The following is a 72,089-nucleotide window of genomic DNA, read 5'->3' as shown; positions in this document are numbered from 1 at the left end:
CACCAATTGTTTTTCATATATATTTTCGTCTTAACAATACAATAACAAAAATATACCAGTTATATTATATATATATATTGAATATAGCTATAAAACAATTTATATATATATTATCTATATTATTAAAATATTTGTTTGATACAATTTATTAGGATAACTCAAGTGTTAGAGTTTTGTCTAAATTTCGATTCTTATTAAGAAAAAAAATAATTTAAACTATTAAATTCCTAAATAATAACAAAATTGGTTCGACATTTTAACTTTCAAAATTCTTACAACAAAATATCGGTTTAAAATTTGAACTTCTTAAATTCAAAAAACAATATTGGTTCGACATATTATCATACTAAATATAAAAAAAATAAAGATGTTGATTCAATATTTGAATTTCCTAAATTAAAAAAATAAATGTATTGGTTCAACATAGTTAACGTGCTGTAATGATAAAATAATTAAGATATTTTATTTGAAAAACATAGAAATATATATATTGCAATTACAATTTCGAGTTGAAATAGTGAATTTGAGAATTATAAAATCACAATAATTTGAATTCCATTAAAATTTTAATTTCAATTTTAATTCTTAAATTTAAATCGTCGGTCAAACATAAGAATTGAAATTACATCTTCAATTCTAATTTAATGGTAATCAAACAACCCCTAAAAATAATTCAACCATCATTAGTGATTTAATCAAGTTATTTCAAAACTTTTAAAAGTGATTTATTAACCCTTCAATTCTAATTTCATGGTAATCAAACACACCATCGTTAGTCATCTAATCGAGTTATTTCAAAACTTTTAAAAGGAAAATCACGGTAGTAGCTAGTATACGTGAGTTAATTATTTAAATGATTTTATATAATTTTTTATTGCAAATTTGGCAAATTAATGAGAAACAATTTTTTTAATATTTTATATATTATATGGTTAAAAAAATGTCATAGGGTTTGCGCTAATATTTATTTAGTTATTCTTGTGAATGTATACGAGTATGTTCAAATTATATGGTTAAAAAAATGTCATAGTGTTTAAGAGATTTAAAAAAAATTACAATAAATAATAATTATGTTCAAATTGGAAAAATAAGATTAGATTAGCACTTCTTTTTATTTTAAGTTACTTTAATTGACTTCAAAACTTATTTTGTTGTTAAATGGTTTGATTTTAAATTGTGCTAATTTTGAAGTCTTTAATTTGTCTATTATTGGAATATTGTAAAGTAAAATATGATAAAAGTTAAAATCGGCATCATATTAAAATAAAATAATTGACAAAAGATATGTAATTTGGAATTAATCACATTAAAATATAGTTTATTAAATGAATTATTTAAAAAAAATAATTAAAAATACATAACATGTGCTCTACAAATTGGACATAAATCTAATACACTCAAATGATATGATTACAACGCAGTTTGCATATATATTCTCCTTTTCTTGGTTAAACTCTCCTCAGTTTGTGCGGTGAATTGGAGGGATCATGATGAGAGATGGCAGATTTGCATTAATGAGTGATAATTTTCTACGGGTATTACTCGGCATCATCACAAAGATATGGTCTTGATCATAATGATGTCCTGTAGATAAACTCACTGTAGGTTGCCCCATTAATCCAGCTCAAAGGCACCTGATGATGATCAAATGACTCTATCGATCCTAAGTAATTCAACTCCAAATTCTCAAGTAACCCATTATCATTGTTAGAAGAGATCGTTCCGTTTATATCCATCTGCAAATTCCATCCAACAAAACAAATTAATTCTAAATTATTATTATTATATATATATATATATAAATATATTAAAATATATTTCTCTTTTTTTATTCATAAAAATAGTAAAAAATTAAATGAAAGTAGAGTTATTAACCTTCTATAACAAAATATATCAAACAAGGATTATCAAATCTCTTTCTAAAAAAAATTTCAAAACTAAAATTTGATATTTTTTCAAATAACTTTTTCAAAAGTTTAAAGTGTTTATTTTATAAATTTTAATTTTAATTAATTACATTTTTGCCCCTCCTCCTGTGAGACGGAACAAGGAACAAATGATTTTGGTAGAAGACAATCCTGCTAGTATCAAAAACAAATTTCCACCGTTTCACAAATCATAAAATAAATTGTTGCTTTGACCTTTATATACAAGCTCAAGGTCTATGCCACTTTTTTTTTTTCAAATAATTAACCATGAAATCTTGCCTTTACCATATATAACTATCTTTATATACATAGAGATGAGAGTAGATATACTTAATTACCTAGCTGAAATAATGAAAATCGAAAAACTCATGTATAAGAAATAGTTCTCACTAGATAATTCAAACAAAAAGAATTGAGTAAGAGATAAAGATTCATGTGAAATGAAAAAGAAGAATAAAATATTTATTTATAGTGAAATTGAGGTCAAATATGATCATATTAGTCTTTTTCAAATTAAATTATAAACGTGATAGAATTCAAGAAAATTACATGTTTATCTTTAATCAAAATATAAAAAGTAATTTGTATAATTTTTAATAATATTTGATAATTTATATGAAAACTTTTCTTTTAGTTATTGTCATAAATAGGGTTGGGTCGGTACGGTATACCTTAATATTTTCTTCATACCTTATACCTTACCTAAAATTTCGGTATGCAAAAAATGCATATCTTTATCTTACCTTGATTTCGGTATACCTTGTTTCGATATACCTTAATTTCGGTATACAAAAAATTAATATCTTTACCTTACCTTAATTTCGGTATACCTTATTTTCGGTACGATATCAGTATTATACCTTTCATACATAAAAAATATATTAATTTTAAAAAAATCAATCCTATCAGTAAGGTAGAGATTGCATCTATTGAATAATATATCTGTTTATGATTTTGTAGAGTATAATTCTGTGCCCGACTCCAATCCGAGTACATTGCAGTTGTTGGGGATTGACGTAATCAAGATTAAAACTGGGAGGAGGTGATTGATTTTGATTAGGATGGGAAAACTCATTATAATGATCAATTGGAGAGAAATGGTGGAAATTCCTCTCAGCACCACCCATGGCCAAGAAATTCCTCTCTGCGCCCATGGGATTGGTTGCGGCAGACTTCTGGTTTGGATCGGAGGTGACGTCATAGTGCTTAAACGAGCACGGGTGGTGATGGCGACGGGATCGTGATTAGGGTTTTGCATGAAATAATTAGTTGGTTGAAGAAGATGGGATTGCAAATTTTCATTAATATAATTGGGTGATAATTTTTTATGGCTATTTCTCAAAAGCGTCTGTTGATAATCAAGCAAATCTAATGATAAGTTTAACTCCAAATTCAAATTCACAGGTAACCCATTACCATTGTTAGAAGAGTTTCTTCCGTTCATATCTTTAGAAGATAGGATTGCTGATTTGCATTAATGGGTGATAATCTTCTACGGATATTACTCAGCATCATCATGGAGATATGGTCTTGATCATGATGATGTCCTGCAGATAAACTCACTGCAAGTCCCCCATTAATCCAGCTCAAAAGCACATGATAATCAAATGACTTTAACGATTCTAAGTAATTCAATTCCAAATTCTCATGTAACTTATTATTATTATTAAAAAAGATCCTTCTGTTTATATCCATCTGCAAATTTCATCCAACAAAAACAAATTGATTAATGATTATTATATTTATTATAAATTATTGTATAAATATAATTTTTCTTTCATTTATTCATGAAATAGTAAAAGAATAAATTAAATTTGAATTATCAACTCTCTGTAACAAAATTTTATCTAAAACGGATTCTCAAATCTCCTTTCAAAACTGAGTCTATTTGACGTTTGTATACTAGCTGGCTCAAGATTTTTATATTTTTTTTCAATTTAAAATGATTAACCATGAAAGCTTATGTATATAAAGAGATGATAGTAAATATACTTACTGAGAAATAACTTTGCTAGACAAGGAGAAGAGAAACAAGAGATAAGGATTTCAGATGTGAAATGAAAGAGAAGTATAAGGGGTTTATATATATATATATATAGTGAACTTTGGCTCAAAATCTGCTTTATTAGAGACTTGAGAGGATGGGTGAAGATTATATCTATATCACAGAGATAAAAAAAAAAAAGTATAATATTTTAATAATAACTTTGGATAGTTTTTATGGAAACTTTTCTTTTAGTTATTGTCATATTTTATTAATAAAAAAAAATGTAATTATTATTTTTTTTTTTTTTTTGAGAACTATACAAAGAATTAGCTTATTTTACATATAATTATTATATATAATATTTTCATTAAATCCCTTCATTATGTTTGTAATCTTTGTAGATTGATGTTATTATAGACATTTATTTATTAATTTAATATTTAGGAAAATTGTACTTATGGTAAAAAATAAAAAATAAATTACAACAATCAAAATAATTTTGTATTTTAATAATAATTAATTCATTTGAATCACTATCTCAGATTTCATTGTTTTATATTTAGTTTTAGGTAATTCATTTATTTGTGAATTAAAAATTAAGCGGTGAAATATGATTTGGAGATCAATTATTAATATATAGATTGTACATCTAGTAATAATACTAAATAATGTTTTGTAAACACAAATAAAGAGATTCAATATACAATATTATATTTTTTTTAGTAAGCTAACAGCTTGATTGACGTTTAATTTATTATATTAATTATTTAATAAACAATTCATTTTAGTACTCTTATTTAAAATTGAACATCACTCCATCAACCTCTCATATTTTATTTAACAGTAAACAAATAATAATTTTTTTTTTATAAAACTATAAACGTGACTCAATCGACAATTCACATTATAAAACTATAAACGTAAACTATAAACAAATAATACTAAAAATTGACCATTAACATCTACTTTTAACTTTATAAATGTTTCTAATAATAAGCTATATCACAATTGTAAACCCGGAAATTCTGTGTTCGGAACAATTCGAAATTTGAGAAATTTTTAACATTGTCGAAAATCTTTTAACAAAACATTAGTTTAAAAGATTTATGCAAAAATATATTTTAAAATTAATTATAACAATAAATAATTTTTATGATCAAATTTTAAACAATCTTTTAAATTTAGGATAATCAAATCATAATTTGATTAGGAGATGTGTATTTTAAATTAATTAAAAATAATAATTTAAGAGATTATTTTTTTGATGAAATAGTCGCTAATTGATTTTTAATTTAAAATCAATAAAGCGTTTCGTATACGTGTACAAACGTATATTTGACCAGAGATTCTTTTAAGTCCGGTGTTAGTGATACTCGGAAAAGAGCTTTCGCACTATATCTTCTGTACCTGTTAAAGAACGGTCTCTACCTTATAAATTTTTGGTTTTTTAAAATTTTATTTTATTACGTTTAATTTCACAAGTTATTTTTCAAGTTTTAGACATGCACATGTATTTCTTACATTTAAAATTGTAGAATAATATTTAAATGTTGTTACATACGATTGGTGTCGACGATTGTTGATAACAGTTTAAGGCATTAGAATTTAGAAATAAATCCCAAATAGACCCTTATCAAAATATTCTAAAAAAATTTTGAAGTTGTTTTCTATTTTTTTAGATTTTAAGAAAATGGTTTAGGGCTTCCAAATAAAAAAATAAATTTTGAAATTAAAAATCCGAAACAAACGGACCTTAAGACCGCTCCTCTCGGTCGAGGGTGCTGATCCCTCAGTCTCGGGCTCAAACCCACTGGTCTTGGATCGAGACCTCTCGGTCGGGTATGAGAAACTCTCAATCGAGGTGCGGGAAGCTCTCGGTTCTGGGCTAGGAATCCCCGGTCAGGTGTAGGAAGCTCTCGGTTCTGGGTTAGGAATCCTCGGTTAGGTACGGAAAATCCTCAATTGAGCTGCGAGAAGCTCTCAATCCTGGCTAGGAATCCTCGTCATGTATGAGGAGTCCTCGGTCGAGGTAGAAGAAGATCTCGGTCATGGGCTAGAAATCATCAGTCGGGTGTGGGGAGTCCTCGGTCGAGGTGTAGGAAGCTCTCGGTCCTTGTCTAGGAATTGTCGGTCGGGTGCCGAGAGTCCTCGATCGAGGTGCGGGAATTTCTCGATCCTAGGTTAGGAATCCTTAGTCAGGTGCGGAGAGTCCTCGGTCGAGGTGCGGGAAGCTCTCGGTCCTAGGCTAGGAATCCTCGATCGGGTGCGGAGACTTCTTGATTGTGTGCAGGGGTGGCTTCGATTTTCTCGGTCGGAAATAAACCCAGGTTGAGCCCTTAGTCGGACGTCAAGAGAATCAAACTGCAAGTTTGATAATTTATATTGGGTGTAATCATTCGACCCAAAGGTATGGAGAGCTTCGCCTAGTCTCAATGATCATTTTTAACATCATCCTGATGCATCATTCGATCAGGATGATGTTCCATTTAAGTCAAACCGTTTAAAGCATAAAATGTGTTTTTGAATTTTAAGGTTTAATGAAGTGTAAGGAGTATGCCAATAACTTCCTTATACTTCATAGAATCGAATGAAACGAAAATATGAACACTTATCGTTCATTATAACCAATTTAAGTACTAAAATTTTCATTTATATAAAAAATTTAGTTTTTATCAAATATGATCAGGAATTCTTGAAATTGGTCTAGATATGCTATTACATCCTTAGAAATGTGTTGGCAAGGTTTTGGGTCACTATTCTTGATTTATAACTCAAAAACAAAAACCCAAAATTTAAAATTTCCAAAATCGAATTCAGGTACTTTTGATTTAGATCGATTGATTCATATTAGTTTCGACGGAAAACTTGTAAATGATCTCAGGATCGTTTTTCAATCAAGAATTGAACAATCAAGATGTATATAAAACTAGTAAAACTGAAATATAAAAATCTCAATTTGAATTCATAAATTGAATACAACATGATTGGAAGCTTACGGTAATTGGAGAACACTCCTGAACTCTTTTAGGAACCTCGTGAATGTTCAAATCTGAGATTTATATCCTTATACAAGGTTTCAAAATTTCAAAAAAAGCTTGAAAATTTTAATGGTGGATTTTGTATGCGATTGATTGAGGGCTTGGGATTGTGATCCTTCCATTTGGTTTGCCTAAAGGGAGCGATTTATAGTCTCACAAGGTTAGTTGATCGACCAAGTGGATCGAATTTTAGACAAAATGCTATTAATGGCTTTTGTCTATTCTTCATCTAGTTGATCGATATAGGCGATGATGAAGCCTATGATCGTAGGTGAATGATCACCATAATAGGGTGATCATTTCAGTTTTCGAATTAGACGTTTTGGTTGAGCATTGAACGAGTTCCACTTTTGAAAAATCAAATGTTTTGGTTTATCATCATGGTTGCGTCACATGAAAGAAGACAAATCAGAGCAGAAACGACATAGTTTTGGGCTGAAATGCGAACGCTTGGGCATTCTGCATGCGTTCTGTCTATGCTCCATTGCGTTTAGGCATTTTGTCAGCATTCGGTCTAAAGGTGTTTATGCGCGCGTTAGTTGTTCCACTGCTTCGTGAACGCGCGTCTCTTCCGTTGTAGCGGGTGACACAGCTTGTTGTTGTGTATTGGATGAGGTTTCAGCGCTCATCTGATGGTTGCGTAGTTTGTTGCACTAATTTATCTTTATTTTCGACAACAATAAATCCCGACCCTTTTCCAACCTTGGAGCTTGTTTGAAATCAATTTCTTTTTACTCCATTTTTTAACCTATAAATATACAAAATATTTTAAGTAGACATATAATTTATTTTGCCTATTTATTTTATTTTATTTTTGTATATTTTTGGGACTTTTTATATATAACTTTTGAGTAAAATAATGATATTCAAGAAGTCACTCTCAATCTTTTTGGGTCATTTTTTTAGGCTTATCTTCCCTGATTTCTTCCATGTTTCCATTGTGTGCTTCCTTATCTTGTTGACATTTATTTTGTACCTCCAACTCTCCCACCTCGTCTTTTTGTGTCTAAAGGCTTCGTCTCGATAACTCTCAATATCATCTGAATCAAATGTATCCAAAATTAAAACGATTTATAAGAAACAAATGATTAATTTCAAACGAAAATGTATATTAAAAACGATTAACTTACAATGACGAACTGCCACAGATTATCTAAGATGATGGGGGTGAGGTGGCGCCAATGGACTATGCAATGTAGAATAATATTATTCTCTCGAAAAGTGGCCTCCAAATAACGACTTCATAAGCCCCTATTTTTGCAGCACGACTTCCTTTCAATTAGGTCTAATGTGACCCGCACATTTTCTCCATTAGCCGTTAATTTAGCCAATTCAAAGTTTTTGTTGCTTCCTTGTCTTCTCTGAGAGCTGGAAGACTCTGTATTGCCTTCATTAGTGGATGATGTGGGCTCAGCAAAATTTTGCTCATCTCAGCAATATTTTGCACATCCTCAGGGAGATCCTCCACTAGAGTATGCGATGAAGAGTCACCTGTATTTCTTTTTTTCTTCCGAAGGAAATTGAGTTGTGACTTCAAAAATCCTAGCTGAAAGCTCTTAGAAGATGTCATTTATACCTGAAATAAATATTTATACATCAAAATCTGAACAATAGTAATATTATACATTTGAATGATTAGGATTTGTCTTTGTTACAATATCCCAACCCCGTTTATTACCAATCTTTTTAAAGAAAAAATAAAGAGCAGGATTCTATGGAGGAAGCGTCTTTGACATAGAATACTTGTTTTGCTTGGGTTGTCAATATAAACTACTCATTTCAATATTGAGACTTACGTTTACGATGTTGGCTAACAATTCTGTATTTATCAATTTGAAGTCTTTTAGCTCCGGATTGCACATCATACCAAATACAATTAAATACGACAATTTGTTTGGCACCAATAAATTGCATTTCAATTATATCTATAATCACACCATAATAATTTCGTGTTTCCGTGTCATGACAACCAATCACGCGTATCCCACTATTTTGAGTCTTCAATCCATAGTCATCTCTTCTAGTTGTGAATTTATATCCATTTACTTTACATCAAATAAAGGTTGACGCATATTGTGTGTGACTAGTTCCTAACATTTGTAGGTCTAAACTTCTTTCGCTTTCATCGTAAAGTTGTCGAACCTTTAAAATTTATAGATAACAATATTTTGAATCGTCTTAAAGAAATTGTCTAAAAAATATCACAATAGTTAAATCACTATATTTTTGAACAATTTGTTATATTCTCCATTGCATTGACCATTTGAGTATTCTTGGATATACTCTCCACACATTCAAATTGAACACATAATCAATTTTTTGATATCATTCATACCTATAAAATAACTTGAGAACATTCATATCGATAAAATAGCTCCGCTTTTTCACAATTTATTAACACATATGAATGAGAGAATTCTCGATCATCTAATTCATAAATGTATGTTCTCCCTGATGATAATTCCTTAATAAATGAAAATATGGCAAAACAAACTCAGTGGTTGGGGTGACATGTGCACTAAGGAATCTTGAAAATACGTAACACACAAGTTGATACTTTCATTTACAATATAACTCTCATTAATTGATGCTTCAAGATGACATTTATTTCGAACATATCCTTTCAAAGTTCTCATATATTGTTCTATCAGATACATTCATATATATTGAACCGACCCTCCAATCAAAGCCCCCATTGCTAAATGAACATGCAAATGTATCATAATGTCAAAAAATACGGCATAAATATTTTTTCTATCTTGCACCAGTGTTACAACAATATCATTCTAAAGTTGTTGAAAGTCGGATTTCAATAGTGAATTCGAACACAAAACCTAAAAGAACTTTGAAAGGCCCACAAGAGATTCATATACCTAAAATTCAAATTCACAGGTAACCCATTACCATTGTTAGAAGAGTTTCTTCTGTTCATATCTTTAGAATATATCTTTAGAAGATGGGATTGCTGATTTCCATTTATGGGTGATAATCTTCCACGGGTATTACTCAGCATCATCATGGATATATGGTCTTGATCATGTTGATGTCTTGCATCCACTGCAGGTCTCCCGTTAATACAGCTCAAAGGCACCTGATGATGATCAAATAACTCTATTGATCCTAAGTAATTCAACTCCAAATTCTCAAGTAACCCATTACCCTTGTTAGAAGAGATCCTTCTGTTGATATCCATCTGTAAATTTCATTCAACAAAACAAATTAATTCTTAAATTCTTATATATATATATTAAAATATAATTTCTCTTTAATTTATTCATAAAGATAGTAAAAAAATGAAATTAAAGTTATTAATCTTCTATAACAAAATTTATCAAAAATGAATTATGAAAGCTTTTTTCAAAATTAAAATTAAAACTAAAATTATATATTTTTCTATTAACTTTTCAAAAGTTTAAGGTGTTGATTTTATAAATTTTAATTCTAATGCTGATATCAAAAACAAATTTCTACCATTTAATAAATCATTCAATAAATTGTTGATTTGACCTTTTTATAGAAATTCAAGGATTTTTTTTATACTTACCTAGTTGAAAATATGAAAACCGAAGAACTGATAAATTAAAAATAGTTCTCTACATTTAAAACAAAAAGAAGATGAACAAGAGAGAGAGAGTCAGATGTGAAATGAAAAAGAATAATAAGAGGTTTATATATACTGAAATTGAGGACAAAATCTGATCTTATTTAAACGTGACAACAATGCAAGAAGATAAATGTCTATCTTTAGTAAAGAGATAAAAAGCAATTTCAATAGTTTTTTAATAATATTTGATAGTTTTTAAGAAAACTTTTATTTTCATAAAGTTTTAATACCAATAAAATATAATTATTTTTAAATAACTTTTTAGGACTTTAAAAAGAATTTGATTATTTTACATATATATAGTTAAATTGTTGTAATTATTATCATTTTTTTTAAACCTTTATCACATCTTAGTTATTTTTGCAATCTTTGTAGATTTATGTACTTATGGACCTTTATTTATGTATTTAATATTAGTATTATAATATTTAAGAATATTATAGACTTATGATAAAGATCAAATAAATAAATTAGAACAATCTAGATAATTTTGTATTTTTTAATAATTAATTCATTTAATAAATACCTCAGTTTTTCATTATTTTTATATTTTGTTTTTGTTAATTCTTTTATTTATTAATTAAGTGTTATAATATTTTTTAAGATCAATTATTAATATAATAATCTTAAATAAACTGAAAAGAAGAAATTATAGAGGATTAACCCTAACGTTCATACAAAATTTAATAACTTTGATGACAATTCTATAAACGACAAAAAAAAAAAATATTCTTTACCGAGGCGGATAGCTTGATTGTCGTTTTGTATCACGTTTATTATGTTAATCGTTAAACAATTCATTTATTACTTTTATTTAAGTCATAACTAATACTTTCTCTTAGAGAAAGCAAACGTGACATAATCAATATCTCATTTATTCTTTAATCAAAAACAAATAATACTTTTTTTAAATAGAAATATAAACTGACTCAATCGATAATTCATAATTTTTTTAACGGTTTAACAACTAATAATTTATTTATGAGGAAATAAATATGACTCAATTTGACTATACACATTTTATTTAACTTAAAAACCGCTTTCAATAATAAACAATTATTACAAGAGTCTAAACAAAAGTTTTCATTTAACTTAAAAAAATAGTTTATAAGGAATGGTAAGTAACTTAAAAAGTTTTTAAAATAAAACATTATTTTTTAAAAATAAATATGATAGTACTTAGGAGTCATTTTTTAAAATCAATTATGTAAAAATAATTAATTTTATTCAAATTTTAATAATTTGGGTATTTGTTGTAATTAAATGTCGATTTGATTTTTTATGCAATTTGATTTAAATTAATTAAATATAATTAATTTAAGAAAATATTATTTATTTGAAGACAGAGTCGCTAATTATTTTAGAGAAATCAATAAAAAAAGGTGTACGTGTACAAACGTATGTTGCACTAGAATGTCGTTTGGTTCAAAGTTTGGTTATACTCGGGAAAAGACCTTCGCGTTATGTTCTTCGTATCCGTTAAAAAACGGTCTCTACTTTATAAACTTGACTTTATTGAAAATCTGTTGTATAACGTTTGAGTTTTAACCAATTATTTTTTTGGTCCTAGTATAGGATTTTGCGTTATTTAAAATATTGAAACAACAATATTTAAATGTTGATATCTATTGTGGATGATAACTATGGTGGAAATACCTGAAAAGTATCAGTCATTTTTAAAGGCATTAATGTTTATAATAAACACCAAACGAGCCTTTGTTGAAATATTTTTGTGAAAATGTCCCAAAATATTTAAAATGCATTTTCTAATTTTTCGTAATTTTTAGAAAATAATTTAGAGTCCCAAAATTATAAAATTAATTTTAGCTTTTTAATAGTGGAACCAAACATGCCTTAGGACTGTAGTCTTAAGGTTGGGGTTCATTTTTGTCGGTCAGGGTCCATTGACCGTTGACCCTCAATTTAGGCTTGGGAACTCTCGGTCTAAGTACCAGTGTTCCTCGGTCGAGGTGTTAAGGACTCTCAGTCCTTGCCTGATCTTAGTGGTCTAGGTGTAAAAATCTATCGGTCCTGGACTAGCCTAGGAGTAGGTTTCTCGGTCGAGGTGTATAAACCACTTGGTCTGGGGATAGCTCTTGGCTAACTCCCTCAGTCCTAAATTCGGGAGCACTTGGTCCCAAGCTTGGGATGTTCGGTCCCAAGGTTAGACCTCTCGGTCCTAGTTCCTAGGATCCTCGGTCCTAGGTTTGAATTTCTCATTCGTGAGCCCTAGAAGTCTCAGTCCCAGGTCAGACCTCTTAGACCTAGGCGAGAATCCTCGGTCAGGTTTCTCGGTCCTATGGTTTGGAATTCTCGTTCCTATGTCTAGGAGTCTCGGTCCTAGGTGAAAATCTTCGTTCTAATTTCATGGTCCTAAATCAAGAACGGTCGGACCTCTCGGTCCTTGGTCAATTTTATTGGTCCTAGGGTTCGGTTCGGACCGAGAATCCTCGGTGGATCTCTCAGTCCTAGGTTAAGAGCCTCGATTATCAAGAATACCATAGTGCATTTTTTTAAAAATTGGTTTTTTAGCTTTGATTATTTCAATTTTCATTTAAGAGTTTGGGTAGATTCACAAAGCTCCCAGGAACATGTTAATCATCATCTCAAGGTACGGTTCGACCTGGATGATGATCAATTTGTTCAAAATAGTTTGTGATCAAAAATTCTATTTTTGATTTTAAATTTGTTTTGAAATGAAAGGAGCTATCCAATATCTTCATTATATCACATATACTTGATTGGTATCAAAACAAGAAAACTAGCGGTTCATTTTGACCAATTCAAGAACTCAAAAATTACATTTTATTTTGAAAATTTTTATTTTGATCAAACATTATTGGGATAGATCAAACATGATCCAAATAGTTGCCCAACATCATTACAATCATGTTGGGAATCTTTTAGGGTTGTGATTCAACATAATTAACTCAAGAATACCAAACCTATTTTTTATTTTTGAAATTTAAATTTGAGTTTTTGTTATTTAGATCGATTGATCGGTTCTATCCTATCTAGATAGTTTATAAATCATCTAGGGATGAATTCAAACAGAAATTTCAAAAAATCCGAAATTTTCAAGCTTTAAGGACGAATTTTTGATTTTCTTCAATTTGAGGAGTATGAGTTGGTTCCTTGACTTCGGAATGATCCATGGGGGTATTTATACTATTACAAGGTCAGTTGATGTTTAAAGGGGCCTAAATAGGCCAAAATCCATTAAGGGTTTTGGTTGTTTTTGGCTGACCGGAATAGGATGTTTCATTCCTATTTTTGTAGGGGGGATGATCACCATCGTAGGGTGATCATTCTGGGATTTGAATCAGTCAAAATCATCGACCAATTAGCATTTTGGGATTCCTAGGTGCCAAAAAACCAAAATTAGCATGGTTTATTTGCATGCTCGGTGTCGCAATGAAGATTAAAGGCCAAAACAACGTCATTTCATGTGCATTCCGTCCACGATCTGTTAGCGGCTGGGTGTTCCGTTAACATTCGAGCTAACAAGTCTAACGTCTAGTTAGTTTATAGGGTGCGGCGCGGGCACGTGTTCCCTCTGTTACAACCGGCTACGCGGACGCGTCTGGGTAATTGGATGAGTTCCCATCGTTCATCTAATGACCCAGTTTTCGATTGTAGTTTATTTTTCGATTTCGGTTACACCCGATTAAGAATTTATTTTTATTTTAAAACCTTAATGGGTTTGTTTGAAAATTATTTTTCTTTCACCATTTATGTTTTAGTTTTTACCTTTTCAAATACACAAAATATTAAATTAATTATGACAAATTTTTTACCAATTATTTTTTTTTTTGTATATTTAAAAATTTAAATAAATAATTATTTTTAGATGAAATGGATACAACAATTAATTAAAATTATTTGTATTTTTTACTTTAATTTTTTTTAAATTATTTTAAAATAAATGAGTAAAACATTTATCTCAAATAATTTTTATTTTATTTTGATCTTAACTTTGTATTAATTTGATTAATTAGAACAATGATTAATCCTAATTAATTGTTTTAAATAGATTTTTGATTATAGGATTAATTATTTTGATTTTATTTATTTAAAAATAATTATTTTAATATTATAAATTGGAGGTAGATATTTAGTACTTACATAGATAAACAAAATATTATATACAAATATATATATATATATATATTAGAAAATAAATTGTTTTTGTTTATGATAAAATTGATAAGCAAGTTTTGTTTAAATAGTGAGAGTTAATTAAAATTAATTTCAAATTAAACAAGGCCCAGTGAAAATGTAATTATTGTATTTCAAAATGTTCCAACCATTTCTTAATTGTGAAATAACAATAACAAAAGTATATCAAAATTATATTAGATACATTTGGAGTGTCAAGAATACATTTGGATAGCTAAAAAAAATTTAAATATATTATATTAATATATTTGTTTAACACAATCTATTAGGATAGTACAAGTGTCAAGAGTTTTGTCTAAAGTTCGATTCTCGTTAAGAAAAAAAAAATTAAAATGTTAACTTCCTAAATAATAGAAAATTGGTCCGGCATTTTAACTTTCAAAATTCTAATAATAAAATATAGGTTTAAATTTTGAACTTCATAAATTAAAAAAAAAAAAAAAACAATATTGGTTTAATATGTTGTCTTACTAAATTTTAAAAAAAAAATAAAGATATTGATTCGATATTTTAACTTTTAAATTCAAAATATAAATTTAATGATTCAACATAGTTAACGTGTTATAATGATAAAATAATAAGATATTTTATTTGAAAACATAGAAAATATATATTGCAATAACCATTTCGAACTGAAAAAGTGAAATTAATAATTATAAAATCACATTAATTTGATTTTCATTATAATTATAATTTCAATTACAATTTAAAATTAAATCATCTTAAACTTATGAATTAAAATTACAACTCTCATTCTAATTTCATGGTAATAACACGCCCTAAATATAATTTTTCCATCAATAGTGATCTAATAGTTATTTCAAAACTTTTAAAAGGAAAATCATGGTAGTATATGTGAGTTAATTATTTAAATGATGTTATATAATTTTGTATTACATAAAAAAAAATTATTATATTTTATATATTATAAAGGTTAACAAAAATGTTGTGCTAATATCAATTTAGTTATTATTGTGAGTTGAGTATGGATAATTCATTGATTAACATGATAAAAGTTTTATTTACAATATATATATATATATATATATATAATATGTAATTCATAATTATATGTGATCTAATGTTTAGAATGTTCTAATTTAATAATTGTTAAAATTAATATTGTTTAAGAGATTTAAAAAAAAATAAAGAATAATGATGTTATGTGAGTTCAAATTGGATAACTAAGTTTAGATTAGCCATTTTATATTTTAAATTACTTTAATCTATTTCAACACTTATTTGTGGTTAAATGGTTTGGTTTTAAATTGTGGCAATTTTGACATTTTTAATTTGTATTTGTGTGTTATTTAAAATTAGTCTATTATTATAATATTGTAAAGTTAAAACATAATAAAAGTTGAAATAAGCCTGATATTAAACTAAAATAATTGAAAAAAGTATATGAAATTTGGGATTAAGCGTATTGAAATGTAATTTTTTAAATGAATTATTTAAAAAAACAATAATTAAAAATACATAGCAGGTGCTCTACAAATTGGGCAAAAATTCTTTTGCATGAGCCATATCTTAATACACTCAAAATGATAAATATGATTACAACGTAGTTTGTATATATCCTCCTCTTCTTGGTTAAACTCTTGTTTAAACTCTTCCTACAAAGTGCAATTATACCAAATTTTAATAAATACATGAATTTAAATGTGATCAAAAGTAATATATATAAAATGGGTAATTAATATATAAGATGATCACTTGTACCTGACAAATGGAACAGGCTTCTCCTTGATGCTCACTCATTGAAAAGGACTGGCAATGCATCAATCTCTCAATGCTCATCATAATCTCTCCCTCATTCAATTCTGCTTCATGGTCAACTTCTTCTTCCATGGGAATTGTTGGTATTTCCTATAATGGAATGTATGCAGCATATTTTTTTAATTGTCTTAACCATACCAAATTCAAATTTTAATAACAAATGTTATTATTATTACCTCACGAAACATTGTAGTTAAGAAATTATCAGGAGTTGTGAAATTATCCCCGATGAAAGTAGTAGCAGCGGCAACTGTAGCTGTTGCATCTTGGCCAGTTGATTCAAAGATGGAGCTTATAAGCTTTACATACATAAGACGACCAATTAAGGACGTTATGCTATTATTATTATTATTTAAATAAAAAGAAAAGAAAAGAAAAACTCACCTCAGTTTGTGTGCTGAATAAACTTTGAATCATCCGAACCTAATGAAGATTACAGAATTATTGATATTTTATATAATGAAGGATGATATTAGTAAAAGAGTAAAAAAAACAATATATACATACCAGGTTCCTTCTTCTTCCAGTTGTGATTGATCTACTACGTTGGTAAATGGCGGGAAGATGTGAAACATTATTATTATTATTATTATTATTATTGCGGCTGTTATGCCTGGATGACGATGGTCTAGTAGCAGCAGGAGCACTACTCTCGATGGGCCTGGAATCGCTGTTGATAATATTACCATTGTTTGAAGAATTTCTTCCGTTCATATCCATCTGTAAATTTCATCCATATCAAAATATATAGCTCATTTATTCACCATAAATAAGAAAATGATAAATTAATTAATTAAATTAGAGTTATCAATTACATTCTATAACTATATTTATAAAAATAGAATTATATATCAACTCTCTTTCCAAATGAATTTTTAAAATTTAAACCAACGGTAACAAATTTTAAAGTCTTACAACTTTTTCAAAATAACGAAAGAGTAATTAAAAAACATGTAAACAACAAAAGTTGGTTTTCTATCACCTTTTCAAAAGTTTAAGATATTGATTTGATAAATCTTTTTTTAACACGTCTACTAAAAAGTATTTTCATCATGTCAAAAATTATTAAAAATAAGGAGTTTATTGGACCTTTGTATACAACCTCACATGGATTTATGTCAATTTTCAAATGATCAACCATGCAAGCTTGCATTTAGATCTATCTATATGTATAAAGAGAAAAACAAATTATAAAAGATATGCTTACCAAGCTAGAGAAATGAAAACCAAAAAATTAGTGAAGAAGAGATAGATTTCACTAGACAATTCTAACTAGAAGGAGAGAAACAAATGATAGAGTTTCAGATGTGAATTGAATAGAAGAATAATCGATTTATATACAGTGGAATTAGGGTCAAAATCTAAGCTTATTATTTTTTTCCAAAATCAAGATTACAGCAATAACTCCATCTTTAAATATTTTGGAAGACGACAACCATATATTTCACAAATATAGATAAAAAGCCTATCATATATTTTTTATTATTAATAACTTGTTACCTTATCTTTTCTTTTATTTATGGTCATATATTATTAATAAAAACATGTAATTGTTTACAAATCATAAGCGACAAGGAACCAAACTAATTTAGAAAGTTAGTCTAATTGTCGTTTGTTGTATTAGTTCGAAAAAAAATTGATTCCATTTATTTTATTTAAGTCGCAATTAATACTTTATTTTATGATAAAATAAACGTGACTCGATTAACTGATCACGTTTCTTTATAAGTTAAACAACTAATACTTTAATGTAATATAAAATAAACGTGATTCAATTAAAAGTTCACGTTTTTAACCGGTAATCATCTAATATATTTTTTTTATTAGAAAATAAATGAGACTAGATTGGATTGTTAACATTTTTTTGATATATGATAAAATTACTTTTAATAATAATAATAAGCAAGTATCATTATAAGCAAAAGTATTCAAATCTTTAAAAAATAGCTTATTAATCAAGATATATTCGTAATTTATATTCTATAATATCATTATTTGTTGTTTTAATTTATATTTTTCAATATTGTAATTTATTGTTGTACATAGAAAACAATTATTTTGCATCCTCAATTTTCAAATATATATTTACAAGTGAAAAAAAGGAATAAATTAAAATTATTTAAGTTATTAGTATACTAATTTTAGACAAAAATTTGAATTACAAGTTTGTAGTCAATCAATGGAAAGCCTAACGACATGATATGTAGTTTTAAAAAAAAATAATTATACTTTTGGCATATTAATTATTATGAATTTCATTTTTCTACTTATAGGATAACCATTTAGAATAGTTTACCCCTATTTCAATTATTACATTGTCAATGAAAATGAGTTTCTTAATTAGAGCATAACACTTGGGCCTTGATTGATTTAGGCTTATTTGAATAATTAATGGGTCATTATTAATAACTCTCATGTTAATTTCAAGTAAATTGCATAAAAAAATAATATATATATATATATTGAAAAATAAAATATTTGTGTTGATGATATGATTGATAAGTAAATTGTTATTAATAATGAGAGTTAATTCAAATTCATTTTTAAATCAAATAAGTTCTAGAGCAACGGAATTAATACATTTTGAAATGTCCCCACCATTTTAGTAGGAAAGGCAAATAATTTAATATATAGAACTTAATAATGAAATCATATATCAAAATAAAAATACGATGAAATAAATATTAATTTAAAAGTAATGAAGAATATTTTCTAATTAATTACTTATTTCTGTATTTGATCTCTATAATTGGAATTATATCAGAATCCATTGCTTCCTATTTTATTGGAATTTCTATAAGTAATTTTATTATTATTATTATTAAATACAGTTCTATCTTTTTAAATATAACCAACACTCATTTAAATGGCATTTATTATTAAAATTTTAAGAAAATAAAAAATAAATAAATTACAAATCAATAACACATTGAAAAAAACATTATCTTGCAAGGTATCCAATTATTCACAATTTTATATTGATAGACTTTTAAATGATCAACTATGTAAATGTATCAACCTACAAAATTTAAATTATTAATAACTTCAATATTTAGATAAAAGTTTATAAAAATTTACTCAAATCTTTTACGGATTTATAATTGTTTTTTAACAACAAAGATGCCACCTTATAATACAAATATATACTTATTTTTAAGCATCATTATAATGAAAATAGATGTTATATTGTATTAATTTCATAATTCACTTTTTACCAAAAACAAAATATATAAATTCATTATTGTAACAGTCATAACTAATTTTAGATATGAATCCATATGTTGATTTCATTAATATTAATATGGTCGAAAACATTCTTCATCATAAATCTTTCAACTTTTTTGGTGAAAGGATATTTATATTCAAAAATTTTCATCAAAAGAAAATAATTTTATTATTGGACAAATTGGCACATGTTGGTATATAAATAAATTATCAATTAAAATATTGATTTTGTTTTTAACATTTTAAAATATAAAAGAATAAAGATATTTGATCATTTTATTTAAATAATTCAATTTTTATATTAAAATAATATATTTTCTAAATAACTCAAAATTATTTCTAAGTAACTTAAGATTTGTATGTAAGTCTGATTTAATACGGATTTAGGGATGACATTATGTGAAGCTTGAAACAATAACTGAGCTTTCCGAGTTCTTTAATTCAAAAACGGGTTCTTGATTGTTGGGACCGAGTGCGGAATTCTTTAATCAAGCGCAGAGAATTCGAGGTTAAGGAGAGAAGAACCAAATGTGAAAAAATAATACTACTAGAATACACCTAGTAGTCCAATATAGAGGTCCAAGACCGAGAGAATAATTTAGAGTAACAACTTTCACAAGCTTTTATTCATAGGCCTTGGGGAAGAAAGATCAGTCTTATATATAGATGTTGTCTTGCCCCAAAATATTCGGTTACAACAACTATTAGAAATAACAGAATTCGGTTTGAAAAACATAAAGGGAAAGAAAAACAGAATTATTAAACAAAAACCAGAAACTGACCCATGTGCACAATAGGACCGAGAAAGGGTGCTGAAATTATTCTAGGACCGATGCATTAATTTGGAGACCCTAACATTATCTCCCCCTTCAAAATTCGTCGCCCTCGACGAAAAGACCGTGGCCTGGTCAACCTCTAATGCGCATCCTCAAAACTTCAAAGAAGACTATTACCTCTTGCTTCGGTCGGACTTCAACAAGTTCAGCAAGGGTCGCAGCCTAGGACCGCAATCATTTATAAGCCTTTGATAACATCTTTTCAGTACTGGAGCTGGTCGGATCCTTGTAGTCTTTCGCACTACCGGGTCACTCTCCATTCCGCCCATGTAAGAAATTTTTGTACACCCAAGGTCGAGTTTTACGTTGTTTAGAGCAGACCTTTGTTGCTGCAATATTGTCAATACTTGGAGTAGATAAATAAAAAAACTTCTTACAGCTCCGATTGTACTCTATAGTGTCTTCAAAAACCCAAGACAAGTCTTTTTTCCGAACCAGCATCATAGGGGAAGCAAAAGATCCATAGCTTCTAATTATTCTCCTAACTTGTGGTCGGTTTTCGGGTTGCTAGAATAGAGCGTTGAACACTTCAAATAGTTGCTGGAGATCTTCAAGAATATCTTCCAATGTCATTTCCGCGAAGCAAACAGTTTGGCCTTCATGCTGACTTTTTATTTGCACTTTGGCAGCAACACTACATTCTTCCAAAGTCTTTTCCAGTTGGTTGCCATGCATCAGAGTGACCTATGCCCGAGGAATACCCTTTAGGACCGTGGTTCTTCCTTGCTTCTCATAAGAAAGGGCCAGCTTTTCGAAGTTCGAGGATGAGAGACCTAAAGTAATCAGTCATTCAATGCCCAACACAATATCATATCCATCCATGGAAATTACCTTCATTTCTATTTGATAGTCATCGCCTTCCATCGAACATTTTAAGTTTTTGCAAATACTATAGCATAAAATATTGGATCCATCAGGCACTCTAACCGATTGCGCCTGGGTTGCCATGCTTTTGTGGCATATTTTCTCCAAAATCCTGTTATTGATAATATTGTGGGTGTTGCCTATATCAATCAGGATCACCACCGGAAGGTTCCCGACTTTGCCAAGAATCTGGAGCGTTTGAAAAGTTTTAGAACCCGTCAATGCATGTAAGGATATGGCTGGTTCTTCTCCTTCCCCAAGCAACAAAGGTAGATCATCAAGAACAGATTCTTGAATGGGTTCTTGGTCTTCTTGATGATTAGCCGAGACCATGAATAATTTGGATTTGCACCTATGGTTTGGTTGACATTTTTCATTGCAAGTGTAGCATAGACTCTTTCTTTCTCTTTTCATCCATTGAGATCGGGTCTAATTGCTTAATATGGCCCTGGTTTAAACTCGAAGAGGATCTATGTGATGAGCTCAACTTGATGTATGGTGTTCTGTTCGTGCTTTGCCAACTCGGTTTGACGTTGCTCGGATTGGGCAGTAGTGGTGGTTCAGCGATGTACAAGTGTCCACTGCTCATTATATGGTCCTTTTTGCCACAATGATATCACTCAATATTAGCATTGTTATCAGATCTGTTTTTGCTATACTTTTCATATTATGGTCTCTACTCTTAATTATCCATTTTCTTTTAGTAAGTAGGACATCAGAATGCGAAGAAGAACCATATGATTTTATTCTCATCTCTTCATTAAGGACACTACTCTTCACCACCTCCATAGTACAAATACTATTTACAGTTATGTTAGACAATGACGTTCTTAATGTATCCCATGAATCTAATAGTCTACCAAGAAGTCATATTGTACTTTCAGCTCTTCCAGCTCATCATCTGCTTGATCAAAAATTCCATGAACACTCAATTTTCAAAGGGTTTGTCAATGTTGAGTAAAAAAGTAAAATCCTATAACAATTCTTATCTCCCCATCTAGGAGTATCCCGTGATTGTAGCTCGACCATCCTAATTACTTTCTATTTACTACATACACTTAGATTGTGACGAGTTCTCAATGTTTTAAAGTTTTTTTTGTTAGGTATGAATAAAATCATTTTTTTAGGATTTATATCTCTCCAAACATAACCTCTTTAATAATGGAGATATCAAATCATGAATGCTCAAACCTCTAAGTTGCTTGCATTTATTTCTTTTACCTATCTAACCAAGTGGGTGAAAGAAGATTAGGAAGACCCCGTAATGTTGCTGAAAACACACACATAAGAAGTCTCACATCAGGTTTTCGATGTTATCATTCACACTTGGAAATACAAAAAAATAAAATCATAGACATAGACATAGGCATATAAATAATGCACTATTATTGGTAAGTATCTTATAGATTTCGATAAAACAATCTCAGTTTTGTATCATCTTTTAGAATTTTATCCTTGAATACTTAAGCTAACAGATTACAATTAATATTAAAACAATATATTTTCTAACGATTGACATATTTCTAGCCAGGACTTAACCATACATGAAAATGCTTAGAGTTTCTTTCTTACACGTTTTCTTTTTGATATTTCGATTAACTTATTTATTATGTGTAACTGAAATTCTCGTAAATTTTAAGAATAATAGGATTATTTTGTGCATTGTACGTTTGAATGTTGAATGGTAAGTGATTAAAATAAACACAAAAAATAAAAAATTAAATTCTTAACATTTCAATTGATTTCCTTCCTTTTAAATATGTCAGTATTGACATTTCTAATATGGATAGATAAGATTCTTTTAGAAAAAATAGGTTTTTTTTTTATTGACAGTCATATAAAATCAAATAATCTTCATAATATTTTGTTTAAATGTAATGTTTGATTGAATATAAATTTCAAATCATCTTAGTATTACATTATTTATCTTTTATTTTTTCTACTCAATATTCTGCAAATTACTCAGATCCATTTGATTAAAAAAATTAATGGTTGTGGTGATATTGTCTATTGTCCATTTCACATTTTTTGTCATAGTAAACATAAAATTGACATTTCTGCTATTGCAAGAAGGAGATGTTCATTTCCAATATTCTCAATGATAAAAAAAAATTGTGAAAGAGGAGATGATAAATCATTTTCTTCCCGTTTGCAACAACATTCCTATAAAACAAACTTGTCATTATAATAAAAAGAAAAATAAATATATTTTTACCGAAAATGGTGCATACCAAACAATGAGTTTCTTCAATTAAAAAAAACGCATACAAATCAAATTTAGTTCAGCAAGGAAAAAAACAAAAATATGAAAAAAAGCAAAAAATTACAGTTTTGTTTAATTATCAGAAGTAAGTAGAAGCTTGTTCTAATAAGTATACATAAATGACCGAATTAAAAATGGAAGGAAACTCATGGTACTCTAGAACCCTCGATGACTATTGGTTTTGATCTTGAATTGGTTGCGGCAGACTACTGGTTTGGATCGGCGGTGACGTCATAGTTCTTAAACGAGCGAGGCTCTGATTCGGAGCACGGGTAATGTCGAGGGGATCATGATGAGGGATTGCAGTTGTTGATTATAATTCTGTTCCTGCTGCCAATCCAAGTAGGATTGCTGTTGTTGATCTTGGTTAGGATATTACTGTAACCAAGATTAACAGTGGGAGGGGATTGATTTTGATTATAATTGTGTGTTGGGAGTGGGTTGAATTTGATTAGGATATAGTTCATAGAAAAATTCATGATAATCAATTGGAGAGAAATGGTTGACGGGGATGGCGCCACCCATGGCCAAGAAATTCCTCTCGGCGCCGATGGGGTTTTGCTCTTGAATTAGCTGATGTTGCTGCTGCGGCCACATCATGGCCGGACTACTGGTTTGGATCGGAGGTGACGGCATAGTGCTTAAACGAGCGAAGCTCTGGTTGTGAGCACGGGCGATGGCGAGGGGATCATGACGAGGGTTTTGCGTGAAGTAATGGTTAAATGTAGAAGATGGGATTGCTGATTTCCATTTATGGGTGATAATCTTCTACAGATATTACTCAACATCATCATGGATATATGGTCTTGATCACGATGATGTCCTGCATCCACTGCAGGTCTCCCGTTAATCCAACTCAAAGGCACCTGATGATGATCAAATGACTCTATCGATCCTAAGTAATTCAATTCCAAATTCTCAAGTAACCCATTACCATTGTTAGAAGAGATCCTTCCGTTCATATCCATCTGCAAATTTCATTCAACAAAACAAATTAATTCTTAAATTCTTTTATATATATATATATATATATATATATTAAAATATAATTTCTCTTTAATTTATTCATAAAGATAGTAAAAAAATGAAATTAAAGTTATTAATCTTCTATAACAAAATTTATCAAAATGGATTATGAAAGCTCTTTCCAAAATTAAAATTAAAACTAAAATTATATATTTTTCTATTAACTTTTCAAAAGTTTAAGGTGTTGATTTTATAAATTTTAATTCTAATGCTGATATCAAAAACAAATTTCTACCATTTAACAAATCATTCAATAATTTGTTGATTTGACCTTTTTATAGAAATTCAAGGATTTTTTTTATACTTACCTAGTTGAAAATATGAAAACCCGAAGAACTGATAAATTAAAAATAGTTCTCTACATTTAAAACAAAAAGAAAATGAGCAAGAGATAGAGATTCAGATGTGAAATGAAAAAGAATAATAAGAGGTTTATATATACTGAAATTGATGACAAAATCTGATCTTATTTAAACGTGACAGCAATGCAAGAAGATAAATGTCTATCTTTAGTGAAGAGATAAAAAGCAATTTCAATAATTTTTTAATAATATTTGATAGTTTTTAAGAAAACTTTTATTGTCATAAAGTTTTAATACTAATAAAATATAATTATTTTTAAATTATTTTTTAGGACTTTAAAAAGAATGGGATTATTTTACATATATAGTTAAATTGCTGTAATTATTATCACTTTTTTAAAAACCTTTATCACATCTTAATTATTTTTGCAATCTCTGTAGATTTATGTAGTTATGGACCTTTATTTATGTATTTAATATTAGTATTATAATATTTAAGAATATTATAGACTTATGATAAAGATCAAACAAATAAATAAATTAGAACAATCTAGATAATTTTGTATTTTTTAATAATTAATTCATTTAATAAATACCTCAGTTTTTCATTGTTTTTATATTTTGTTTTTGTTAATTCTTTTATTTATTAATTAAGTATTGTAATATTTTGTAAGATCAATTATTAATATAATAATCTTAAATAAACTGTAAAGAAGAAATTAAAGAGGATTAACCCTAACGTTCATACAAAATTTAATAACTTTGATGACAATTCTATAAACGACAAAAAAAAAATCTTGTTTACCGAGGCAGATAGCTTGATTGTCGTTTTATGTCACGTTTATTATGTTAGTTGTTAAACAATTCATTTATTACTTTTATTTAAGTCATAACTAATACTTTCTCTTAGAGAAAGCAAACGTGACATAATCAATATCTCATTTATTCTTTAATCGAAAACAAATAATATTTTTTTTAAATAGAAATATAAACTGACTCAATCGATAGTTCATAATTTTTTTAACGGTTTAACAATTAATAATTATTTATGAGAAAATAAATATGACTCAATTGACGATACACATTTTCTTTAACTTAAAAACCGCTTTTAATAATAAACAAGTATTACAAGAGTCTAAACAAAAGTTTTCATTTAACTTAAAAAATAGTTTATAAGGAATTGTAAGTAACTTAAAAGGTTTTTAAAATAAAACATTATTTTCAAAAGAAAATATGATAGTACCTAGAAGCCATTTTTTAAAATCAATTATGTAAAAATAATTAATTTAATTCAAATTTTAATAATTTTGGTATTTATGGTAATTAAATGTCGATTTGATTTTTTATACAATTCGATTTAAATTAATTAAATATAATTAATTTAAGAAAAGATTATTTATTTGAAGACATAGTCGTCAATTATTTTTAAAAAATCAATAAAAAAAGGGTGTACGTGTACAAACGTATTTTGCACTAGAATGTTGTTTGGTTCAAAGTTTGGTGATACTCGGGAAAGGACCTTCGCGTTATGTCCTTCGTATCCGTTAAAAAACGGTCTCTACTTTATAAACTTGACTTTATTGAAAATTTGTTGTATAACGTTTGAGTTTTAACCGATTATTTTTCTGGTCCTAGTTATGCTTCTAGGATTTTGCGTTATTTAAAATATTGAAACAACAATATTTAAATGTTGATATCTGTTGTGGATGATAACTATGGTGGAAATACCTGAAGAGTATCAGTCATTTAAAGGCATTAATGTTTAGAATAAACACCAAACGAGCCTTTGTTGAAATATTTTTGTAAAAATGTCCCAAAATATTTAAAATGCATTTTCTAATTTTTTGTAATTTTTAGAAAATAATTTAGAGTCACAAAATTATAAAATTAATTTTAGCTTTTTAATAGTGGAACCAAACATGCCTTAGGATTGTAGTCTTAAGGCTGGGGTTCATTTTTGTCGGCCAGGGTTCGTTGACCCTCGATTTGGGCTTGGGAACTCTCGGTCTAAGTACCGGAGTTCCTCGGTCGAGGTGTTAAGGACTCTTAGTCCTTGCCTGATCTTAGCGGTCTATTTGTAAAAATCTATCGGTCCTGGACTAGCCTAGGGCTAGGTTTCTCGGTCGAGGTGTATAAACCACTTGGTCTGGGGGTAGCTCTTGGCTAACTCCCTCGGTCCTAAATTCGGGAGCACTCGGTCCAAGCTTGGGATGTTCGGTCCCAAGGTTAGACCTCTTGGTCCTAGTTCTCAGGATCCTCGGTCTTAGGTCAGACCTCTTAGACCTAGGTGAGAATCCTCGGTCAAGTTTCTCGGTCCTATGGTTTGGAATTCTCGGTCCCAATGTTAGAACTCTCGTTCCTATGTCTAGGAGTCTCGGTCCTAGGTAAAAATCTTCGGTCTAATTTCATGGTCCTAAATCAAGAACGGTCGGACCTCTCGGTCCTTGGTCAATTTTCTTGGTCATAGGGTTCGGTTCGGACCGAGAATCCTCGGTGGATCTCTCAGTCCTAGGTTAAGAGTCTCGATTATCAAGAATACTATAGTGCATTTTTTTAAAAATTAGTTTTTTAGCTTTGATTATTTGATCTAAGAGTTTGGGTAGATTCACAAAGCTCCCAGGAACATGTTAATCATCATCTCAAGGTACGGATCGACCTGGATGATTATCAATTTGTTCAAAATAGTTTGTGATCAAAAATTGAATTTTTTATTTTAAAGTTGTTTTGAAATGAAAGGAGCTATCTAATATCTTCATTATATCACATATACTTGATTGGTATCAAAACAAGAAAACTAGCTGTTCATTTTGACCAATTCAAGATTTCAAAATTTACATTTTATTTTGAAATTTTTGATTTTGATCAAATATTATTGGGATAGATCAAACATAATCCAAATAGTTGCCCAACATCATTACAATCATGTTAGGAATCTTTTAGGGTTGTGATTCAACATAATTAACTCAAGAATACCAAACCCGTTTTTTATTTTTGAAATTAAAATTTGAGTTTTTGTTATTTAGATCGATTGATCGGTTATATCCTATCTAGATAGTTTTATAAATCATCTAGGGATGAATTCAAACAGAACTTTCAAAAAAATCGAAAGTTTCAAACTTTAAGGGCGGATTTTTGATTTTCTTCAATTTGAGGAGTATGAGTTGGTTCTTTGACTTTGGAATGATCCATGGGGGTATTTATACTATTACAAGGTCAGTTGAGGTTTAAAGGGGCCTAAATAGGCCAAAAGCCATTAAGGGTTTTGGTTGTTTTTGGCTGACCGGAATAGGATGTTTCATTCCTATTTTTGTAGGGGGAATGATCACCATTGTACGTAGGGTGATCATTCTAGGATTTGAATCAGTCAAAACCATCAACCAATGGCTAGGTGTTAAAAAATCAAAATTAGCATGGTTTATCTGCATGCTCGGTGTCGCAATGAAGATTAAAGGCCAAAACAACGTCGTGTCATGTGCATTTTGTCCACGGTCCGTTAGCGGTTGGGTGTTCTGTTAACGTTCGGGCTAACAAGGCTAACATCTAGTTAGTTTATAGGGTGCGGCGCGGGCACGTGTTCCCTCTGTTACAGCCGGCTACGCGGACGCGTCTAGGTAATTGGATGAGTTCCCATCGTTCATCTGATGACCCAGTTTTCGATTGTAGTTTATTTTTCGATTTTGGTTACACCCGATTAAGAATTTATTTTTATTTTAAAACTTTAATGGGTTTGTTTGAAATTTATTTTTCTTTCACCATTTATGTTTTAATTTTTACCTTTTCAAATACACAAAATATTAAATTAATTATGACAAATATTTTACCAATTATTTTTTTTATTTATTTTTGTATATTTAAGGATTTAAATAAATAATTATTTTTAGATGAAATAGATACAACAATTAATCAAAATTATTTTTTTTTTGCCTTTAATTTTTCTAAAATTATTTTAAAATAAATGAGTAAAACATTTATCTCAAATAATTTTTATTTTATTTTGGTCTTAACTTTGTATTAATTTGATTAATTAGCACAATGATTAATCCTAATTAATTGTTGTAAATAGATTTTTGATTATGAGGTTAATTATTTTGATTTTATTTATTTAAAAATAATTATTTAAGAAAGGCTTAGTGAAAATGTACTTATTGTATTTCAAAATGTTCCAAGCATTTCTTAATTGTGAAATAACAATAACAAAAGTATATTAATTATATTAGATACATTTGGAGTGTCAAGAATACATTTGGATAGCTAAAAAAAATTTAAATATATATTATTAATATATTTGTTTAACACAATCTATTAGGATAGTACAAGTGTCAAGAGTTTTGTCTAAATTTCGATTCTCATTAAGAAAAAAAATCAAAATGTTAACTTCCTAAATAATAAAAAATTGGTTCGACATTTTAACTTTCAAAATTCTAATAATAAAATATGGGTTTAAAATTTGAACTTCATAAATTAAAAAAAAAAAAAACAACAATATTAGTTTAACATGTTGTCTTACTAAATTTAAAAATAAATAAAGATATTGATTCGACATTTTAACTTTTAAATTTAAAATATAAATTTAATAATTCAACATAGTTAATGTGTTGTAATGATAAAATAATAAGATATTTTATTTGAAAAACATAAAAAATATATATTGCAACAACCATTTCGAACATTAAGAATTATAAAATCACATTAATTTGATTTTCATTATAATTATAATTTTAATTTCAATTTCAATTTAAATCATCTCAAACTTATGAATTAAAATTACAACTCTCATTCTAATTTCATGGTAATAACACGCCCTAAATATAATTTTTCCATAAATAGTGATCTAATAGTTATTTCAAAATTTTTAAAAGGAAAATCATGGTAGTATATGTGAGTTAATTATTTAAATGATATTATATAATTTTGTATTACATAAAAAAAATTATTATATATTATATATTATAAAGGTTAACAAAAACGTCATAGGTTGTGCGCTAATATCAATTTAGTTATTATTGTGAGTTGAGTATGGATAATTCATTGATTAACATGATAAAAGTTTTATTTACAAAATATATATATATATATATAATATAATATAATATAATATAATATAATATAATATGTAATTCATAATTATATGTGATCTAATGTTTAGAGTTTTCTAATTTAATAATTGTTAAAATCAATATTGTTTAAGAGATTTATAAAAAAAGAATAATAGTGTTATGTGAGTTCAAATTGGATAACTAAGTTTAGATTAGCCATTTTATATTTTAAATTACTTTAATCTACTTCAACACTTATTTGTTGTTAAATAGTTTGGTTTTAAATTGTGGCAATTTTGACATTTTTAATTTGTATTTGTGTGTTATTTAAAATTAGTCTATTATTATAATATTGTAAAGTTAAAACATGATAAAAGTTGAAATAAGCCTGATATTAAATTAAAATAATTGAAAAAAGTATATGAAATTTGGGATTAAGCGTATTGAAATGTAATTTTTAAATGAATTATTTAAAAAAATAATAATTAAAAATACATAGCAGGTGCTCTACAAATTGGGCAAAAATTCTTTTGCATGAGCCATGTCTTAATACACTCAAAATGATAAATATGATTACAACGTAGTTTGTATATATCCTCCTCTTCTTGGTTAAACTCTTGTTTAAACTCTTCCTACAAAGTGCAATTATACCAAATTTTAATAAATACATGAATTTAAATGTGATCAAAAGTAATATATATAAAATGGGTAATTAATATATAAGATGATCACTCGTACCTGGCAAATGGAACAGGCTTCTCCTTGATGCTCACTTATTGAAAAGGACGGGCAATGCATTAATCTCTCGATACTCATCATAATTTCTCCCTCATTCAATCCTGCTTCATGGTCAACTTCTTCTTCCATGGGAATTGTTGGTATTTCCTATAATGGAATGTATGCAGCATATTTTTTTAATTGTCTTAACCATACCAAATTCAAATTTTAATAACAAATGTTATTATTATTACCTCACGAAACATCGTAGTTAAGAAATTATCAGGAGTTGTGAAATTATCCCCGATGAAAGTAGTAGCAGCGGCAACTGTAGCTGTTGCATCTTGGCCAGTTGATTCAAAGATGGAGCTTATAAGCTTTACATACATAAGACGACCAATTAAGGACGTTATGCTATTATTATTATTATTTAAATAAAAAGAAAAGAAAAGAAAAGAAAAACTCACCTCAGTTTGTGTGCTGAATAAACTTTGAATCATCCGAACCTAATGAAGATTACAGAATTATTGATATTTTATATAATGAAGGATGATATTAGTAAAAGAGTAAAAAAAACAATATATACATACCAGGTTCCTTCTTCTTCCAGTTGTGATTGATCTACTACGTTGGTAAATGGCGGGAAGATGTGAAACATTATTATTATTATTATTATTATTATTATTATTATTGCGGCTGTTATGCCTGGATGACGATGGTCTAGTAGCAGCAGCAGGAGTACTACTCTCAATGGGCCTGGAATCGCTGTTGATAATATTACCATTGTTTGAAGAATTTCTTCCGTTCATATCCATCTGCAAATTTCATCCATATCAAAATATATAGCTCATTTATTCACCATAAATAAGAAAATGATAAATTAATTAATTAAATTAGAGTTATCAATTACATTCTATAACTATATTTATAAAAATAGAATTATATATCAATTCTCTTTCCAAATGAATTTTTAAAATTTAAACCAACGGTAACAAATTTTAAAGTCTTACAACTTTTTCAAAATAACGAGGGAGTAGTTAAAAAACATGTCAACAACAAAAGTTGGTTTTCTATAACCTTTTCAAAAGTGTAAGATATTGATTTGATAAATCTTTCTTTAACACGTCTACTAAAATGTATTTTCATCATGTCAAAAATTATTAAAAATAAGGAGTTTATTGGACCTTTGTATACAACCTCACATGGATTTATGTCAATTTTCAAATGACTTGCTTAGTGGGAAAACGACTACAAGAGAGTAGGCGTGCCGGCATCCAAAATGTATATCATGTTATAACGAATTAGGCAAAGCTAGTGTGCAATCCATCTCCCCCTTCTATCCTGGGGCTTTGGTTCAATAGCCTTAGCGGAGGCCAACCTCAATCAAGTCATATGAGCCACCGGCTATTTTGTCCAGGAAGAAAGGCAGGAGGAGCAGACAAGGGCGGCTGAAGATCAGACTTCCGTAATCTGCGGCGTGATGATGGCAAATCTACGACAAAAGGGGATGCGTACACCACATGGCGACACTTTCATTGGAAGGTCTAACGACGCATTCATTCTCAAGGATCCATACGCGCCTTCATTTGCGGGAGGGTTCGATACACAACTTTCGTTCGATCCAGAAGACGAAGACACATTAAAAAGAAAAGATAAAAATCCTACTCCTAAAAAGATTCCAAACACAAAAACATTTGAGTGCTTTTGCATTTGAATGATAAAAACAAGAATTAAACTCACTAAAAAGACGCTTGCATTTAGATCTATCTATATGTATAAAGAGAAAAACAAATTATAAAAGATATGCTTACCAAGCTAGAGAAATGAAAACCAAAAAATTAGTGAAAACGAGATAGATTTCACTAGACAATTCTAACCAGAAGGAGGGAAACAAGTGATAGAGTTTCAGATGTGAATTGAATAGAAGAATAACCGATTTATATACAGTGGAATTAGGGTCAAAATCTAAGCTTATTATTTTTTTCCAAAATCAAGATTACAGCAATAACTCCATCCTTAAATATTTTGGAAGACGACAACCATATATTTCACAAATATAGATAAAAAGCCTATCATATATTTTTTATTATTAATAACTTGTTACTTTATATTTTCTTTTATTTATGGTCATATATTATTAATAAAAACATGTAATTGTTTACAAATCATAAGCGACAAGGAACCAAACTAATTTAGAAAGTTAGTCTAATTGTCGTTTGTTGTATTAGTTCAAAAACAATTGATTCCATTTATTTTATTTAAGTCGCAATTAATACTTTATTTTATGATAAAATAAACGTGACTCGATTAACCGATCACGTTTCTTTATAAGTTAAACAACTAATACTTTTATGTAATATAAAATAAACGTGATTCAATTAAAAGTTCACGTTTTTAACCGGTAATCATCTAATATATTTTTTTTATTAGAAAATAAATGTGACTAGATTGGATTGTTAACATTTTTTGATATATGATAAAATTACTTTTAATAATAATAAGCAAGTATCATTATAAGCAAAAGTATTCAAATCTTTAAAAAATAGCTTATTAATCATGATATATTCGTAATTTATATTCTATAATATCATTATTTGTTGTTTTAATTTATATTTTCCAATATTGTAATTTATTGTTGTACATAGAAAACAATTATTTTGCATCCTCAATTTTCAAATATATATTTACAAGTGAAAAAAGGAATAAATTAAAATTATTTAAGTTATTAGTATACTAATTTTAGACAAAAATTTGAATTACAAGTTTGTAGTCAATCAATGGAAAGCCTAACGACATGATATGTGGTTTTAAAAAAAATAATTATACTTTTGGTATATTAATTATTATGAATTTCATTTTTCTACTTATAGGATAACCATTTAGAATAGTTTACCCCTATTTCAATTATTACATTGTCAATGAAAATGAGTTTCCTAATTAGAGCATAACACTTGGGCCTTGTTTGATTTAGGCTTATTTGAATAATTAATGGGTCATTATTAATAACTCTCATGTTAATTTCAAGTTAATTGCATAAAAAAATAATATATATATATATATATATTGAAAAATAAAATATTTGTGTTGATGATATGATTGATAAGTAAATTGTTATTAATAATGAGAGTTAATTCAAATTCATTTTTAAATCAAATTCATTTTTAAATCAAATAAGTTCTAGAGCAACGGAATTAATGCATTTTGAAATGTCCCCACCATTTTAGTAGTAAAGACAAATAATTAAATATATAGAACTTAATAATTTACTCATATTTTAAAATAAAAATAAGATGAAATAAATGTTAATTTAAAAGTAATGAAGAATACTTTCTAATTAATTACTTATTTCTGTATTTGATCTGTATAATTGGAATTATATCAGAATCCATTGCTTCCTATTTTAATGGAATTTCTATAAGTAATTTTATTATTATTATTATTAAATACAGTCTGTCTTTCTAAATATAACCAACAATGACATTTATTACTAAAATTTTAAGAAAATAAAAAATAACAGATTACAAATCAATAACACATTGAAAAAACCCATTATCTTGGAATTTCTATAAGTAATTTGATGATTATTATTATTATTAAATACAGTCGGTCTTTCTAAATATAACCAACACTCATTTAAATGACATTTATTACCTAAATTTTAAGAAAATAAAAAATAACATATTACAAATCAATAACACATTAAAAAAAACCCATTATCTTGCAAGGTATCCAATTATTCACAATTTTATATTGAGAGACCTTCAAATGATCAATTATGTAGATGTATCGACCTACAAAATTTAAATTATTAATAATTTCAATATTTAGATACAAGTTTATAAAAATTTACTCAAATCTTTTATAAATTTATAATTATTTTTTAACAACAAAGATGTCACCTTATAATACAAATATATACTTATCTATGTTATATTGTATAATTTCATAATTCATTTTTTACCAAAAACAAAATATATGAATTTATTATTGTAACGTCCATAACTAATTTTAGATATGAATCCATCTGTTGATTTTATTAATATGGTCAAAAACATTTACCATCATAAATCTATTAACTTTTTTGGGGAAGGGATATTTATATTCAAATAATTTGATCAAAAGAAAATATTTTTATTATTGGACAAATTGACACATGTTGGTACATAAATAAATTATCAATTAAAATATTAATTTTGTTTTTAGCAGCTTAAAATATAAAAGAATAAAGATATTTGATCATTTTATTTAAATAATTCAATTTTTATATTAAAATAATATATTTTCTAAATAACTCAAAATTATTTCTAAATAACCTAAGGTTATATATGTAAGTCTTATTTAACACGGACTTAGAGATGACAATAATGCGGTTTGGTTCGCAGAATCACATTATTATACTCACCTCAAATCTACCGGCCTAGCTTAGCCCCGCTCCGTCTCGGCCCGTCCCGCCCCACCCCGCCTCGATTCCGACAGATATTGTAAATATAAACCATTCTCGTCCAACCGGGGACATGTTTCCCGCGGTGCACTAAACCGAAAAATTGTTTAAATTTAAAATATAAATAATTCATAAAATTATAATTATAAATTATAAAAAGATCAATAATTTATAATTCTTGTTATTGCATTAATTAAATAAAGAAGATAAAGAGATTTTTTTAATGAAAAACAATTATTATTATATTAAATAAGTATATACATATATATTAATTATTTTAAACAGTTATTATACAAAAATTATTGCATTCTTTCGGTTCATCTTCAATCTTGGTCCAAATATTTCAGGTTTTTCACCATCTGTTGCAATCCCAGTCAAAGCGAAAAAAAATCCGAATCAATCTAATTGGTTACTGCAAATCCGTTTCAAATTGTCATCCTAAATACAAATTCATTATTTTTTTTTCTTATTTTTCAACAAAAGAAACATTGGGGTAAACATTGGGGTCGTGACTTTCATGACAGTGAAACAAATATTTAATTATAACAAAATTGAAGATAACTAATTATTTTATTTTAACTTGTCAATTCTCGTTAAAGAATTTTTTAATTATTTTATTTTTTTACATTGTTAAGCAGCCCAACTTATTTATATTGGACCGAGATAATCAGAAGCCCAACATAATTGAAGCTCCGATCAATTACTGGAACACTAATAGAGGCCCAGACACAACCCGCCATCTATGAGGCTTTCATGTAAGGCCTGGATCGACTATACGGCTGCACTCTACATTCCCTTTATTTATTTATTTATTTAATTATTTTTATAATTTTTAATTTAATAAAATAACCCCCAAACTAAATGATACTAGTAAAGATTTTAAAAAAACAAAGATAATCTAACTGAACCGATAATTTACCAGTTTCATTTAACCGATTTATTGGTTAATCGTTTCTGACAGTTCCGGTTAACCGGTTTTTTAACAATTAAACAGTTTATTTTTGGTGGAAGTATTTTTCTAACGGTTTAACCGGTAAATCAATAATAATATTTTTGGTGGGAGTACTTTTGAAAGGACCGCTTAAAAACTAAAACTAAATATGTCGTTCTCTAATTTTAAACCATTCACTTGTATTTTTATGTTTATATATAACAAAAACAATTTATTTAGTTAAATTATTTTTATTATTTTAATATTAAAAAAATATATCTTAATTATGTTTTAAAAAAATGTTAGAAAAATAAAATTACATAGAGTTACTAACAATATCCAAGTGTTGAATAGTCTTACCTAATATAAATATTAGATAAACGGAATTTACAAATATGTTGCAAATAATATTTTTTTCAATAATACTCAAGGGCGTAAGAAAACCCACCAAACCGTTCAAATCAAACTGAATATCAAACAGAACCACCTAAACCGAGTTCAAAACGGTTCTGATTTGACTAAACCGAGCTATAAGGTTCGGTTAGTCGGTTTACGGTATTATAATCCGTCGGTTTACCAACCAAACGAATATTCTGATTTTGTATAATACAATTACGTTATTCATTTTCCTCTATATATTAATATATAATTATATATTATAAAAATAAAATAAATGATGATTTAGACTCTTCACTATTCAATGTCAGACTGTCCAGTTTTATCCCGCTGCAACCTGCAAGCTCAACAGCTCAAGCTGCCTCTGTTATCAAAATCTCATATATATATATATTTTCTTATATGTTAGAACTTGTTTTATTATAAAATATGAAGAAAAAACAAGTATCACTCTTTTCTATTTTTTATTAGTTTAGATCCATAATAAATACTTTTAATGTTTTACCTATCTTTTATAATGATATTAGATGAATAATGAAAATTTTATAGTCTAGTAACAAATTTTAAGTAACTTTTTATAAATATAGATTTGATAATTGTGTTTTTAAAACGATTAAACTGATTTTCAAACCGACTAAACTAACGATTTCAAATTTAGCAAACCGACCTCAACGGTTTAGATGTGCATTTCGGTCAATAAACCGACCAAACCGAACCGCTTACACCCTTACTCAAAATAATTATAATATATTATTATTATAATTAATTAAGTATTCAAATTAATTAAGTATTAAAAAAACTTATTTCTTAAATTTAGTTTTTTTAATGGAAACAATATATAAAAAATAGAATTGTTTACTTTTTTGAAAAAATAAAAAATAGTAACGTTAATAAAATTGTACATATTAATTATTTATATTTATTTTTAAATAAATAAAATAAAAATAATTAAACTCAATGTCAAAAACCTAATTAAACAATTAATTATTGTGATAATTAAAACTTAATTAATTAAATTAATAGTCAAATAAAATAAATAAAATTATTTGAAATAAATATTATACTCATTTTATTTCAAAATAATTTTAGAAAAATTAAGGGATTAAAATAAATAATTTATGATGTAATGTAATACTCATTTCATCCCCATAAATTATTTATTTAACTTAAAATATATAAAAAAAAATGAAAAATATTTGTCATATTTATTTTAATATTTTGTTTATTTTAAAAAGATTAAAATTAAAGTCAAAAGTTTAAAAGAAAAATCAACTTCAAATAAATCCTTAAATTTTTTTAAAATAAATAAATATGTAATCTGTTGTAGCCGAAATCTAGAGGATCTCTACCGTCGAAACTACAACCATTAGATAGGCGCTGAATTTTCATCCAATGCCTTAGAAGTGTATGTGTTGCTCGCTGCAGCTGAAGGAACGCGCGCCAGCGAATCAGCTAACGCCCGTAATATGAAACGCGAAGGAACGCTTGGATCACAACGACACGCTGACGAAACACTAACGGACCGCTCCGCATCCGCGTTCTCTCCCGAAATGACGTCGTTTCGCCCCTACGGTTGTCTTCTTCCTCGCAATCACCGGAGGATAAGAACAAGTCTCATCTTTGATTTCTCAAAGATGAAACTCCGCATATAGTCAACATTTTCGACTAATTCAAAAGGTAAAATGATCACCATACTTCGGTGATCATTTCCTCTACATATATAGGCATCATTAGTGCTTATTCCGGTAAATGGTCAAAAGAACAACCAAAATACCATAAATATATTTTGTCTAATTCAATCCACTTGACTCTTTCAACAGACTTAGGAATGCTATAAATAGCCTCCCTTAGCAATTCCGAAGTCAATAGATCAATTCTTATGTCTCGAATCACAATAAATCAAAAATCCACCATGTAGGCTCCAAGTTTCTGAATTTTTTGAAATTTTGTTTAAGGCCTTACAGCTTGAATCTAGGCATCCCCAAAGTTTCCTTAAGATCTAAAAAGTGTTCTCCAATATTTGGTAAACTTCAAATCATCGTTTAATTCATACTTCTAATTTGAAATTGAAATTTTTAGATTTCAGTTTTCATAAGTTTGTACGTCTGGTTCTTGAATTTGATGATTGAAAATCGATCATATCATCATTTATATATCATCATTTATATGCTTTTTTGAAAGTTAGAACCGATCAATCAGTTTTAAAAATAAAAACCTAAATTTGAATTTAAAAAAGTTTAAAAAAACGGGTTTTCTTTTCTTGGGCTAATCATCAAGAATAAAAGTTTAAAAATCTTTCTAACATATTTTTAATGATGTTGGGAAACTGTTTGAATCATGTTTAATTAAATGAAATTTTTTAGTTCTTTAATTGGTCCAAATGAACGGTCAGTATTCATATTTTGGTATCAATCAAATATATGAATTATAAGGAAACTATTGGCAAACTCATTTTTCTTCAAAACAGCTTTAAAACCAAAAACTTGATTTTTGACCATAAACTATTTTGAACAAGTTGATCATCACCCATGTCGAATGATACATTGGGATGATGATTTTAATGTTCTTGAGAGCTTTGTGAAGCTACCCAAGCCCTTGGATTAAATGATTCAAACCTCCATCAAAATTGCAAATCTACAATTTTGATGTTCTTAAGGACCGAGGCTTTTCAGCCAGGACTGAGAGGTTCGACCGATGTTCTTCATCTAGGACCGAGAGATCAAACTAATGATTCTTACATCCAACCGAGAAGTTAGACCTAGGATCGAGGAGTCTCGCACCCGACTAAGAACTCCTTAACTTAGGACTGATAAATTCCACCCAGGACCGAGGCGTCCAACCGAGAAGTCAGACCTAAGACCGAGGAGTCTTGCACCCGACTAAGAACTCTCGAACCCAAGACCTATAACTTCCACCCAAGACTAAGGCGTCCGATCGAGAATTCTGGCACCTGGCCGAGAATTCTAGTCAATGACCCCGACCGAGAATCCTTAGCACCCCGACCGAGGGACTTCCGCACCCAAACCGAGAATCCTGAACCCAGACCTAGGGATTCCCGACTAGATACGAGGGTATTTTAGCCCTTAGTCGATAAAATCAACCCAGGACCTAGGACATGAGTCCTAAGGCATGTTTGGTTCCTCTTTTAAAATTCCTATTTATTTTTGTAATTTTGGAACTCCAAACAATTTTATAAAAATCCTAAAAATTAGAAAATGACCTCAAAATATTTTTGAGATATTTTCAAAAAAAATTATTTTTATAAAGGCTCGTTTTTTATTTATTTTTAAACTTTAATATCTTTTAAACTGATGTTCTTCAGGTATTTTTCTTCCTAGTCATCAACAATAATAAATACTAGTATTTAAATAATTGTTGTTACAATTATTTAAATACGCACAAACATATGTACATCTAGGACCAGAAGAATAATCAGTTAAAATAAAACGTTATACAACCAATTTTCAAAAGTCAAATTAATAAGTAGAGACCATTTTTAAAACGGGTACTGATGATGAAGCGCGAAATCTCTTTCCCGAGTATCATCAAACTACGAATTTAAAAAAATTCTAGTTAAAATATGTTTGTACACATATGTCAGTTTATTGATTTTCAAATATGATCGAATTGGCGACTCTGTTTTTAAATATATAATCTTTTAAATTAATTTAAACAATGGATTTCTAAAAAATCAAATTGAAATTAGATTACTGCAAATCCTTAGACTACTTAAATTTAAATTTGAACCTAAATTAATTATTTTTAATTAATTTTAAACGTTGTTATGAATTATTTTAAAAGATTTTAAAATAATGTTTTATTTTCAAAAGATTCCTAATACATAAACCGAGATTGAAATTCTTGAAACTCGAGCTCTCACGATAATAAAAGGGTTTTTGGAGGTTACCGTTTATAATAGATTTTATAATAGATTATACACTTATGATCAATCATACATATTAGTATTTCTCATATTTTTATCAACTTTATTCATATTCTATCCCTTGCAAAATTTAAGTTATCCTGCCTTTTCTCTCTGGGTAGTTCCATCCTATTAAGTATATCTGTACACACAAGTGAAGATGTCCCCTTCATTTAATACTTCTCAACTTCAAGTCATGTGTGTAGAGGTAGGATCCAACGAATTAACTGCCTCTTCTTCACTTAATTAGTCAAAATAAAAATGACCATTTTCTTTCATTTATCCACCAAATTTTCTTGAGCATCCCACCCACCATTGTTCTTCCTCAACCACCATTGTTCTTCTTCAACCACCATTACTATTCTTCCTTATAAATAGTAGGAGAAACAACTTTGAACGAAACCAAGCACAAATATTTATATCTTCTAGATTGCAAAATGGACCACGATAAGAGTCTTTTGTGCAGTGACGCCCTTTACCAGGTTCCAACACACATAATATATTTATTCAAATATCATATAGTTAAGTATATATTGTGATATGGTATGTTATTTAATTACACAGTACATTCTCAACACCAGTGTTTATCCAAGGGAGCCTCATCCTCTAAAAGAACTCCGCCACTTGACTGAAAATCATCCCAGGTTAGTTTGTGTATTTTTCATATAATTAATGATGATGAAAATATTAAACCTAAAGTAATTAAAATGACAGGAGCTATATGGCAATATCAGCTGATGAAGGGCAGCTCTTGAACATGCTTTTAAAGCTCATGAATGCCAAGAATACAATGGAAATTGGTGTTTACACAGGATATTCCCTTCTCACAACCGCCCTTGCTTTACCGGATGATGGAAAAGTAATTAATTTTCATCATCTTATCTCATATGGGCTGAGCCAGGATTTGAAACCTACCCGGGCTAATTTTTTATCAAAAAAATCTATCCGGACTAGTTTTATAATAATATCAAATAAACAAACAAAATAAACTAAGTTTACTGTCACTAGCGCCTTAAGCGACGAGAAATAATCAATAACGACGGTAATCATAACTGATAAATACAAATAAGATCCTGTTATTATGGGTCATATATTATCTAATTATTATTGTTATCAGATATTAGCAATGGACATAAACAGAGAGTATTACGACATTGGTTTTCCCATAATAGAAAAGGCTGGTGTGGCTCATAAAATCGACTTCAGGGAAGGTCCTGCTCTCCCTGTTCTCGACCAATTGGTCTCCGATGTAAGCATTATTTACATATCCAATTTTAAACTCAACATAATGATTTCAATTTTTCCTCATGGTCATTACGTAGGAAAAGAATCATGGATCGTTTGACTTCATTTTTGTCGATGCTGACAAGAACAACTACCTTAATTATCATAAGAGGGTTATTGAGCTTGTGAAGGTTGGGGGAGTCATTGGTTATGATAACACTTTGTGGTATGGTACTGTGGTGGAGTCGCCAAATGATGAACCACCCAGTTCGGATGATGATATCATTCGTATTTTTCGCGATGCTGTGCGTGAACTCAACAAGATGTTGGTAGTTGATAAGAGGATTGAGATTTGCCAACTTCCAGTGGGCGATGGAATTACATTGTGTCGCCGTCTTGCCTGATCATTATTTGTTGAGTTTCTAATAATTAACTTTTCTTTTTATTGTCGAGTTCTGAATAAATGTGCGTGGTGTGTGAGGATTTGAATCTCATGGTTTATGTTCTCTTTATTAATGTTTTTTAATTATTTTCATGTATTGGATGTTACGCTTATTTCTTAATTATTTGTTTTTTCTTAATATTTGTGTTTTGATTAAATATGTTGCAACTTATTTCACTAACAAATAATGGTTTTGCAATTAAAGTAATTGTGGTATAGATATAGATAATATATATATATAAAAAAGAAGTTGTTTTATACTTCGGCAATGGCTTTAATAAATTTTGTTTCAAATATGTAAAATCGTCATTTTAGACCGGTTGAACAATAAGTCAAATTTTCAAAATGAATGAAAGTGTGCTCACCCTAACAATTGCATAACAAGACCAGCTCTCATCAAAAGAACATGAAATCGATAGAATCTCTTCATGACATTTTCTAAGATTTGTTATGGAGAGTCTGTGTAGTCAGTTGGGAAGGGCATCGCCCTTTTTTAAAATCTTCGTACACGTTAATATTTTTTTGTCTTTTACGTACGATATTTATTTTTCTCTCTTGTTGTCGTTCAATATTTTAATTTTTATGATTTCATGTTTTGTTTCGTTTGCTTAAAGATTCCCATTTTTTTTAATATTTTATGGATCATCTTAAAAAAAATAGGCTAAGTCGACCCCTCTTGATATGAATACTATATGGAAAAAAAAAATAGGATTAATATGATCATTCATTATCGTGCAAGGAGACATTTCGACAAATAGAGATATTTATTAACAAATAGAAATTGTAATGGTAAATAATGTCTCATTCTTGAAGATTAATTTATCTATAGAATCTAGCCAATTAAAAATATCGATAGCAAGGAGATGATATATATATATATATATATATATATATATATATATATATATATATATATATATATATATATATATATATATATATATATATATATATCCCACCTAATTAAAATGAAATATTCCGGTAAGAAATTGCATATATATTTCTCTATTATAAAGGCCGCACCCTAATTATGCTATTATGTAAGTAGGTAATTAATTGATAGAGTTTTTTTTTTTTTTTGGTAAAGAACCAATCTACCCTAATTGGAAATGATTTTTCTTTCTAATATAGTAAATTTATTTTCTATGTTGGTTAATATCATATTACGAATCTCATTGTATATAGGTGGAATGAAAATAATTTTTTTTAATTATATTTGAATTTTCAAATACAACAATTCATTTTAGCAATAATCTTGTAGTGCAATTAAAGGAAGTTAATAGAGGAACAGAAATATAAAAAAATTAGTATGACCTCTATCAACTTAAGGGTTATTAACTCGCGGGTTTATGACTAGAAATTGAATTTGAAAATGATGAAATTTATGTTATGAATGTGTTTAATGCACATAATTTAGTTACTTTGAAATTATAAAAGAATATAATGTGAAAGAAAAAGAAAAGTTGAAACACATTCATAACATAAAAACATATTAATAACTGATGTTTTTTTCACTCCAAAAAGACAACTTCATTAAATTCAAAGAAGATGTGTACTTGCACTTGTCTCTCTCAACTCTCAACCACTTCAACTTTATTTAAAAAATTAATAATCTGAAGTCAGTGATATAAATGTAACAAAAAAAAATGGCTAAATCAATAAAGTGTAAAAAGGTATAAATCATGATTGCGTAATAAGGTGTTACAATAACGTTTGAATAAGATGCCGTGAATAAATAAAATCAAACATAATTTAACGTTTAACTAATAAGTTGAATAATTTGAAGCAAATAAAAATAATAAATTCGATCAATTAAATCATATCAAACATTTTCCATTTGAACTACTTAATGAATTAAAGAATAGAAGCAAATTAGTAGAAACTATATACACTAAAAATTTGGTGGATAGTAAATTGGGAAAAACAAATTGACTTCCATACAATAATCCAACAAAAATAATATATATATATATATATGTGTGTGTGATATGGAGTGATAACAAACTCAATAGATAGCAATTTTGTACTTCAAAAATGGGTAGAAATTAAATAGACCATTGTAGACAACATTGCAGTTGTACAGCTCGATGACAAATGCTTCTCACTTCTCAGCCTAACAATTTGTCTGAAAATTAAAAAGAACTAATCAATATCTATAACACTAGCAAGAAATACTAGATCCCAAGAACATCCTTCAATCTACAATCCGATGGCAAGTTATTAGAATTTGGTGTGGACATGGCTTATATATACACATGTTAATTAAGTTTAGAGTTAATGGTGAACCTAGAATAGTTTAGTCATTGTGACCTAATTATACTACTCTATAAATACCATGGAATGCAGGGTTTAACCCTAAGAGTGAAATAATAATATTTGACGACACTCCCGAAGACGTAGTCAGTTTGGTGAACCTCGTTATATCTTATGTTATTTCTCTTGATTTCTCTATTGTTATTAATTTACGTGGTTACTCGAATCAACCATTAGTATCAGAGCATCGTTGAGTTCTAACCTAAACTAATTAGAGAGAAAGAGGTTGTGTTCTACGTTCGGGTTCTGATTCTCAGATCAAATCGGTAACGATGGTGGAGAAGATAGGGTGAAACTTACTTAATTAGTCGAAGCTTCAAAAAAAAGACATATTTCATCAGTAACGGTAACCAGAGGTAGGCCTCCTTTTTAATAGTTGGTAAAAAGCTAAAAAATAGGGTTTTTGATTTTTGCTATAATATTGGAAATAGATCAGCAAAATAAAAAAAAAAAAGGAAAGAGAGGAGATAATAGCAAAAACTTACACAGAAGGAAAAACAACTCAGAAAGCTTAGGGCGTCTTTGATTTATGTCCTATTTGTTTGTAATTAAGCAAAAGGCTTAATTGATTCCATATTTTAGCAAGTTTTTGAGGCATTGTTTAACTTTGGTTTTGAGCTTGTTTGATTTGTATTGGAGTTTGTTGAGATGTCTTCTCGTACCAGATTTGAAGTTGGAAAGTTCAATGGAACGGGTAATTTTGATTTGTGGAAAACGAGAGTTAAAGATCTGTTGGCGCAACAAGGAATATTGAAAGTCTTGCGTGCTAAAAAAATCATCAGGAATGGAGGACGATGATTGGAAGAGTTGTAACAACGGACATCGGGGACCATACAACTTTGTTTGGAAGATGAAATTATGTACCATGTGATGAATCTGAAATCTCTAGTTGAGATATTGAAAAAGTTATAAGATCGGTTTATGTCCAAATCGTTGATGATCAAGTTGTATCTGAAGTAGAGATTATATGGGTTGAAGATGCATAATGGTTCAGATTTGGCTCAGCATTGAATATCTTTAATCAGATAATCATGAATCTAGTGCAGCTTGATGTGAATATTGATGATAAAGATAGAGCAATTAATGTTTTTTGTTCATTATCATCTTCATATGAGCACTTGATGACTACTCTAACATATGGAAAAAAAACTATTTAAGTTAAATAAATTACTACAGCATTGTTGGCTCAAAACTAACAGAAGTAGAATGTAGGGGGAAATTTTCAATTTGACAGTTTAAATGTTACGAGAAATCAAGGTCGTGGAAAAAAGGCAAGAAAATAACGTTTTTTGTTGCTATAATTGTAGAGAGTCGAAACATATAAAGAAAAATTGTCCAATGACGATTATTGATGTTGAATCTTCCAAGTCGGTGAACATTGTTCAAAAAGAAGACTCAGAGCAGAATGATGGTAATGTATTTTTATTTACGAATAGTCAATTCAAGGATGCATGAATCCTTGATTTAGGATGTTCTCATCACATCACGCTTAATAAAGAGTGGTTTAGTTCATACAAGTCAGGTAGTTTTGTTGTTCACTTAGGTGACAATAGATGTTGTAGTATTATTGACATGGGTGAATTTAAAATTAAGATGTATTATGGTATTGTTAGAACTCTTTGTAATGTTAGGCATATACCTCAAGTGAAGAAGAATCTGATCTTTTCAGGTACTTTACATGAAAATTGGTATTCTCATAAAACGGATGAGGATCGGGACACCATTACGATCCGTGAAGGTGCATTGATTGTTATGAAAGAAAAGAGAACCAAATAGAATATATATATATATACACATTGTTGGGAGTACAATTGTATGTGGAGTTCATTATGTTGAGTCAGATGATGATAGCACAAAACTATGACATATGCGTCTTGGGCATATGAGCGAGCATAGAATGTTTGAATTACATAAAAGAGATCTATTGAAAAGTGTAAAGAGTTGTAAGCTAGACTTCTTCAAATTTTGTGTTCTTGTAAAACAAACTAAAGTTAGCTTTGTAGCTAGTGAACACGATACATAAGGAATTCTTAATTTTGTGCATTTCGACGTATGGGGTACTACAAGAGAATCGCCATTGGGTGGAGCTTTATACTTACATTAATTTCATTAATTAATTTCATTAATGATTATTCTAGAAAGATCTGGATTTATTTCTTAAAACATAAATCTGAAGTCTTTGTTAAATTCAAGCTATGAAAAGAGGAGGTAGAGAACCAAACAAGTAAAAAAATTCAAGTATTTGAGGTATGATAATGGTATAGAGTACACAAACACATAGTTTAAGAAATTTTGCAGGGAGCATGATATTTAGAGGTACTTCATAGTACGTAAGATACCACAACAAAATGGTGTAGCGGAAAGGATGAAATGATTCATTACTAAGAAGGCATGGTGCTTGAGATTGAATACGTGGCTTCCTAAAGGTTTATAGGTAGATACTGTGAATATGAAGGGAATATAGAGGGTTACCTCATTAATAGATCACCACAGACATCTTTATGGTATAAAGTTGTTAAATAAGTGTGGATAGATAATTCAGTTGATTTTAATAATTTAAAGATTTTTGGTTGTCCAACTTTTATGTTTGTATCGGGTGATGAAAGATCAAAACTTGATCCAAAGTTCAATAAATGCATCTTTATAGATTACACGAAATGTGTTAATTGATACAAGTTTTAGGATCCAACTACAAAGAAAACTGTATTCCGCAGATATGCGGTATTTGATGAGTAATCTATGTTGCAATATAGTAAGACAACATTGTGAAAAATTGCTCTGTTTTAGATACATTACATATGGATTCAGAAAACCCTTGATTGCATCTAATAGGGTTGAGATGGATTTACAACAACCTTTAGTGATATCTGATAGGGGTGAAAGTTCAAATTCAGCTTCTGAATGTCGCGATACAAATGGTTTGCAAGATTAAAGTCTAATTAGAGATAGGCAAAGGCGCACTATTGTGAAGCCTCTTAATAGATTTGGTTATGAAGACACGGTCTCGTTCGCACTCCTTATTGTATTTGATGATTTGGTGATTTTTAGGAAGTTATTACAAGTCAGGTGAAAGATAAATGGATGAGTGTAATGGTTGAGGAGATGGAGTCTTTGTATAAGAACCAGACATATGAGCTAGCTAAGCTTATCGAGGGTAAGAATGCGATTAGGTACAAAGAATTCCCTCTTATATGAAAAAACATTCTGCAAAATTCCCATGAAAGTCCTTTACTCTCATTCTATATGAAAAAAGAATTCTGCAAAATTACAATGGAAGTCTTTTACTCACTCTCCTTATGAAAAACATTTCTACAAAATTACCATGAAAGTCCTTTACTCTATATGAAAAATAATTTATGCAAAAGGACACCCAGGCTACAGCCAGGAAATTATTGAACGTGGCTCCGCCCTTGCCGACCTTAACCTCTACTTCTTAACATGTTTTTGGTGAATGTAACATATTATTGAACGATAAACAAATTATTGACACGTTTAATTTTATTTAATCATTTACATTTTACTTATGTAACATATGACCTACCCCATTTTAAGATAGACATTCAAGACCTTTATATATTTATCAATATTATGAAACAAATTTGAAGGCACATTCAAAACCGGGGTCATTTATGTATTTTTCATTTTAACTTGTATTATGAAACAAATTTACTAAAACATATATCAGAATCAATATTTATATTCAAAAACATATATATTTGATTATATTCAAATATATATTTTTTTGAATATTAATATATATGAGATAATGTTCTGAAACATAACTTAAATTTATACATGCATTCATTTGATAACGTTTTCTTGTTAAACTTAATTTCTGTATTTAATTTTTTTTAAATCATGTTTGTCAGTTTACATTACTATTTCAGAAATTTCCATAATGTCATTCTTATCTATTAGCAAGTACTAATGAAAAGATTTCCTCAATTCTAAGGGAGTTGAAGTTGCCACCAAAGAATTTGTCAACTAGCTCGTGAAGAAGATACTGGAAAACCTCTCATTCATCGAGAGGCTGACTTTGATTAGTGAAGTAACTATGTTTTGAATTCTATTTATTTTATTTGCGCTTTTAGGTTTGAAATAAGTAAAATAATTAAATCATTATTAGGGTTCATTAAGGGATAAACTTTTAACTATTGCGCGATATACATGTAATCCGCAAATAGAGAAAGAGATGTAATAATTCTTTTCATTGTGTCGAAAACTCGAATGACGAAAAAACATATCAATTCTATTATGGATTTTGATAGAGATTAATCCCATGGTCATTATTGATAAACAATGTTACAATATATACTAGTCAAAAGACTCTTAATAAGGTAAACCACTAATCTAGGAATCTAAACAAGGTAACCCACTAATCGAGGAATCTAAACAAGGTAACAAGATATATACAATATACTAATACACCCCCGCAGTCGAAACGGGAGATTCTCGGACGCTGAGACTGTCTCTGAAATCTTCAAATAGTATGCGCGGAAGTCCTTTGGTGAATATGTCAGCGATTTGAAAACGAGAAGGCATATGAAGAATGCGAACTTTACCTCTATCTACTTTTTCCCTTACAAAGTGTATGTCCATTTCGATGTGTTTGGTACGTTGATGTTGGACCGGATTTTGGGAGAGATAAATCGCACTTATGTTGTCGCAGTAGACCAGTGTGGCTTTGTCCAATGAGATACGAAGTTCTAACAATAAATTGCGAAGCCAACAGGATTCGGAGACAACATTGGCAACTCCTCTATATTCAGCTTCAGCACTAGAACGAGAAAGTGTGGATTGCCGTTTTGACGACCAAGACAGAAGATTATCGCCTAGGAAGACGCAATAGCCAGATGTAGAGCGACGGGTATCTGGACATCCTCCCCAGTCTGCATCAGTATATGAAACGAGTGTAGACAGTGAGGATTTGTAAAGATGAAGGCCATAGTGCTTTGTACCCTGTAAGTATCGAATGATTCTGTGTAAGGCAGCCAAGTGAGCCTCTTTCGGATCATGCATGTGGAGGCAAATTTGCTGGACTGCATATGAAATATCAGGACGTGTGAAAGTAAGATACTGTAGTGCTCCGGCTAAACTTCTGTAATGAGTGGGGTCAGAGACTGGTGGACTAGTTGATTTTCCAAGTTTGCCATTTGTATCGACCGGCGTTTGTGTTGATTTGCAAGTAGACATTCCAGCACGATCAATAATTTCTTCAGCATATTTCTTCTGACTAAGACAAAGTCCATCCTTAGTATACGATACAGCAACTCCCAAGAAATAGCTTAATTTACCTAAATCCTTCATAGCAAATTCTGCGCCTAAGCTTTTCATGAGAGTCTGACGTAACTGATCAGACGAAGCCGTAATGATAATGTCATCAACATACAAGAGTAGATAGGCAATTTCGGACCCATGTTGATAGATAAAAAGCGAATGATCAGTCGTGCTGTGTGTAAAACCGATTGTAGAGACAAAATCTGCAAACCTTTGATACCAAGCACGAGGAGCTTGTTTTAAGCCGTATAAAGATTTGCGCAATAAACAAACATGGTCGGGAAAGATTTTGTCTCTAAAACCGAAAGGCTGATGCATGTAAACTGTTTCGTTGAGATTACCATGTAAAAATGCATTCTTGACGTCCATTTGGTGAATGGACCAAGACTTCGATAAAGCAATGCTCAGAACAGTTCGTATGGTGGCTGGTTTGACAACAGGACTAAAGGTTTCTTCACAATTGATTCCAATCTGCTGAGACCTGCCATCACCAACAAGACGGGCTTTATGCCTCTCAAAAGAGCCGTCAGAGTTAGTTTTATGCTTAAAAATCCACATGCATCGTATAATATCAACACCCTGAGGACGCGGAACCAAGTCCCAAGTCTTATTACTAATTAAAGCGTTAAACTCATCGTCCATGGCGGCTTTCCAATTCGGGTCTGATAAAGCTAACTTTGGGTTTTTGGGAATAGGCGATGGAGATGTGAGTGTGTTTAGATTGAAAATGCGTTTTGGACAGACAATCCCATCCATTGCGCGGGTTCGTATTGTCCGTGTTGGATTGATGATGGTTGGTGAATGATTTGGACGGTTTGGTCTTGTGGACGGGCTGGTCGTGTTTGGGTTTGGGCCTGGTGAAGTGGTGATGGGTGATGGTGGGTTTGGTGGAGTGTGTTGAGTTGATAATGGGCTCGGTAATGGAGTGTTGTTTGGTGGGGAAATGGACTCGGTGATGGGCGGGGTTTGGATGTGTATTGGGATGGTTATTGGTTCGGATTGAGATGGGTGAGTTGAGTTTGGGTTTTGGACAAGAGAAAAGGGAAATTTTGTTTCGTCAAAAATGACGTGACGAGAGATGATAAATCTTTTTGAGGCTGGGTCGTAGCATTTGTAGCCGCGATGATTAGAGGGGTATCCTAAAAAGACACAAGGGGTAGAGCGTTTATGAAGTTTGTGAATAGTGGTTGGAGGAAGAAGAGGATAGCAAAGACAACCGAAAATTTTTAGGTGAGAGTAAGAAGGAGTTCGGTTATATAGAAGTTGAGTGGGTGAGAAATTTCGAATTTGTTTATTTGGAAGAATATTTAGGAGATAAGTGGTCATTTCGAGGGCGTGATGCCAAAAATTTAACGGGAGAGAAGCATGAGTAAGCAATGTTCGAATCATGTTATTTATGGTGCGTATTTTTCTTTCTGCTTTACCATTTTGAGGAGAAGTATAGGGGCAAGAGAGGCGAAATTGTAGACCATTTTTGTCACAAAATGTACGAAATTGACTGTTGTTATATTCAGTTCCGTTGTCACATTGGATTGTTTTAATGGGCTTTTGAAATTGTGTTTGAATTTGATTTTGAAGTGTAGAGAAGACGGAGAATACTTGGGATTTGTTTCCAATTGGAAAAGTCCAAAGGAAATTTGTGTAATCATCAAGAAACAGAATATAGTATTTATGTCCATTTGTACTTAGCACAGGCGACGTCCACAAATCACTATGAATAATATCGAATGGGGAAGTAGTATAAGAGACAGAATTGGTAAATGGTAACTTAACTTGTTTACCAAAGATGCAAGACTCACAGAGTTTAGACCCTAAAACGGGCTTACAAGAAATAGAATTTGATTTATTGAGAGAATGCAAAATATCGACACCGGGGTGTCCTAATCTATTATGCCATAAATTTGACGAAATTGCAGTAAACGAAGAATTATTTGGGGGTTTTTGGCTTTGGCTCGACAGAGAGAGTGGGTAGAGATCCCCCGAGCTATTGTTCCTCATGATAACCTTCCCCGTCTGGAAATCCTTTACAGAAAAACCAAGTGAGTCAAATTCTACAGAGACGTTGTTATCACGAGTAAACCGACGAATAGATATAAGATTTTTAATGAGTTTGGGAGCATGTAGAACATTGTTCAGAAGTAAGGGTGGTAAGGGTGGTTTTAAGTTAGTTTTACCAATACCGCGAATCGGGATTTCCTGTCCACTCCCAACAATGATATTTTTAACACAATTTAAATTAGAATAAGGCGAGAGACTACCTGAGTTGGGTGTCATGTGTGAAGTTGCTCCCGAATCCATGTACCAAGTATCGTCAGGCGGAGTAAGGGATAAAGTGTGCATCGCCTGATTGATATCGGTTGCAACGTAACTTTGGGGCTGCTGCTGGCTCGTCTCAGCCATGTAGGCCTGCTGTGGCCGAGAACCGAGTACGCCTGCTCCTGCTGTCCGAGTGTGTTGCTGCTGATAGCCAGAACCGCGCCAGGAGGCGCCTTGTTGCTGTTGACCAGATGCGTGCCAGGGGGCGCTTTGCTGCTGCGGCCAGATCTGTTGTGTCGGGTAGGGACAAGGGGTGCTGTCCAGCCCGCAGGCGCCCACTGTGCCCATTGCTGTTGGCCAGGAGGTGCCCAGAATTGCTGCTGCTGGTGGTATGTGCGGCTGGTGTTGCGACCGCGTCCTCTGCCGCGCTGGCTGCGTCCTCGGCCCTGGCCGGCCTGTTCCTGCGCGCTAGAGGTGCCCTGCTGCTGCTGCTGGCCGGTAGCACGGGCTGATTGGCTAGAGTTGTTTCCGCGGCCTTGGCTACGATCGTCCGAGGCAATAAAAGAGGTGTTTGTGTGGACGAATTCATCCTTCCTTGTTTCAACAAGGAGCAAATCAGATCTAGCATCGTAGAAAGATGGGAGAGGCTTCTTTTGACCTATTATGGTGGCGATTGTTTCGTAGTTTTCATTCAAACCCCCAAGTAGACGCAACACCAGTCGATTTTCAGAAACGGGGCAATCAACATTAGCAAGTTGATCCGCAATCATCTTCAATTCAGTGCAATAAGCACTCATGTTTGGGAAATCATTGAGACGAATTTGAGAAAACCTATTTTCAAGATACATAGCGCGAGAACCTGTGTTATCTTGAAATATATTCGCTAAACGTTCCCAAGCCTGAGCAGCCGTCATACCAGGTTTTTGGATCGTGTTTAGTAGATCCTTGGATATTGTTCCAAATATCCATTGCTTGACAAGGGCGTCAAGGCGTTTCCACAGAAGAGAGTCGGTCTCGGAAGATGTTGAAGGTGTTTCGGAGGCGTTGGGAGTTTTTGGTTTGAGATGTTCGTAAACATTGTGAATCAAGCAGTGGTTTTCGAGAAGGTCTGCCCAAGAGAGATATTCCTCGCTACCCATCTCTAGGGTGATAGGAATTATGGAGCGGAGATTGTTAACAGAGAAAGCAGAGTGGTATTGAGAAACAGACATGGTGGTGGGCGTCTGACTTTGATTGGAGGAGGAGTCTGAATTAGTAGGTGGGACAGACATTAGAAGTTTGTGCGTGAGGCAGCAAGGTGGGAGGAAGAGAAAAAAAAATTCGATTGATGATCTTGAGAGGATCTTTACTCTGATACCATGATAGAGATTAATCCCATGGTCATTATTGATAAACAATGTTACAATATATACTAGTCAAAAGACTCTTAATAAGGTAAACCACTAATCTAGGAATCTAAACAAGGTAACCCACTAATCGAGGAATCTAAACAAGGTAACAAGATATATACAATATACTAATAGATTTAAATAGATTATAACCAAACTATTTACTATAAATAACATTTTGTAACTCAAAAATTAAGATATTTAACGTGAAAATGAAACCTTAATAAAAATTATCCCTAAAACGGACTGTATAATATATTTTATCTGTTAAAGTAGTTAGTAAGAAATGATATCTCGAGAAATTCTCGCATATAGAATTAAGTATTCAAAATATCAGGACGAGACTTTTCAGAAATGAATTTTTATCAATTTTTTATTTTTACTATCTTCATCTCGATTTATGTATTATTTTATCTAGTATAGAATAATTACGATTCTTATACCTCAACGAGATCCTTAAATATTTTGAACCTTATATTTAAAAAAAAAAATCAAGTCTCATTATATATTCTATCCTTTAGTATTTTAAACTTTATATTAAAACAAAAATCACTTGGATGATAGATTTGTTGCATTGATTTCCTTGATTTGATATGTAATATATTTAATTTTTTATAACTCAAAACTTCCTAATTTCTAAAAGCTAATTACTCTCAACATGTCTTTATAAAGTTTTAAAGAAAATGGATAAACACAACTCAAGATCACCTATGTGCAAATATGACAAATTGACAATAGAAATGTCACCATGAGAATTTTTTATTACTATCTTTTCAATTATCAATTTCATAAATCTACTACTAATATAACATTACAAATAACAATTTTACTTACATTAAAGTCATTTTAATCATAATTATTTATAACTAATTAATTTAATAAATTATACATTAATATTACCTTAAAAAAAACAATTACAAAAGTTAATACATTTTGTTGCATTAAACTCTGAGGAAATCGATTTTGAGTGTGAGAATAAAGAGATAAGTTGTATTAAAATTATATAATTTATGTTTATTATATATAAATTACATTCTATTAATTATAAAAAAAATTAATATAATATAATATAATAATATATTATTTATATATTCCTACATTAACATTGAATAAAGAGAATATATATTTTATATATATTATTTTATATTTCAACATTAACATTGAAAATTGTGAATCTCTAATTTTAAGTAACATGATTGGATTAATTAATCTCAATAATGAGAAACATAATTAATATGACCCAAACAAATATAAATTATCTATATATATCTAATGATGCTTAATTTTGAAAGGTAGGAGGTGTACATCACGCTCTTTCCAAAATGATTTACATCATCATAGATATTTTTATGTGTTAGATATATATATTTCTCTCTCTTCATTTATATTTATTAATTAATTTTTTTATTTTCTTTACCATATATATATTTTCTCACTAATAATATAATATATATATTTTTTCATCAATTCTATTAACTAAGTTTCATAATTATATATGTCCGTTACTTTTTTTTATATATATATATATATATATATATATATTAATATTTTTTATTAATTAAATTTAGCATTAATATTTATTATAAAAAATTGCAAAAATAATAAGAGTTTAAATTATTATATTATATTCATTATAAAATTATTTTATTTATATTAATTCAGTTTAGCATTAAATATTAAATATGAAAATATGTAAAAAAAAAAAAATCAATTATTATATTATAATTAATAAAAATATGTAAAAATAAAAATTTCAGTTATCATATTATAATTAATGAAAATATATAAAAATAAAAAAATTCAGTTATCATATTATAATTATCTATTAATTGAATTTAGCAATAAATATTGATTATATCAATTAGCAATAAATATTGATTATATCAACGTATATTACTATAACTAAACCAATATATTACTCCATCAAAATATTTTATTCCTATAAATAATCTTAGTTGAACAAGGTTCAACTGAAGAGAGAAGAGTGATATCTTCATATACAGAGCATTTTATTTCGTCGATCTCCTTTTGTCGTGTGCTATCTCTATTCATAATCTTCTCAATTTTTTTATCAATATCATGCTTTCAATAATTGAATTTGAATTATGTTATGTTTCAATAATTCGTTTTCACTGATTTGTATTTTTTTTTTCCAGGAATTTGATCATTTCAAGCAGCTGCAAAAACATCATCGGTCTCCTTTTGTAACTTCTAACTCTACAATCATTCACAAAATTCAGGTAATTTCTCTTTCCTAATTTATTTATCTTACTTATTTTCTCTCTCATAATATAAGATCATCTCCAACCCACCAGCAAACAACTCCATTATAGATCACTCAAGTGCATTTTAAGTTTTTCTACAAAATCTTTCTCCTCTAAACCCAAATATGCAGGGACACTATTCACATACTCAAAAGGTTTTCAAAACTTAATTTTGAAAGGTAGGAGGTGTACATCACGCTCTTTCCAAAATGATTTACATCATCATAGATATTTTTATGTGTTAGATATATATATTTCTCTCTCTTCATTTATATTTATTAATTAATTTTTTTATTTTCTTTACCATATATATATTTTCTCACTAATAATGTAAAAAATATATTTTTTCATCAATTCTATTAACTAAGTTTCATAATTATATATGTCCGTTACTCTTTTATATATATATATATATATTAATATTTTTTATTAATTAAATTTAGCATTAATATTAATTATAAAAAATTGTAAAAATAATAAGAGTTTAAAATATTATATTATATTCATTATAAAATTATTTTATTTATATTAATTCAGTTTAGCATTAAATATTAAATATGAAAATATGTAAAAAAAAAAAATTCAATTATTATATTATAATTAATGAAAATATGTAAATATAAAAATTTCAGTTATCATATTATAATTAATGAAAATATATAAAAATAAAAAAAATTCTATATTACTATAACTAAACCAATATATTACTCCATCAAAATATTTTATTCCTATAAATAATCTTAGTTGAACAAGGTTCAGCTGAAGAGAGAAGAGTGATATCTTCATATACAGAGCATTTTATTTCGTCGATCTCCTTTTGTCGTGTGCTATCTCTATTCATAATCTTCTCAATTTTTCTATCAATATCATGTTTTCAATAATTGAATTTGAATTATGTTATGTTTCAATAATTCGTTTTCACTGATTTGTATTTTTTTTTTCAGGAATTTGATCATTTCAGGCAACTGCAAAAACATCATCGGTCTCCTTTTGTAACTTCTAACTCTACAATCATTCACAAAATTCAGGTAATTTCTCTTTCCTAATTTATTTATCTTACTTATTTTCTCTCTCATAATATAAGATCATCTCCAACCCACCAGCAAACAACTCCATTACAGGTCACTTAGCTGCATTTTAAGTTTTTCTACAAAATCTTTCTCCTCTAAACCCAAATATGCAGGGACACTATTCACATACTCAAAAGGTTTTCAAAACTTTAATTTCAGTCATTTTAATTTGTTTTTAATTAATTTATATAATTTATTTATATTTTAATTTGTTTACATATTTTATTTATTTATATTTTAATTTATTTATATAATTTATTTATATGTTTAATTCATGATAATTTTAATAAGGTTTGTTTTGTTGTATTTTTTTTTTGTTTGTGAGAAGTAATTTGTGTTTATGTAATAATGTTTAATTTATTTTATGATGTGAATTTTAAAAGAATTAATAAGTTGTTGTAAAGTTATGGGTAAGTTAAGACTATTTATTTTAAATAGGTGGTTATATATAAATAAATATTTTAAATAACAATATTAAATATTTCTCTCAACTAAAATCTATATATATATATTAATTTCGTACCTAATTTTTTTTTTATCTCTAATCTTTATTTATATATATATATATATATATATATATATTGCTTAAGAGAATTTTTTTTAATTTGGTTGTGCAAGAAATCATTTATTTGTGGACAATATTATTTTTTTATATCACAGTTTTTATTATTTGATAATTTTCTCTATTTTTCTTAAATGTTATGGTGATCACTCTACTAAAGTGTGGTTTCATCTCTAAAATGACCGAGTGTGATGTAAACTTTTTAACAAAGTTCTATCTCTAAAATATTCTTATTTTTATCTTGACTCTTGTATATCTACATTATCTCACTTTATTAAAAATATAAAGGTCTAAAGAGAATTTGATTGAGCCAACTTATTTTTTCTTTAAATAATACTATTATTTTAGTTTGAATTGTTTAAATTAAGAATTTTCTTAATTTGGTTGTTCAAGAAATTATTTATTTGAGACAATATTTTTTTTTATATCTCAGCTTTTATTATTTAGTAATTTTCTGCATTTTTTTTTAATGTTATTAATATCGGTAATCACTATACTACACTACTACAGTGGTTTCATCTCCACAATGACCGAGTGTGATTTAAACTTTCAAACAAAGTTCTATATCTAAAATATTCTTTTTTTTGTCCTTTCTCTTGTATATCAATACTATCTCACTTTATAAAAAATACAATGGTCTCAAGAAAATTTGATTGAGCCAACTTATTTTTTCTTTAAATAATACTATTTTTTTATTTTGAATTTTTTTAAGAGAATTTTCTTAATTTGGTTGTTCAAGAAACTATTTATTGGTGGACAATATTTTTTATTACAGTTTTTTATTATTTGATAATTTTTCTGCATTTTTCTTGAAGGTTATCTATACTGGTATTTACCCTACTACAGCGTAGTTTCATCTTCACAGTGACCGAGTATGATCTATCTCTAAAATATATATATATATATATATATATATATATATATATATATATATATATATATATATTGTCTTGACTCTTGTATATCTACACCTTCTAACTTTATGAAAAATACAAAGATCTCAACAATTCTTTTATTAAATTTATTGAAACTCATTGCAAAAAATTGATGCAGTCAACCTTAAGAACTAAAAATAATTAATATACATATGATCGAAACATATTTTATATTATATAAACATATATCTTACTTTTAAATTAATATTATTATTAGAATTAAGTTACTATTAGTAGTGATATATTTTTTTATTGAACAAAATATATTAATACTCACTTAATCTTTGATTATAAATATAGAATTTGTATCATTTGGTTAATCTTATTTTTTACAAGATACTATTTAAGAGATTTTTTTTATAATTTAGTGAAGGAGTTTTATTAATCTAAATTTTTCATGACCTACTTTCAAATTTTTTGGACTAGGTTGGTCTTAGAAAAAAGAGATTTTTTTAAAATTGGTTATAAATACTTATTTAAATGCTGAACTATAATATCAAACTATATCAATGATAGGTAAAATGTGTTATATACTATTCATCCCGCATGAGTTTATCCCCTCTCTTATCTTCGAGTAAATTACTTCGTTTCTTTTGTGATGAAAAATTTTCTAACAAAAATTAACCTTCTATAAAAAAAGGATTCTAATTTTTTAATTACATTTAAAAATATATAAAAATAAAAAATATATTTAATAAAATAGTTTAGAAGTCTAATAAGAATCCTCTTTTTTCAAACATCATTCAAAAGATAAATTAAGTTTTAAACCAATATAATTTATTTATATTTATTCATTTTTTAAGTTAAAATCGGGTATTGACTATTGAATTATGTTAGTTTTTTTTATATAAAATGAATTCTAATTTCGTTTTTTATGAAGTTCGTAAAATGAAGAGTAATGTTATCTTCATTTTATTATGAATTTGTTTTTATTATTGTATAACAATAATTCATAAAATAAAATATTTTTTTAAAAAACAATCAACAAAATTGTATAAAAATTCAAAAGATTCGCACAGCACTTTGACACAAGAAATTAAGACGAAAAAAAAGTAACTAAAAATTAGAGTCAATAATCTCATCTTTAAGAATTAGAGTCATGTAAATCTACAAATGTCTATAAATTAAATTAGAGTTGAGAGATTTAATTTAATATAAGAAAAATAATAATATATACTTTATTTACCCTACATCAAAAAAAAAAATATTAATTATTTTTTTAGGGTGAGATTTAATTTTTTATGTTTTTGTTAATAGTACATTTTTATATAGGTATAATAATTTTTATAATTAAAATTATAAATTTATAAAATATTTTTTATTTAAAAAATTTATATAATATAAAAAAATGATATGAAATGATATAACCTTTATTTATATAATAATAATAACAATGTAATTTTAAATTTTATCTTTCTTCTTCAATCAAATTTTCTCAATTTTTATTTTAAGTTTAAATAACTTAAATAAAAATAAATTATTTTTAAAATTATAGTTATAAACTCATAATATTATTTATTTATTTAATTATATATATATTAAATTTAAATGTTATTATCTCATATAAAATAATATTTAATATAAAAAAATCAAAAAATTTATATGATTTAAAAAAAATGACATAAGATAATATAACTTTTATTTGATTATATCTAAATTAAGTTTAAATATTTTCAAACATTTATTATATAATAATAATAATAATAATGTAATTTTAAATTTGATGTACCAAATTTGTATTTTTTTATTTTTATCAAAATTTCTTAAATATTATTTTAAGTTTAATTTATTTTTTTATTCACTTTTTGTTTTATATCTTATAATTTAATTATATTTTTTGATTGATTATGTATATAAATATATGAATTATATTTTTTCTTTTATTATTTTTTTTGAATTTGGAATTGAATAATAAATAAGTAGATAATGAATCTAAAATAAATATCATATCATTAAAAGTTAATTAGAAAATTACATTAATTTTGAAATTTTTATAACTTTATTTTATTTTTCTAAAAATATTTAGATTAACCTTTTAAAAGAACTTATTTTTTTTTCAAATAATTTGATAATGTAGTTTGTTTTGATTGATTATGTATATAAATATATGAATTATATTTTTTCTTTTATTATTTTTTTTGAATTTGGAATTGAATAATAAATAAGTAGATAATGAATCTAAAATAAATATCATATCATTAAAAGTTAATTAGAAAATTACATTAATTTTGAAATTTTTATAACTTTATTTTATTTTTCTAAAAATATTTAGATTAACCTTTTAAAAGAACTTATTTTTTTTTCAAATAATTTGATAATGTAGTTTGTATTTGGTAAGCAAAACTTATTAGTTAATTTTTATTGTTTTATTTTTTTTATATAAAAAAGTGCCTAAAGATCATATTTTTTTTATAACTATGATATTTTTTTATATTATAATCTTTGATTTAAGATATTTAAAAATATATATATTTTTTTATATAATAAAAACAATGCAAATATTTTCACATATTTTATAGTTCGACAAATTATTCTAAGGATAAGAAGTAATTGTGAAACTAAATTGTACCACCTAAAAGTTGAGTAATATAATATAATGGTGTTATTTAAATTTTATATTAATTTTTTTTATTAATTCTAAAATTTGTTTGATAAATATATTTATTTATTATAATATGTCAAATTATAATATTTTTATGTCAATAATAAAATTTTTATATCTGAAATTGATCCTGATAATGAGGTGGACTGATTAAATATAAAAAAGCGGATAAACAAGAGAGAAAAGACCAGGAAAAGCTCGGATATATTCTTCTGAATTACAATAGGAACTAGACCAATCTATCTTGAAAGGCTTCCATGTCCTGCTAACCTTCTAAAATGTAAGGTCATCAAAACAACTCATAGATAGTAAAAATTGGGTCTCACATCACCGGAGCTACTCCATGTGCTCTCCTCTCCTCTCCTCTCCTCTCCTCTAATTATGTAATTGTTATTTGTTTATTTTATTTATAAGATTTTTTTTATTATTTATTAATGATTAATTTCAGTTAAATTTTTTGTTAAACATTTTTTATATCTATAATTTATCATATTTAAAGGTATTATATGAGTCTTCTCTTAAAAGTTTAAAATAATATCTATTTATCTTTTAAAGTACTTAATATTATAAAAATGAGAAGAAATATTTAAAATATAATTTATTAGTATAAAAGTATGTCATTTTTTTTTAAACTCACTCAATTTTGTTAATAATATTCATGAATGGTGGTGTGATTTATATAATATTATAATTTTAACGTAATAATGTAATAAATTTACACTTATCTTTTATCTTATTCTAAATTGTAATCAACAATATTTATCTTTAAAAAATTGTTTATCATGTGTAAAATGACCCCTACAACGTAGGGAAATAACTCTAGTTATAATAAAATTGACAAAATTAATTTTGTAAGAAAACTATGTATATAAGTTCTAAATCATTTATAATATTTTTTAAAAAATATATAAGATATAGTACCAAAATAAATTATAAAATCCAAATAACTTGAATAATGATCATGATCATCATGTTTCAAATCCTTTGTCTATATGGACCAACCTAGTAAGCTGAAGGCAACCCATGAGAAAATAGCTTTTGAGACATGATAAATTAGGGTTTCATCCTTCTTTCCAAAAGCGGAAGTTAACAAAGTAAATGGATCAACAATAATGGGCTTTGAGGCCCTTTGGTTCTGGGTATCGCGCTACAATTGCTTGCCAATTGAAGAAGAGAATTTCCGCAAAGATCGGAATTGTTCGGCGACATTGCAGTTTCAATTCTTATCAAGCTCGCAACTCACTATCATAGCCGTATTCCCCTGATAATTGCCGATGGCTAAACCGAAGAATCAGTCGAAAAAACCCTACTCAAACTCTAACAAAAAGTCTTATGTAAGCCTTTAATCTCTCTTTTTATGAATTACATGACGATGATCACGTATTATGTTTCTTCTTGATCTTCTCTAGCCCTAATAAATTTCTTGATTTGCTGATTGAAAATTGATTTTCCAGAGCATAGATTGTTTATAGAATTGAAATATCTCAACTTATTGTAAAACCTAAATGTTAGATAGCTGAAAACTGCCGTCTTTTTATATGGTCTGCTTTTTCATTGAATGCCTGAATCAATTCTAAAAATTTGGTCTGTTTTTGTTTTTTCAGAGTAAAAGACAAGGGAAACAAACGGATATTTCTGAATTTCGTGCTCAATTGGATACAATAGGCTTAAAGATCATACAAGTTACTGCAGATGGTAATTGTTTCTTCAGGTCTGTGCTTATTAGGTGGATTGTTTTGCATGTCAACTGCAATTGTTTGCTGTCAAGACATGTTTACAATTATCTATTATAACTTCAAAATTCATATTTGTAGTTTATGTTAGGACGACCTATTTATGATTTTTGCTTACACAATTACAGGGCTGTGGCTGATCAATTAGAAGGCAATGAGGAAGAGCATGATAAGTTTCGGAGTATGGTGGTTCAGTTTATCATGGTATTTGTTTGTTAATCGTTATTTGTTATTCATTATTCGCCTGTTTCTTTCCTTTTTTTTTACCATATGTCCCCTAGTGTTCTTTTCAAATGTTGCATTTTCATGGTTTCTCTAACAGAAGAACCGAGAGATGTTTGAGCCATTTATCGAAGATGACATGTCATTTGACGAGTACTGTAAGTCAATGGAGACAGATGGCACGTGGGCAGGACACATGGAATTGCAAGCTGGGTCTCTTGTTACTCATAGCAATATATGCATACATCGAGTAAGACCCTTTTGTTTTTTTCAATTTATTAGCTCACGACAGTGCATGTCATGACTTGTAATAGACTAGGTATGTTTTATCCCACAATGAATGCGACTTTCGCGAAAAAAAATCTTTATAGAAATAAGAAAAAAAAGTTGGGTGAATCCTTATATTAGATAACATTGTAGCTTAATGAATTTTGGCTTTTTACTTTTGTTTACAGCATTTGTCTCCTAGGTGGTATATAAAGAATTTTAACGATTCTGAAGCTCGTATGATCCATCTGTGAGTATTTTCTACCTTTTGTTAATACTATCATATTTTAAATGTTTCAGATTATTGTTTTGGTTCACGTGTTTGGAGATTTATTTGCTTATTTATTTTTGTAGGTCTTATCACGATGGCGAGCATTATAACAGTGTGAGATTGAGAGAAGATACTTGTTTAGGACCTGCCCGGGATATTATAATCAAGGTTCTTATCACGTGTTTATCTTGTGAATGTCATGCAGTCGACGTTGATCTTTTGTTTTGGCTTTAATGCGCTATATTTTTAAATATGGTACTTTTTGGGGGGTGAAAACAAAGGTGGTGTAAAACCGCTAAACTATACCAAATAACTTTAGTATTCGGATCTGTTTTTTCACCAAAGATGATATGGAAATTCTTTATATTTGGTGAAATCAACCGCCGCCAAAGATGATATGGAAATTCTTTATATTTGGTGAAATCAACCGCCGCCGCCCTTTTTTAAAATCACTTTTTTTCGCAATATATTAATTGTTTTTTTATATATAAAAATCCTGTTTGTTTAAATTTTTTGTTGAATTGTAGCATGTTTATTGATTTTATTCGGCATCTTTGTGCCATTTTTCTATAATGATTTCTTAACCAGCTTTGTCATTGATTTATTTTAGAAATTTCTAGGTTCCTTTAAGTAAAGCCTAATGAACACTATTATTTATGTTGAAGGCTGATACTATCCTTCCAGCAACATCTGGTGAAGCAAAGACTGCTGCTGTCAAGAAATCACGGCGGTTAAATGGTACTAACTTTGTCAATACAGATTCCATCACAATGGTAATGACTGGAAGTGGATGTGAAGATGTTAAAAGAGCTGAACAGGTAATTATGCTGGTCAAGATATATTAGCATTTATTATTTTTTGTTCTCAATTCATGATATAATTATGAAGCATTTGTTTCTCTTTTTCTTATTCTTTTCTAAATCCAGATCTTGCTACAAGTTAGTGGTGATGTTGATGCAGCAATTGAATTTCTCATAGCTTCACAAGGATTAGAAGATACTAATAATTTTGAGGATCTTCACCAAGGTAATAAACACGTTATCGCTAATTGATTAGAAATTAATAGAGAACTGTGAAGACAAAATTTGTTTAAGTTTGGCCTGTTTTGAATGCATTTTAGAAACATATCCCTTTGATCCTTTTCGAAACACAAATTTTGAATTGTCTCTTACTAAATTTAGTTTATAAATGTTTCTGGATGTCAAAATGTGTATCCAGATACATAAATAATAAGTTTTTTTTCCAAATCAGACAAATAGGAAACGAAAAAAATAGCCTTATAGTGTTGTTTTGTGGGGTTGAAGCATATATCCTTATTTATGAGAACATCATTCCATTTCAGTTAAGAGTGAAACTAGAATCAATGAGGCAGACAATAAAGGTATCTCAGATCAATCGCGTGAACCAGATCTATCATTTGATATGGAAGGAGCTCGTGATGATATAAGTTTAAGTTCGCTGAAAGCTGAAAAGGTTCTTGAGCTTTTCTTCTTCTTCTTTTTGATATCTTTTGATATGTAAGATTATTTGGGATTAGTTCCAAATAATCCAACCCATCAAACATACATTGTTGAATTATAAAACCTAAACCCTCAATTTTTTAAATCTCAATATATTATTAATTTAAGGTAAGTATAAAATGGTACATAAATCTAAATAATCTGATTTTTGAAAACCAACTTTTCCAAATAATTTAAGATCAAACAAGCCATTCAATTTCCAAAATAATCTCTGATGTTGTTTAATTTGCAATGAATCAGCATGCCTCAAGAAACAAGGTCTGCCCATGTGGTTCAAAGAAGAAAAACAAGGCTTGTTGTGGATCATCAGCGAAGACCTCCTCTAAATTGAGCATGTAGGACATTGTGCGATAAATTTACTCGACGACTGAATCTTATGGTATTTTTTATGTTGATTGTTTGTTAATTTCCTCTTGTTTCAGGAGCCAAAGTTTTGATAACAATAGGAAGGATAGAAAGATAGGACGGAAGAAAGGAGCCAAAATCATCGCAAAGTCACAACAAGAATCTGAAGGACGCCCTCTTGATATGGGTGCACTTTGTATATGAGAAGCTATTTATTTATATACTCCAATACCCATTTCAGGTACTTCAGATGTCAAGTTATTGATTCTTATTGAAAGCATAATCTGTGGTTTTATGTGCTAGCCTCCCCAGATATTAGTTTATGAAAAATCTCTCAACTCAAAATCTTGTTTCTTACTATTTTTTTTTTCTCATTTTTTAGTTTGTGAATTCTTAAACATTATTTTGTTCTATATGAATTCTCTCTTATTATGGAAATGACTATGAATTATTGAAAGTAATGGTGTACTATTTTGAGAATTTGTATCTTCACACACAACTTATGTTTCCATAAGAATTATTTAACTATTCTTATGTCAATTTTATTTTATACATGATTAATCTTGTTGTCAATAATTCATTTTTTTATTTGTTTGTGATACAACTTGAGTGGTTTATTTATTCTCTTTTATATTCTTGGAAGCCTTAAGAAATCCATAGATGTTGTTGATCCTTTGGAAAAGAAAAGAATCAAAATAAATGGTCCATTACCTTACCTATCTAGAGTTATTAGATTAATATTAGTACACTCACTTTTTTCCCTCTTTCCCTCTTTCCCTCTCAATAGATTCAACTTAATATATAATAAGTGTCATTATTAATATAATTGAGAATATAAAAACATTAAGAATAGCTAAGAAACTTGGGTTGCTGTGCCAGCTGACTGCAGAGGAACAAATAAATGTATTTATTTAAATAAAAGGAAAGGGAGCAGTTTTTAAGGTTTAAAGAAATGGAGGATGAGGTAAGTGGTGACGCAATCAAAAACCTTAAAAAAGAAAAAAAAATAAGGATGGAGACAGAAAGACAGACTAGGTTTAAGGATTTAATTAAGATAATAGTTAATGAATGGGGTCCAATGTACTAATTAGGATACAGCTCCCAAAGAACAAACGGATCGAGAATGATTTAATTAATAGTGTTTTTGTTGAATTAATTGGGAATTTTATATAATTATGTGAAAAGATAGTAATTTTTTAGTTGTGTTTGTGTAAAGAAAGTGTAATGGGACATGTCACTCTCATAATTCATGGTTTTAGAAAATGTCTGACTGCTTTTTGCCCATCAGAACCGATTCAAAGGACTCCCCGATTGCGACCATACATCCCCTCCCCACTCCCTCCCCCTCTCTCTCTCAACCAACAAACATTTTTTACTTTTCTTTTTTAAGATTTATTCATTTTAAAATATTTTTATATAATATTTTTCAAAATAAATTAATGGGTTTTTTAATTTGAGATATTTGTTGAAATTTCAAAAGTGTCAGTTTTGAAAAAGGTTATTTCTTTTATACTTTAGATTGTATCTATTAAGTGTTGTTCATTAACATTTACTGCTGTCTCTTATCAATTACATCATTTTTATATAATTTTTGTTGAGAAAATTTTAAGATTCAAAAATTTCGTTATTTGAACGAAACAATGAAATTCTAACATTTAATATGTTAACGAAAAAATGTTAGTATTATATTTAGTTGTATTTGTCACGAAAATGTTGAATTGACAACTCACTTATTTTTCTATTTTTGAAGAGTAACTATTTGGAGTTTTTTTGTGGAGTATTAATGTGATTCATTGAGTGATACCCGAGTCTTTAGATAATTATTAAAAAAAATTGATGCTACTGATATGACAACCTATATAGTTGGTTATCATCCAATTATCAATTATTTTTTGGTATGAGAGAAATTGTCAAATTTTTAATAATTGTAGTCGTTTGACGTTTTTCTGAGATTCATTTAAAAAAGCCAGTAAAATCCATCGTTCTTCTCGTTATTGAGTACCGTTTTTTATTTGTGCTTAAACTATTTTTTCGACTTTTTTTTTAAAATATATATATTAATTAATTAATTTATCATTATACATCCTTTTTATTTAAAAAAAAACACTTTCTAAACAATTATTTATTAATTTTGAGAAAACAAAATAATTTTCAAATACTTTAAATCTAAAGGAGACGATAAGGAATAAAGGGGGCGATTGTGAAAGAATGACAATTATAGATAACAAATTCTAGGGGAGATTTTGAAAGAGTGACAATTATAGATAACAAATTGTAAGTGCGTTACCGACAAAATTAAAATGGATAGAGAGTCGAAAATTCTACATGTTATATGGTCAGTTAAGTAATAAATATTTTCCTTTTCTTCTATAGTAAAAGTACTTGTTAATGAAGTCGATATCTGTGGGCGTAGTAGGTACACATTAGCTAAGTTCTCTAATTAAAGGACCCACTATTAAATCAACATGTTTCAAGACAATAGTCATGGTGAAATAAACATTTATTTGATTACAATAAGTAATGTAACCATATTAATAAGGTAAGACCAACGTGCGCCGTAATGTTGTAGAGGTTGGATCTTGGTCAAAAAGGTAAATATTTAGTTATAAAATCCCAAACAAAATAAAAAAAAAAAAAAGAAATTTACATTTGACCTTGTTTAAAGCTAAGCTCGTGATATTATGATAATTGATCACACCCTTCTCAAAAAAGTGATTTTTTTAAAAATAAAGAAACATATTTGTGAGCCTGACTTACTTACGTGGGAATGTTAGGGTGTGGGAATCCTGATGATGCTGCTGCAATAAAATGCAAGCAATTATGAAGAGAATTGATATCTGCCGTTTGATTAAATATCATTGAAATCCACCACCGCCCAGAAACTGATAATCTGACGGTCCATATTGAGGCTGAAAATAGAAAGGTTGCCCATATCTTTGGATCATATCACCATTTGATATTAATTCTGCTGCTGTTGTTGGGACTGTATTTTTTGCTTGGTTCAAAACTTGAATACTTTCTCTCTCCTTCTCTTTATCATTTAAATCAATCTGACAAATCAAAAAAAAAACATTAATGTTTTTTTTATTATTCTTAAAAAAAAAAAAAAAAAAAACATGCTGACTATCCAAATTTACCCTAGACGTAAACCCTTGAGAATGGCTGTGCCAGTTTAGTTCAAACGGAGAACCCATTTCTGAACTACTACTACTCGGCCGTGATGCCGATCCGCCGCTTCCACCACCGGCGGCGGCGGCGCCGCCTAAGCTTAAATCCAGATTATGAGAAGTTGTTGTTGTTGTTACATTTCCGCCGGATTCTGTATATTAATAAATGTTATAACTTTATACCAAATTTAGAAGGAAATAGAGAGGCAGAGAAAGAGATTGACCGGTGGAATTGAGTTCTTCTGTATAGATGGTGGGATCAAAGTTGGTAACCGCATCCTTACCATTGCATTTGATTGCAGCTCTATCATATGCCCTTTTATATGTATATTATTAATATGAGTTAGAAACCTAGAAAATATGATGCTTTTGGTATTTTTGACATTATTAAATATACCTAGCAGCTTCAACCTCTGTATCAAACAAGCCCAAATAGACATATCTGAATTGAAAACCAAAAGATGAATCAAACCCAGATAGCAAAATATTGATTGAATGAATAAAGAGAAAGAGAAAGAGAAAGAGAGAAAGAAGGAGACTTTTTGCCCAAGAATTGACCCATTCTAGCTTCCCATCTTCCACATTTGTGAAGAGTAACCCCTCTAAATTTAGAACTTCCTCTTGGGAAACCAGTGCTCTGTCTTCTCAAAACATGAACAAATTCCTCCTTTGTCAAATTACCCATCTGCAAAATCATAAAAAAAATTGAATCTTGTTTATTAATCTGCTAGTTTTTTAGGTTTATATACCTGTTTCATGTCATCTTCATAATCTTCAAGACTGAAATTTATGTCTGCTTCCAAGCCACGAAATTTAATGGCTGCCCTATCATACGCCCTGCAGCAAGTTTTTTGTTCCCCGGCCCCAAACTTTTAATCAAATAAATTAAAGAATTAATAGAAAAGCAGCTGCAAATTCTTTCCCTTTTTTTTTAATTATTTATGATATCGATTCATCCTTTTTCTTACCGAGCAGCCGCGTGCGCAGTGTCAAACCCACCTGTTGATGATCATCATCATCCATTCATAAGCATTCATCGATCAAACTATATATTAAATAGATTACATGGGAATGATGGGATATGATGAGAGTAATTTACCTAAATACACTTGTTTGCCGCAATCCCTGAATATAACAATGAATCAGTCACTCAAGAACAAAGTCTTTACCAGATTTGATGAAAAGATTTCAAAAAAAATTCACAATTTCTAACCATATGTGAGATTCCCATCGCCCTGTTCTCCGGTAAAACGTAACTCCTCTGTATTGAGAGCTTCTAGACCTTGGCCCTCGCCTGCTTTTCTTCGATGGCTGCGCTAACTCCGTCGCCGCCTTACTGCTGCCACCACCGCCGCCGCCGCCGGGATCTGTCTGACATAATCTCATATCGACCCACTGAGACGCCGTCGGTAGTTTCCCAGCTGTTCCATCGTTTCCGCCGCCAAAACTACCCACATCCGGGTCGTTCATCGGAAAAAACTGCCGGGTAACCGGCGGATCGTTGTTCATGACACCGACAGGGAAGCCGAATATCCTACCTCGGTTTCTGGGTTCGTCTGAATCGGAGTCATCTTGAAGTAATCCGGCCGACGATTTCATGAAATTAGACGTCATAGGTCTGAACTGAATAGTGTCTGTGATGAGATGAGGGCTTAGATTAGATCCCACATTTATTGAGTGACGGCGGCGGGAAGAGAAGAAAGTAAGAAGAGGATCGGGTTGAAACAAGAATGCATGGTGAAATGGAAGATCTTGAAAGGAAAAACGAAGTGGAAAAAAAGGAGAGAGAGAGAGAGAGAGAAGCTAGTTTAGCTCGAAAGCATTCCCCATTATCGTAAAAATGGAGTCTTTCTCTCTCTCTTGACGTTTCCTTTATCTTTTATCCAAAATAGAGAGGTAGCTAGTTATAGTTAGGGTTACCCATGATGATGATCTTGATAGCTAAAACTGTGTAAAAATTAGCAGATGAGAAGAGAGAAATTGATGGGAGAAACAAGAAAAGGGAAGAACCAAGTCTGTTTCTTTGTTAGACAAAAGTTTCCAATGTTAATCAAATCGAAGTGCAGAGAGACTTAAAATAGAAAATGGGGGAAGGAGAGGGACAAAGATTATGAAGGTGGGTAATTTACTCAATTACCTTAAATGGACATAACCAATTATCATTTCACTCATTCACACGAATCTCACACCCATATCACAAGTCAGCTTCATCCCCCCCTCCCCTACATCAGATTCCTTTTATACATTTATTCAATTATAACCTATCTATCATCATTTTTATTTCTTTGCTTTTTATGTCATACAATTTCAATTTCTTTTTCTTTATTTATTTCATATTTCAATTGTAATTAATAAGCTAATGTAATATGAAATGAATCTCAAAAATTTTAAAATGAACCTAACCTATATATATTTCAACTTTATCCCTAACATAGTTTAAGCATAACGTGTTTCTAAAAAAACAAAGATACATGTTAACTCTTAAGTTAAAATAAATATCATTATTGTGAATTATGTTATCATAGTACATTTCAATAAAATACTTATATAATTTATTTTTATTTTTTATTATCATTATTTTTTTAATATACAAGAAGCTAGTATGATCTCATGCTACTTTGAATTCAATTTAAATATTTTACGTAAAAATTAAATTTGTGATATTTAATCTTTTAGACCTGATTTGTTAGTGAAAAAAAATATATCACTAAATTCCAAATTATAATATATATTTTCAGTTAATCAACTATAATAATTTTAATTAAAAAATGTCATTGTGTAAACTATTAAATATCATATATTTGTTACCATTAAAAATGTAATAAATTAATGCTAATAGTTTTTTTTATGTGTTGTGTTTGTTTAACCTAAGGGTAATAAAGTCCAAGAAATAATTTATCGAGAAGAATCGAATTGAGAAGAAAGAGATAAGATCGAGATAAAATTTTGGTCAACCCAATGATTATTAATTTTTTAATTGCACTTTTGAAGTATATAATTTAATTAATTGTAAGTTGATATGAATAATTGATTGATTAAAGAGAAATGAAAGCCTATGTGATGGGGGAGGGTGTTTTGGACATTTAATGGTTGAAGGGTAATTTTGGGAAAGAGATAGTATGTAGAAAAGGAAAAAAGAATAATAACAAAAAAGGAAAACTTTCCAGAAATGTCCAATCCAAGAGTACCGGAGAGGGCCACACACTCACTTGTCTCTCCCCTTTCATCTCATCTCCTGTTTCTCTCTCTCACACACACACTCCACTTTTTTTTTTCGGCTAAAAACACAGTGAACCTCGTATTCAACCCCGCTTGTTCATAATTTGCTTTCCCATTTTTTTTTATAATACAAATATTATATTATTATGTGTATTTGTGGCTTGATCTGTATCTATTGTAACAATTATAACCAAACTTTAGCTCATCTATTGTAAACTATATGACTTTTTAATAAATGGTATGTCATATAAGTTGAAGAGGAGGCTCTAAGTTGAATTATCTTATTATTTCATTTTTCTCCTCTGCAATGAACATATTTTCTATTATTGAGACATTTTGTGTTTTCGCGTTGTTCTTTCATTTTTCTTACGCAATGCACGTATCCTTCTATATTGGAGGACATTTTGTGATGGTAACTTGCCATTATATAATGCCTCGACATGTAATGCATGGACGAGTTACACTCGCCTGCCTCACCATATGCGACAAGTGGGTTGGACACGACACAACCTAGGCATTATAGGACTTGTGTTTTGTT

At 28.9% G+C, this 72,089-nt stretch overlaps 3 protein-coding genes across 4 annotated transcripts; 2 read left to right on the top strand and 1 right to left on the bottom strand.

Annotated features, from left to right (window-relative positions):
• Positions 1-41,011: 41,011 nt before the first annotated feature.
• LOC124914937 (caffeoyl-CoA O-methyltransferase 3-like) lies at positions 41,012-42,352 on the top strand. Its single transcript, XM_047455570.1, has 4 exons — positions 41,012-41,118; positions 41,189-41,333; positions 41,592-41,723; positions 41,797-42,352. The coding sequence occupies exons 1-4, from the start codon at positions 41,015-41,017 to the stop codon at positions 42,100-42,102; spliced, it is 687 nt and encodes a 228-aa protein (XP_047311526.1). The 5' UTR covers positions 41,012-41,014; the 3' UTR covers positions 42,103-42,352.
• Positions 42,353-61,814: 19,462 nt separating this feature from the next.
• LOC124915033 (OVARIAN TUMOR DOMAIN-containing deubiquitinating enzyme 7) lies at positions 61,815-65,672 on the top strand. Of its 2 annotated transcripts, none has more exons than XM_047455680.1 (11): positions 61,815-62,141; positions 62,412-62,518; positions 62,669-62,744; positions 62,863-63,012; positions 63,218-63,279; positions 63,384-63,468; positions 63,966-64,118; positions 64,227-64,326; positions 64,643-64,773; positions 65,061-65,155; positions 65,243-65,672. In XM_047455680.1, the coding sequence occupies exons 1-11, from the start codon at positions 62,082-62,084 to the stop codon at positions 65,367-65,369; spliced, it is 1,146 nt and encodes a 381-aa protein (XP_047311636.1). In that variant the 5' UTR covers positions 61,815-62,081; the 3' UTR covers positions 65,370-65,672. The 2 variants fall into 2 exon arrangements, with proteins under 2 accessions (XP_047311636.1, XP_047311637.1); XM_047455681.1 differs by having other exon boundaries at positions 62,107-62,141; positions 62,412-62,502.
• Positions 65,673-67,650: 1,978 nt separating this feature from the next.
• LOC124916505 (AP2-like ethylene-responsive transcription factor TOE3) lies at positions 67,651-70,541 on the bottom strand. Its single transcript, XM_047457230.1, has 9 exons — positions 69,546-70,541; positions 69,432-69,457; positions 69,301-69,331; positions 69,082-69,169; positions 68,872-69,017; positions 68,730-68,774; positions 68,557-68,648; positions 68,303-68,484; positions 67,651-68,215 (listed from the first exon to the last, which is right to left on the bottom strand). Exons 1-9 carry the CDS (start codon positions 69,944-69,946, stop codon positions 68,021-68,023), a joined length of 1,206 nt encoding a protein of 401 aa, XP_047313186.1. The 5' UTR covers positions 69,947-70,541; the 3' UTR covers positions 67,651-68,020.
• Between the last annotated feature and the right edge of the window lie 1,548 nt (positions 70,542-72,089).

The sequence above is a fragment of the Impatiens glandulifera genome, chromosome 9, assembly GCF_907164915.1.
Source record: "Impatiens glandulifera chromosome 9, dImpGla2.1, whole genome shotgun sequence".
Classification (NCBI taxonomy): Eukaryota; Viridiplantae; Streptophyta; class Magnoliopsida; order Ericales; family Balsaminaceae; genus Impatiens; species Impatiens glandulifera.
The sequence above is the reverse complement of the archived record's forward strand: the minus strand, read 5'-3'. Positions and strand labels throughout refer to the sequence as shown.

What these genes read in the sequence shown, in the direction of transcription:
- LOC124915033 (XM_047455680.1), top strand. Translation starts at nt 62,082, where the DNA reads ATGGCTAAACCGAAGAATCAGTCGAAAAAACCCTACTCAAACTCTAAC. An exon ending in ATGTTAAAAGAGCTGAACAG is followed by an intron (nt 64,119 to 64,226) that starts GTAATTATGCTG and finishes TTCTAAATCCAG; the next exon opens with ATCTTGCTACAAGTTAGTGG. An exon ending in GTTCGCTGAAAGCTGAAAAG is followed by an intron (nt 64,774 to 65,060) that starts GTTCTTGAGCTT and finishes GCAATGAATCAG; the next exon opens with CATGCCTCAAGAAACAAGGT.
- LOC124914937 (XM_047455570.1), top strand. Translation starts at nt 41,015, where the DNA reads ATGGTATGTTATTTAATTACACAGTACATTCTCAACACCAGTGTTTAT. An exon ending in TTGACTGAAAATCATCCCAG is followed by an intron (nt 41,119 to 41,188) that starts GTTAGTTTGTGT and finishes TTAAAATGACAG; the next exon opens with GAGCTATATGGCAATATCAG. An exon ending in CTTTACCGGATGATGGAAAA is followed by an intron (nt 41,334 to 41,591) that starts GTAATTAATTTT and finishes TATTGTTATCAG; the next exon opens with ATATTAGCAATGGACATAAA.
- LOC124916505 (XM_047457230.1), bottom strand. Translation starts at nt 69,946, where the DNA reads ATGACGTCTAATTTCATGAAATCGTCGGCCGGATTACTTCAAGATGAC. An exon ending in CGATGGGAATCTCACATATG is followed by an intron (nt 69,458 to 69,545) that starts GTTAGAAATTGT and finishes TGTTATATTCAG; the next exon opens with GGATTGCGGCAAACAAGTGT. An exon ending in ACAGAGGTTGAAGCTGCTAG is followed by an intron (nt 68,649 to 68,729) that starts GTATATTTAATA and finishes TACATATAAAAG; the next exon opens with GGCATATGATAGAGCTGCAA.